Source organism: Echeneis naucrates, chromosome 7 (assembly GCF_900963305.1).
Source record: "Echeneis naucrates chromosome 7, fEcheNa1.1, whole genome shotgun sequence".
Taxonomy (NCBI): Eukaryota; Metazoa; Chordata; class Actinopteri; order Carangiformes; family Echeneidae; genus Echeneis; species Echeneis naucrates.
This window is the reverse complement of record NC_042517.1, coordinates 20,552,181-20,613,128: the sequence shown is the minus strand read 5'-3', so window position 1 is coordinate 20,613,128 and position 60,948 is coordinate 20,552,181. Positions and strand designations below refer to the sequence as shown.

Here is a 60,948-nt window from a genome sequence, read left to right as displayed (position 1 = left end):
CCAACCTCCTTACTTTGAGCCCAGGATACTCCAGTGAGGATCTCATGTTTATACGAAAAAGTCAGCCCAATGAATTCCCTGAATAACAAAAAAAAAAAAGAAAAAAAGAAAAAAAGCGGAACCCTTGTTAGTCTGAGTTACTCTTTTGTGGCAGTGAGATCCAATTCATCTGCCACAATGGACAAAAACTGCTCAGTCAAATATAAATGTGTGTTTACTTTTCATATTATGGAATATCAGTGAAGAATTAGACACATGCAAAGCCATGTGCAAAATTAAATCCAAAGAAGAAAAAGCTGTGTATGTGCTGGCAACACAGGTTATAAAAAGCACTTTTGGTAATCTAACTTTTAGTTTTCCATTTGGCTTTTTCTGCTGGTGCTGAACCTTGTTGTAGTGTAAATATATATGTATGTATGTATATATATATATATATATATATATATATATATATATATATATACATATAAATATAGTATATATAGTAGTATAAAGGCAACTGCTTTCTCTACTACATGACATCTACCCTGAGTAAAAATTGAGATAATCCTTATGAAGCACCAAGCAGAGATTTACTTTATCACATAGTAAGCTGGCCTTCACATCCCCTGGAAAAAGATGACAACTTCAGCCATGTCAAAATAAAACAACTCAGTTGTTTTTGATTGTGTTGTACGTCAAAACAAAATGTAAAGTTTGCTTAAATGTAACTTTATTAAAAAATAGTTTGGAATTCAGAACAACAATTTGTGCAATGTAAAAAGCACCAGAGGAAGAAACAGCTGAAATGTTGACGATTCGATTTTATTACAGTCATAGTGAAATAAATAAGGAATGCATTCAAAAGCTTTACACCAAATGTAAAACTCACAAATGAAAAATAAAATTATCAAACAAGCTATCAGCTCATAAACTCAAAAGTAACACCAAGATAAAGGGTGTAGCTTCTTTAAGTAGACACATTAGCTGATACATTGCAGCTCTTTACCACTGCAACATAGTTCAAAAAAAGCCACTGCCTACTGCAGTGATTGTCCAACTTTTTCAGTGATTCCCCAGGAATTTTTGAGCCCCATCAAACAACTAAATGCTAATGAATGAAATGCACTAATCTTAAAACTTTCAAATTCATTGAAGTAACATCATGTTCTTTGAGAACCGCAGGCCAACTCCCTGTCAAACCCCAAGCAGTGGCCGGACACAGTCAACCCTAACATTTACACTTAGGGTTAGGGTTCCTGCACATTCTTTGAGGCTGCACAAACTGGTAAAGCTGACCGTGGGACCATGTGAGGCGCTTTGATCAGTGAATGCATGTTTTAATAGTTATTTTGGGACTGAGGCTCCCTCTCTGAGGAAGATGTAGCAACAATGTTTCTTGTTAAAGTGCAATGCCCTTTGTCACTATGAAAAATATTACTGCAAGATGAAGGGGTGAAAATTAACGTTTACAAGGATGTTATATTTATATCAATTCCATCCATAGCCAATTGTTTGCTGCAGAGTCATTGGCCTGACTGTCAATTGTAGGTTTTCCCTTGCCAAGAAAAGCAAATGTTAGTTGGTCTCAGCTGATTTTTGTGACCAGTAGATATGGGGCTTTAGAGCCCCATGGAGCATTTGGCAGCAAAACATTTTTTTTTTTTTTTTTTATATACTGCATGTAATGCAGAGACCAAACCAGAGCTAAAAGAAGAGATAATTCCAGAGGTCAGTTTTGTGTGGTGTATTTTTAGTTTTTCTTTTTTTTTCCTTTTTTCTCTCTTTGTAACAAAGCACCAAATGGTCACCCTGAACATATAAACTATGAAACAGAACATGTCAAAGGAGTCAAAGGAGTGGCTAAGAAATGACAGGACTGCCCTGTGCTCCAGAGAAATGGATGGGAGAAGGTTTCTAGTGCAGTTATGATAAAAACAACAAAACTGTAAAATATGGGAAACTCTAAACGCTACAATAGTACCAAAGAGGGGTGTGTGTACATATCATGGAGAAGGAAGAGTCATATATTTTGTCGACCCAGCTTAATGACACCCTCAACAGTGCTTGTTAATTCGGTCCTTCAGAGTGAATTCTGCCACTGTTATACATTATATACACTGATTTCATTAGATACGTATTTGAACAACCAGCATCCGTCATTCTCATTTTCTGGGTCCGAGTATTTGTAAGTATGGAGCCATTCATGAAGGCAGAGATAATCAGTCAAATCTCCTCATTTGCTGACGCTCCCAGAGGCTTAGGGAGAACTGATGGATGCTTTTGCCTTGTTATTCCTCCTGTTTGATGATTTGCGTTTCCGTTGACTTGAAGCCTGGGTCTTCTTTCTTTGAGTTTCCGTCTTTGAAGTTTTAGAAGCCACCAAATGATCCTGAAGTCTCTTGTGAAATACTACTTGGAACTGCTGTTCCTGCAATACAATGATAGGGGACCAAATTGAATACATTTAGCTGTGAGGAGCTGGGCAACCTTGAACCTTGGCCCTGCTTAATTCAGGATCAGCTAGGATTTAGCATTGATATGAACTTTGTTTTATTGTTTGTTTTTTTTGGAACTGATGTAATTATTTTGACTTTTAAGTTGTTATGTTCTTAATTCATCTTTAGTTTCCATTAGATTTTTTATGTATATGTCTGTTCCAAATATTCTAACTTTGCAACAATATTAATCTATAATATCACAACACAACTTATGAGTTATGACCCAAGCTGCCTAGTTGTACACTAATAACCAGTGTTTATGAGGGGGCCTCAAAAAGCCATCCAGGAGCAAATGTAGCAGATCCATACTGCTAAACCATAGCAGTGTGGATTAAGCCATAGTCTAATCATAAAGCCAAATCCAGCCCCTGATGACTAATGCGCATTTGACAGGGGGAAAAGCTAGTGAGTGAACATTACCACTGTTTGCTTTGTGGTGGTGTGTGTTGCTGTTGTTGTGGATGGGTAAGCTGTACTGTACTCCTGGCCCTTTGGTTTGGCACAGTACATTTCCAGGTGCTGAAGTTCACAGCCAGATGACTTGCAACACTGATCTACTATCCCCTTCCCTCTGGGCCGAGCACCATAACCAGACCACGTACCTTTACCTGCAGAGGTAGACAAGAAACTCACATCAACTCTTCACACAATAAAATTTAGCTATTCACTTTCAAGATATTATAGTGTCACATTTCCAGTAAGTTTTTGATTCTGGTGCTGCAAAAAAGGAAGGATATCAGGATTCATCTTGCAGGGAGCTTGAAAAGCATGGAAATGTTGTGTTGATCGTGACAATTTTAACACAAAATTATTTGCATACTGCATATAATTCATACAGTAGTCTGGTATTTTTAAAAATCTTGCCAGATTCAGGGAAAGCAACAACCAGATGAAACTTCCAATTTATATTCAATAAGCTGATTTATAATTCACCATAAAAATGTCAACATTGACTGGATGGGTAAGAATTTATAAAGACCCTTCAGCTTAGTCTGGATTGAAATAAATATGAAACTTGCCATAAGTATATATTACAGGAGGACAGTTAATACTGTTGTTCTCCTATCCGAGAGGGTCTCTGCGCTTCCACAACTGACTCAGCCTTCTGCAACTTTCTGTTATAAATTTGAGAGCTGAACCCGTCTGAGATAACAAATTGTTTTAAAAACAAAGCTATCACAGATTGAGGCGCAATGCTCTGCTTGGTACATGACAGGGAGAAAGTGGCCTTGGCAAGAACTGGGGAAAGTTAATCAGGTGAAAGGCCTCTGGGAAATGGTCGGTGGAGCATAGTAGAAAACTAATTTGAATCATAATAATGAACTTTGATAATGAAAAGGTGTGTGGCTTCTGTTGCAGCAGTCACCTGCCTTACATGCCATGCAATTGTATCTTCTAATGATGAATTATAATTGTATAACACATTTGGTATTCGGTGTCAAACATTAACTTTGACATGGTTCTGGGATCTAAAGCCGCTATTCTGCAGTGTTGAGAAGTGGCTGTTTTTGTTTTTTTTTTAACAGTAGTGTGACTATGACTATGACAATACGTGTGCTACACCTGTTTTCGCACAGACTACCATACACAAAAATATACCAACTTTAGATTTTTATTCAGTTCAGTTCAGTTATTCCTGAGTCATTCTGCAGTAAGAAAATTAGTAAATGGGTATTGTGCATGCAATGCTTATTAGCAGCTGCATACAAATCTGCCAGCCAGGAAAGAAAAATACTTCATCTAATTTCAGCCTTTTTTCGATGCTTAGCATTTTGTTTACAGCTTGATGGTCACAATGCATTGTGAAAAAAACTGTACCCAGTCTGCAGTGTGGTATGCTGCTTGGTGCACTCATATTATTTCATAATCCTTCAGTTAAGTTATGACATCAATGTGCAAGGATCCTTTATAAACAAGTGGCTTACTTATGTTCAAGTATATTCCACACTGCGAATTATTAGGCTACACGTAAAGGCCTGTATGCATTAATTTATATTGTCTGAAGGTCAACAACAGATAGCCTTCATGATAAATGAAGCTCTGGAGAGACTGCTTGGTGAAACGTCTTTCCTGAGCTAAATAGCTGGACAAGTGTTGGAAATAATAAATCAAGATAGTGCCCATATTGGGCTTCTGCACATCTCTGCATGGCTGAGCCCCAAAAAGTAGAAATAAAGACAGCGATCAAAAGTGAGCACAGAATTGCTGACATTTCTCAGGTGAGCTCAACTCCAGACTGTTTTCCTATAATATTCAGTCTGGAGGTGAGTTGTCCACATTCCTTGTCTGCTGATCTTTCTGGACATTCAGTACCTTTGTCGCTGTAAATAAGAGATTCTATTATTTATCTCATCCAAGAATTTAGTTTTGGACATTTTGCAGGTTTTTTTCCCCCCTTTGTGCAATACATACGGACCTAAAAAAAATATATATATATTTTTTAACTCATGTTTTAAAGTGTATGAAACTAAATTTGAAAGATGTACTGGCAAGAATTGGAGAAGCTTTCGAAGCCATTTACCGTTTTCAATGTGTTTCTAATGAAAGATTGTTATCCTGACTAGTTTGATCTTAAATACAGGTTTATGTTCAGATTTGTGAAGCACATAATCTTGGCATACCTAAAAAATAAATTATATGCATCCTTTTTAACCGGAGGCTGGATCATGAAGTTGTCAATCACCTTTTAATCACAATGGAAGTTTTTTCAGTGGTATTAGAGAAGTTTGTACATAGACGGACTCACCTAAATAGATTCCACGATCCCCACATACAAATATGAGGTCGCTGAGGAGATCAGATCCACAGCGGAGTCTGGCTGCCTCTGAGAGAGGCCAGCCTACGAGACACATGGTGGAGTAAAACATGCACATCTGGACACACAACACCTAGGGGTGAGGGGAAAAATTGTGAACACAAAACTTTTGCTGTCACATGATGATACAGTCTGTAGAAAGTTGTATTTATGTGAGGATTAATTTAATTGTCACTTCATAAGTGCACATAGCTGTGTGTGGTTGTGTTTGCCTCACTGGGGACCTGTCCGTTGTATACACTGCAATCACAGTATGTCAGATGGGATTGACTGCTGTGGCCCTATAAAGATAACGGATGCATGTACGGAGCCATAGACCCAGAAATGAAAGAAATCAGTTTTAAGTGCATAAGTAAATGGTGATGTGCTTGAGAAGTTGGTTCAACTGATCTAAAAATTGTTTGACCAGAATTTGTCAAGAAAAATTTTGACTATATCATAATATTCATTCATTGAATAATAATATAATTTGGGCCAGCCAAGGAGAAAAACTTAATGGGTTCAAAACCCATTTAATTTTTACAAAAGCATAAGGCAAGTTTTCCAGAAGTAATTATAAGGTCATGCTAATTATGAACAAAATATAATCCATGGGAATTACCCCTCGCACAGGTAACAAGATATATATTGGAAAAGACAGTCAGTTTATAACATGTCTTTTCATTTCACTGCTTCTGCTTAATGTGATTATATCCATAAACATGAACATCCATTGTTTATTGTTAAATTCTACCTTGTCCATTTCAGTTTTTCAAAAATTTGTCATTAAGGGCACCTTTTCACTGATGATTTTGGCTCACATGAAAAGAAATAATGACTTTTCTACAGCTGAGCACTGGTTCAGAGATCAGTGTAATGAAATCAAGTCTTACCTGAGGTCTGACAGAGGAGCGGCAGGAGAAGTGCATCCTGTCAGTGTGGAATGACACACAGCTAGGAAATGATAGCCGAGCAGCTGTCTTACATTGAGGCAGCAGAGAGGGAGGACCAAATGTTCAAGGTTTCCTCCCACCATTCCTCACACTGTTTCACACTCATATCACATCATAGTAGTATGACACGACTGAGTGGCACTTATTCATATACAGTTAATACGGATTCTGTTGATTCAAAAGCAGAGCACATATTGGTTGTTATTTCTTTTTTTACTACACACCATATAAAATACACACACAAAATATGTATAGTATAAAGCGAATGAGGATAAAAACAAACAAACAAAAAACCCACATTGAGCCCATGTGCTTATTTCCATTGTTGCCTTCCCCCACAGAACTGCTGATGTATCCTAAAAACAATTCAAACCTATCAGACACATAAAAACACAAAAGTGACATACGTAACAGATGTAAACAAATCTCACAGTGAATTAAACAAAAATTTCTTTACATTGGTTTTGAAACACCTCTGTCAGTATCAACTTCAGTGAAGGAGGAAGATGGTTCCACTGATATGAGGCTGTGTAAGAAAAGCATGTTTTCTAACATAAATTTTGAATCTCAAGGGAAAAAGACTTCATTCATACCGCTTATCTGTTTCACAGGCTGCTGGAGCCAATCCCAGCTCTCACTAGGTGAGGGCAGGGAACACCCTGGACGGGTCAATAGTCCATCACAGGGCCAACACACAGAGACAGACAGAGACCAACCACCACTCACACCTACAGAGTCACCAGTTAACCCAAACATGATGTCTTTGGAGGGTGGGAGAAAACCCACACAGGCGCAGGGAGAACATGCAAACTCCACCCAGAAAGGCCCCAGGCCCAGGAATCGAACCCACAAACTTCTTTGGGGCAACAATGTTAACCACTATGCTGCCCTGGAACAAGATTTTTCTTTCTTCAAGATTTTTATTTAAACATAATCCTATAGGAAATACTAATTTAGTTTTGCATCATCCTGTTGACAACAGGAAGAATGTTCAAATTTTTAAAATGAGCTGCATCCAAATGTGTTTCAAAAAGTTTATTTTACACAGTCTGTGATTTATTTTTAAGAGAGTGTGAATTGCTGCTGAACCAAGTGGGGGTGTAGCAGAACCCAAGCCAAGCTAGCCCTAGCCAAACCCAAACAAGATAGCCGTCTTACCCATTTGAAGTGAAATTTTATTATCTGATAGCCACCTTGCTATTTTCCCAATCCTTCAATTTAGGATATCCTCCACCACAGATTCATCTTTGTGGGATACCATCATAGCAGCAGCACAAGCAAAATAAATCAAAATAGAAATAAATCAAAAGAATAAACAACCCCCTGCCAGAGACCACAGGCAATGTGTTTAGAACTAGATAGGGCCCCATTAAAATCTACCATTTGGTATCTTAATCATCCAAAGGCCATGTGATTTAACCCAATAGATTTTATTCAAAAGTAACAAAAGCTTTCTGCAGATCTAAAAAAAATAAAATAGTAATAACTATCCGCAGTTTGCCTTGGTCAACACCTTTCTTGATTTATTTCAGTCAAAAACAGCAGACATGCTTCCATAGAGGGATGCTTTCTAAAACCTGAATGGAACTAATGCGGAATATTGTCTTGAAAGTATTCCTCAATCCACTTATGAATTATTTTTAGCCATTATTTTTGATGCCACGCGTTGAATAAAAACTGCAGTTAACAATGTCTTGCTCAATAGATACATTCATAATGTGGATATTTAGCTCTGGAATGGCAAAAATTATGCATTGCTTCATCAAAATTCTTCTACATTACTGTTTTGTTTATGACAGGGGGCAGTGGGAGAGAGTAAATTATGTAAGGGTTAGAGTATGAAACCTAAGTAAATGACATAATAGCGGTATGTTTGAAACTACTCTCACTTACTGTGAGAGTACTACTGGTACCAACTGGTCGAGGTAGATGGCCGCCCCCCCTGAGCCTGGTTCTGCCCGAGGTTTCTGCCTCTTAAAGGAAGTTTTTCCTTGCCAGTGTCCCCAAGTGCTTGCTCATCAGGGGATCTGTGGGGTCTCTTTAAATAATTTTATAAAGAGATTGGTCTAGATCTGCTCTATATGTAAAGTGCCTTGATGTAACTTTGTTATGATTTGGCACTATACAAATAAATCTGATTTGATTTGATTTTTGATTTTTTACTGGAAATCGCAAGGATTCAAATTTATGATTTAGGTGGGAAATCAAGCTTGGGCCCCTATAAGATGTAGATACGACCAAACAAGGTCAGGAAGCTGGGGGGGGGCAAAACCTTCATGCAGTCTGTTCTTAGATTACACCATATATTGTTTGGTTTATGACAGCGAAGAAGAAAGAAAAGATTTAACTTGAAAGTATAAAAAAGTGCTGAAGTGATCTTCCCTCCCAATGCAAATGATGCCCATGGATGAGTGGCAGTATGACACAACACGCCGGTCACTGTAAGGGCGTAGATGGATACAGATGCAGAGAGATAATGAAAATGGTTTATCTGTGAAAATAATAATTTCTTCCTTGTGTTCTCGACTTTCTTTATTGGAAATATGAGTACATCCTCTGAAATTTGCCCATTATACAAATTATATTTCAGCTAGTGACACGATTGATTCACAGCAATGAAAGAAATACCTTTCAGAAGTCCAATGAGTGGTGCTTCTAAAGTGTCAGAGGACATGAGGGCTCTTGGTTGAGTTACTAAATCGACAGATGACAAATCACTGTCAGGCTTTATGATAAAATCTCTCTAAGATACATTGCAGGAACAACTGAAACAATAAAAACAGTCATCCTAGAAGGAAAACACTAAATGAAATGGCTAAAGATAAAAATCAAATACAATTCTATCATAACAATAATCAATTTAAAATTAAAGGAGAAAAATATATTACAGTCATTCACCACATATCGTGTGTCGGAATTCACTGCCTTATGCACACATTCCCAATCAGCCTCCTTGTGAATGTGCAACTATGACTATAACTGATTATGGATATAGTTGAAACAGTCCACTCTACTCTATTATGGCCATAATGAAAATAAAGAATGACATGTATGAGGGAGCCATTATGAAGTGTGTTTCCAGGTGTTGGGGAGGTTGTCGCTGGAGGGTGGCGTCAGAGAAGGGCCACACCTAAGCTCTCATATAAATGAAACAGACAGTCACAGATTGAGTTAGATTCTGGGTAACAAAGATACCAGGTTTTTATAAGGAGGGAGATCATATGAATATACATATTTTGATTCAACCTCTTTAAAAAACATGGGATAATAATTTGCCTGTAAACAAATTCAGTGAACATTGAATGCACTATAGAAAGGAACTCTATAGCCACTCTACGGACTAAAGTGCTCGATGCACAGAGCAGCTAATGACTGTCACCACGACTCTCCCAGCTTTGGTCTTTTAGAAAGAACTTAAATATTTACTAACTTGAGTGTAGCTGACATACTATTTCTGCTCGTTCTGACTAATGGATCATTATAAATTGGTAAAGGCATTGAGGGCAGCCTCATTCTTTCGGAGTCTGGCCTTCATATGAGCAATCATCTCCTCCTGTGCCAGCTGCTCAAAGTCAAACCCTTTAAGCAGTGTGGGTGAGACATGAGCTGCAGTCAGAAGCTCTCTCTCTTTGTTGTTGTCATCACTGTTTTGAGTGGTGGTCATGGGCTCCTCACCATCCAGGCCCATCATCTTACACCCGTCTGTGTTATTACTGGACACCGCAGCTTCGTTCTCCCCCTCAGGCTGAGCAGGTTCCAGGGTTGCAGCTTCCTCTGCCACCACCTCTCCTCTAACATCCTTGTGACAGAGGGTGTCTACTTCGTGTACACTACCAGTGGACTGAAGGGCTGAGTGAACACTCCTTGATGGGGACACTGCCCTTACCTTGTGAGCAGCATCTTTCCTGTAGTTGCTTTGTGTTACTTTAAACATGGTATGTTTCTTCTTGAGCCTGTTGGCATTTAGCAGCCCCTGTAATACATGGAAAGTAGTTAAGGCTGATATTCTGTCTACTGGCTTCAGCTGTCTTCAGCTTCATAGTAGTTCTACATAAAAAAAACAAAACAAAACAACAACAAAACATCTGGTTTCTATTTTCATTAAGAAATGTGAAGATAGGCAGAGGGAAAGTAGAAAGTTTTAAGTCCCACAAGCATCACCTTAATCCTGAAGTTTACATTTTAACAGGGTTGTTGCTGTGACTTGATTTGAAATGTCACATTACCTCCTTCTGGCTTTTCGATGTCAACGTAGAAGCCTTGGAGGTTGGCTGTCTCTGGTGTCTATTGGGCTTCTTGATGGACAGGTAAGTTTGACCTTGATAGATAACAATTGCACTTCGGCGCATCTCTGGTGCTGAGGCCTGAGGTGACAGAGAGTTATGAGGCCTGTATGCAGAGCCCTTTTTCCCTTGGGTATCCCTCAAGATCTCAAAAGCCATGCGGTTGGAGGAGACAAAAGACATTGGTTGGGGATTCGATGCAGCTTGAAACTCTCTTCCAAGTAGCGACATGCTTTCTTCTGGCTTCTGCCCTTTCCTCCGTAAGGTCACTGGACAAATACATATAACCTCTGGAGAGTCTGTGACGCTTGTGGACCCCTTGGAGTCAGACAAGGCGAGGCCCATTCTCCTGAGCATTGAGTTTGGTAAGCTCAGCAGAGGGATGCTCTTCACCTCAGCCTCTGCTGGGATGTATATTTCCAGTCTTCTCGAGGTATCCATTTTGTTTTTGTTTCCCTAAGTACACATAGACAGTTCATCATTCTGGTGCTACCTGAACAATTGGCACATCTGAACACCTATTATTAGAGAACAAAATAACACCAGTTCCCTCTATTGTCTTTCTTTTCCCTAAAAAAATTATTTTATCAAGGTATAACATATTCTAATCATACATTTTCATAATACACATTATTTTTGGATGCTAGTTTATTTAACCAACATACACATAATGATATCTACACACATTTCCATCCATCCATCTTCATCCGCTTATCTGAGGTTGGATCACAGGTGTAGCAACTTCAGCAGGGAGCCCCAGACTTCTCTTTCCCTGTCCACACTAATCAGCTATGACTGGGGAATCCCGAGGTGTTCTCAGGCCAGAGTGGACATATAATCTCTCCACCTGGTCCTCGGTCTGCCCCGGACCTCCTCTCCGCTGGACATGCCTGGAACACCTCCCAAGGGAGGCACCCAGGAGGCATCTTAACCAAATGCCCAAACTACCTCAACAGCTCCTCGGATGGCCGAGCTCCACACCCTATCTCTAAGGGAAAAGCCTGCCACTATTCTGAGGAAGCTCATTTCGGTTGTTTGTACCCGTGATCTCGTTCTTTCAGTCATGACCCAGTTCTCATGACCATAGGTGAGGGTAGAAATTAAAATTGACTTGAAGATCAAGAGCTTCGCTTTCCGGCTCAGCTCTCTTTCATTATGCATTTCTAAATTCAAAAATTGCTTTGCTTATTTTACATATGAAATTCTCGTTCATTTTAAACTGTAAATCTGGAAAGTTGTCTAATTGGAACCCACCAGGGATGCTGCTAGAAAGTTTTTTGGGTATGGGGAGTGTGCAACATAAGGCATGACACAAACTTTCCTTGCTAACCTAAAATAACATAACCAAATATACACAAACATTGTCATTTCTGCAGAATGAAAGGCTTACACTGTGTATGCAAACAACAAAAAATAAGCGAAAACTTTCTTGCGTTCATTTGAATTACACAATGATAACAATGCAAGCAATGATGGACAGCCCTTGTCCAACTCACTCTAATCCTTACTCTTACCCATCTTTCCTGCTTCTAAGATCAGCTTTGAGGATGAAATGTTCACTTGCTGCCTAATATATCGCACCCACTAACAGATGCTATGATGAAGTCATAACCAGTGTTATTAACTTCATATCTCAGTGGCCACAATATTAGGCCTGAACAACACTAATAATAACAAAAGCAACAACAACAACCTGTACGGATACAATCGGGCTGTAACATTGTCGAGTACTCTGGCCCGAATAAGATCTTGCTCCTTAGTCCTCAAACGCATCTCTCTCCTTTCTGCTTCCGGGTTCCTACTCCGGACAAAACATTCTATGATTTCCACAACAGCCAGCAACATTTTAGTCAAAATGATGGTCATGTGTATCATGTTGGAACATACTTAAGTTTTTTTTTTTTTTTAAGCCCCTACATTGATTCTGGCGAGTTCCTTTCAGCGTGTCTCTTCTCACCTCATCAGTAATCAGAAATGAATTCCTAAAGAATAACCGAGAATGATCGTAAATAGTAACATATATTGTTGCAACACTGCTGTATAAGGAGTTGTCAAACGATGTTCTCACCTTGACAAAGCCAAGCTTCTCCCAGTAGTTAGATCAGTTTAATTTCCTTAAAATCACCGCATTGTCGGTTCGTGTTTTTTCACAATAAGAGCCGCATCTCAACAGATCAAGACCTTTCTACATTTATTCACACCCAAACTCCATCAAAACTTTTTGACTTGCGCTATGTATTTTTTATTGTTTTTACTATCCTCATATGAAGAAACGTGCACATTTGTCAAATGCGAAATAGTTGATTGTGGTGTAAGGAAAATAGGTGTTTTTAAAGCATCTTGTCGCCACCATCAGGCCTGGAGCCGGTTACTGCGGTTCATCGTGTCTTTCTACAGACCACACATTATCTCATGTGGTATTTGTTTGGCTAAAGAAAATCCTAAGTATGCACCTTGGTGTCATTTTACAATCTATTTAGTTTTACTATTATTTATACACATAATTGACTGTTCATGAGTGAGAAGTGGGGTGTAATTAAATCAATAATTTAACAAAGACTGTTCATTCTTACTGGACAGAAATGCCTGTTGGTTACTGGAATAATCCAGACTCTCACACTCTTGATAAAACTCAAGGTATTAGTCTTATACAGAGAGCTCAGGGGTTGCTTGCATTGAGTGGGATGGCATTTGAGAGGAGATGCACATTCCTCAGGCTGCTTTGGGCTGAGAGGTGCTGTCTTCCATTATCCCTCTGTGTGGTGTCTGTTGGGTGGATGGGTGGGATCTTCACAGAGCCACCACCAATTTCTCAAAGGGATATTATAAATATTTCGGTGCAGTGTCCATTAATTTAATTCATTTTGTGTTAATTGAAGCTAAAGGCCAGTTTAGATAATAGTTTAAAAGAAAAAAGTGAGGGTAAAGCAGCTTCCCACATTTGCCCCGAAACTCATGTGAGCTGTGACATTCATAATCAAATCAAATCAGATTTATTTGTATAGCGCCAAATCTAAACAAAGTTACATCAAGGCACTTTACATATAGAGCATGTCTTGACCAAACTCTTTATAAAATTATTTATAGAGACCCAACAGATCCCCCGATGAGCAAGCACATGGCGACAGTGGCAATGAAAAACTTCCTTTAAGAGGCAGAAACCTTGGGCAGAACCAGGCTCAGGGGGGGCGGCCATCTACCTCGGCTGGTTGAGTTGTGAGTGGAAGAGAGAGAGAGAGAGATAGGCATGGGGGGGGGGTAATAGGTAAGATGATGTTGCTGCATGAAGTTCATGGAGTTGAGCTGTAGTACAGAATTCATGAAGATATGGGACCAGCAGGTGTTGCAGGAAAATGGGATGGAGATGAGTCACCACCTGCAGGATGAGGACAGGGAGAGAGAGGAGAGGAACTGGGAGAGACAGAGACTTTGGCAGAACATGGTTAGTAAATGCAGTATAAATGCTTAGAACTGGGTGAAACTGTTTTTTTTTTTTTTTGTTGTTTTTTTTTTAGAAGGATGGTTTTTATCAGCGCACGCAAGGAGGGAATTAGAGAGAAAGAGGGAGAGGGGGCGAGAGGGTGACAGGGAGAGACAGAGAGCGAGAGAGAGAGAGAGAGAGAGAGAGAGAGAGAGAGAGAGAAGCTCAGTCCTTCCCCCAGCAGCCTAGGCCTATAGCAGCATACCTAAAGAGTAGAGGACTTTTTAACTGTACGCTCTGTCATACAGGAAAGTTTTAAGCCTGGTCTTGAAAGTTACAAAAGAGTCCGCCCCCCGGACCGATGCTGGGAGTTGGTTCCATAGAAGAGGAGCCTGATAACTGAACGATCTGCCTCCAGATTTACTCTTGGAGACTCTAGGAACCACAAGTAAACCTCCATCTAGAGAGCGGAGTGGCCTACTAGGACAGTAAGGAACTATGAGCTCTCTGAGATATGATGGAGTTTGGCCATTAAGAGCTTTATATGTTAAAAGAAGGATTTTGATATATATTTTACTGGCAGCCAATGAAGAGCAGCTAACACTGGAGAGATATGATCTCTTTTCCTAGTTCCTGTTAATATTCATGCAGCAGCGTTCTGAATCAACTGAAGGCCTTTTAGAAATTTGTTTGGACATCCAGATAGTAATGAGTTACAGTAGTCCAGCCTAGAAGTTACAAATGCATGGACTAGTTTTTCTGCATCATCCTGAGAAAGGATGTTTCTGATTTTCCTAATGTGTCTCAGGTGGAGGAAATGTGCCCGACTAACTTGTTTTATGTGAGGGACAAAGGACACGTCCTGGTCAAAAATTACTTCTGTTTTGTCAGAGTTGAGAAGTAAAAAATTTCCAGTCATCCAGACTTTTATGTCTTCAAGACATGCCTGCAGTCTGACTATCTGAGTGACTTCATTTGGCTTCACTGATAGGTACATCTGAGTATCGTCTGCATAGCAGTGGAAGTTGATGCTGTGTTTCTTGATAATGTTGCCTAGAGGAAGCAGATAAAGCGTAAAGAAGATTGGTCCAAGTACCGAACCCTGCGGGACTCCATGAATGACTACAGTACATGAGGAGGAGCTGTTGTTAACATGAACAAACTGATGTCTATCTGATAAGTACGATTTGAACCACCTTAGTGCAGTTCCTTTAATTCCAATTTCATGTTCCAGTCTCTGTAGTAAAATATTATGATCTATGGTGTCGAATGTAGCACTGAGATCTAGAAGGAGAAGTATGGAGGCTGATCCATTGTCTGAAGCCATTAGAATGTCATTGGAGACTTTAACCAGTGCTGTTTCTGTGCTATGATGGGCTCTAAATCCTGATTGAAACTGTTCAAACAAACTGTTCCCATCCAGATGGTCGTGTAGTTGCTTACAGCTTTCTCAATGATTTTAGAAATAAATGGAAGCTATGGGTCTATAGTTTGCCATAACACCTGGATAAAGATTAGGCTTTTTCAGCTGGGGTTTGATGACTGCGGTCTTAAGAGCCTGAGGTACATAACCCAAAGATAAAGTCAAATTAATCAGATCTAGAATGAACAGCTCAATTAAATAAAAAATCTCTTTAAAGAGGCTAGTAGGTACTGGGTCTAATAGACAGGTAGACGGTCTGGATGATGAAACTATAGAAGTTAGCCCTGAGAGATTCAGAGGTGAGAATGACTCCAGATGTAAAAGAGACATTAGAGTTGATTCAGGAGATGCTGTATTCAGTAGAAGATTATTGTCTAATGTAGGCAAGAGCTGATGAATTCTTTCTCTGATTGTGAAAATTTTATCTGTAAAAATTTCCATAAAATCGTCACTGGTTAGAGCTCTCTGTCAGCCTCGCTACAGTGCTGAAGAGAAACCTGGGGTTGTTCTTGTTTTCTTCCATTAGTGCTGAGTAATATGAACTTCTAGCACTGCGGAGAGCTCCTTTTTATGTTTTTAAGCTATCTTTCCAGCCTTTGTGAGACTCTTCCGACTTAATGGAACGCCAATTTCTTTCTAATTTCCTTGATGTCTGCTTTAAGCCGCGGATGTGGGAATTATACCAGGGAGCCAGACTCCTCTGTTTGATTTCTTTCTTTTTGAGAGGGGCGGCATCGTCAAGATTTTAACACAGTGTGGCCATAGTGCTAATCACAAGATCATCAACCTGTGTATGGGAGAAATCCTCATTTGAATTTAGATATGGCATCGTTGGAGATTATGACCAAATGCTCTCTTTAAATTTAGCCACAGCATCTTCAGATAAACATCCTCTATAGCTGAATTTATTCCTCAATGCTATGCAGCCCATCAAAGTAAACTCAAATGTAATAAGGTAATGGTCAGTCAGTGGTTAGCTTGACAATCTCAATGCCATATGTTATAACAAGATCAAGGATATTATTGTAGCAGTGAGTGGGTTTGTTCACATGCTGGGAAAAGCCAATTGAGTCTCGTAGGGAAATAAACCCAGAACTAAGGCTATCACTTTCTATATCTACATGTATATTGAAATTTCCCAATATGATCTGTACTGAGTACAAACTCTGCTATAAACTCAGATTCTTCTGATAGTGGTGAACCAGGGGCTGCTACCTACGACTATGCCTCTTGTCTCGGAAAGTCACACAGCCGCCCTGACTAGATCCCAGCTGCTCGGGAGCCACTTGGGGGGAGGAAAATCTCTCGGTTCCCGTAGGAGCTCGTCTAGGTTGGCCCGCACAGACTACAGGGGGCGGCTAGCTGCACTAGCATAAGCTGGGCTAGCGACTCTAACTTGCTAATTTTCGCCTCCATTTCGACCATCAACCTGCATCTATGACAAGAGGTGCTATCATAAAAGGAGGCAGAAGAATAGCTACACATGAGGCACACAGAACAGGAGAGGAGAGGGAGAAGGAGGAAGAGAGAGTGGAGACAGAGTTAGACGAAATTGGTAATGGTGTGGTTTGATTAGTGGAGCAGCAGAATTGGCTATAAGCTTTGGAAAGGGGAGAGATATTGTGTTTTATACCAGTGTTAGTGTGACAACAATTTGCTGTCGGATTAATCGAGTGAATAGGAAAGAATAGCAGAAGAATAGTAGAGACAACACACGAGGTGACACAGAGCACAACCACCTATATAAGTGACCTAAAAAGAAATGTTAGATATTTTTTTATGGACAAGAGCTTTTCAGTCAGCAATAAATAACTTGTTTTGCTCACTTCTCTTTAATCTTATTGAAAATGTATAGATGATGCCAACTCTGTGTGAGCCATAATAATCTTAACTAAAGGTCTGCTATAGAGTTTTAAAATATCTAAAAAAGTTATCTTTTTTATTAAGGCTCATTAAGGTGACAACAATGTCAGAAGCCAAGAGTGACACCTGTGCTGGCCAGGAGGATAGTGAGAGGTAAAAAAGAATCCAAGGATCACCATGTTATGTTAACAACAGCTCCTCCTCATGCACTGTAGTCAGTTATGGTCTTCACTCTATATCTGCTTCCTTTAGGCAAAGTTATCAGGAAACACAGCTTCAAATTTCACCGTTAGGCAGACGACACTCTGCTGTATTTACCAGTGAAGGCAAATTAAGTTAATCAGATAGTCAAACTGCAGACATGTCTTGAGATAAAATCTGGATGACACATAACTTTTTATTTAAAAATTCTGACAAAACTGAAGTTATTCTCCTCGGCCCAAAGTACCTCAGAGAAACCCTTTCTAATCTTATCAGTCTTTGGCTTCCAGCTCCACTTTAAGATATTTTAGAGTAACTTTTGACCAGGATATGTCCTTTGTCGCTCACATAAAACAAGCCCTCTCAACCCAACCAGTCGAGGCAGATGACCGCCCCCCCTGAGCCTGGTTCTGCCCGAGGATTCTGCCTCTTAAAGGAAGTTTTTCCTTGCCACTGTCACCAAGTGCTTGCTTATGGGGGGATCTGTTGGGTCTCTTTAAACAATTTTATCAAGAGTTTGGTTATGTTGTTATGATTTGGCGCTATATAAATAAATCCGATTTGATTTGACTTTGTTGATGTTGTTCCAAAAATTTTTAATGTACTCATTAAGAATGCAACTGAGACCTGATCACTCATGGAACATTATATCTGGGCCACTTGGGGTCTATTGTCTGCCCTTTGTATCGCATTTGTCCAAAGCAATGCACGCATCTTAATCTGCATGAGAGTCAGAGGGATGAGATCTGATCACAAGCAGACATTTAAGATGTGCGTGGAGAGGCATTTTGACTCCAGGTATTAAATTATTTCAATTTGATAAATCTGATTTGAATTTGACTATTTGTGAATTTCCAAAGACGCATGTCAATACAGATCTGAGCAGGCCCTTTTTCATTACTGTAGTGTTTCAGATTTCGGGGCAGCTTGAAGCATTCTCTGATGTTAATGTGAGTGGTCTCATCTGTGTAGAAGAGATGAGCTGTAAGAGATAAGCTGTAATGTAATCACGCACTTGTGTTAAAAGTTAAAAACTCTGCAAGTGTGAAAAACAACCTGCACCCATTTCTCCCTCACACTGTCAAAAAAAAAAAAAGGTGGAACTGAAGCAATCATTACAACACAGCAGACTTTAATGCTATAGCAAAACAAAAAAAAAAAAAAAAGGCCTAACAGAAAAAAATAGAAAAACTGCCAGGACTGTTACCATGTCACAAACATTAGTTTAGCTATCAGAGTTCTCAGTCGACAAGGAAGTGGATCAAATGCAGCCACTAGGACTTGTGGGAGTTTGTGAAGTCAACAACTACTTTCAGCAGCACCCCAAAGCCAACCCACCCAGACCCACCGTTCATTTTTGCAGCATTTGTTTTCTTGTTTTCTCTGATCATTAAGAACATTTAAACAGACTTGATATGAGCTCAACAGAAAATCCTAAGAAAGAAAATGTTTAACTAGACAGATATTGTTGGGTTCTTAAAACCACAGGTATATTTGTTATGCATATAAACACAGTTTCAACACAGGAGAAGTGTAGAATATAGGACCTGTGACTGTTCCCATTAGTTCACAGCCTGATTCAACAATTTTGATGTCTGAAGATGTCTTTTGCAGCTCTGAGTCCATGCGTAGATGTTAAATTCCAGAGGATAGTCACTTTGGTGAGAGGGTTAATATTTACAAAATGATATACAGACAATAACAAACTTTACATAATATTACTTTAAAAAACATTCTTTGAGATTAGGCTTTTGCTCGTCACTTCTTGTTGTCTCTCTCAGTCTTCTAATCTGGCAGTTTTTTTTTTTTAGTTTGTCCAGTGATGTTAGGTATAAATTGGCTGCAACCTCCTCAGTCTTATATTTCTGCCTGTTCCCGGCTATTTGGCAGCTGATTCAAGGCGTTTTTTGCATTTTTCCCCAATAACAAAAGCTCATAGCCTTTGTTCATTCCCTTTTTCACTCATTTTATGTTTTACTCTGTCATCCAAGCCCTACTGTCAGACTCATCTCACTTTGTACAGAAGTTTACTTGGAGGATCCAGAGCACGAGGGATACAACATGAACATATGGTGCGTTTCCTTGCTCTTCCTATTCTCCTTGTGTTTGGGTTCAGATCCATACAAGCCTGACTTCGTAACTGGGTTGGTGTGACCTTTGACCTGGGGATGTTCTTGTTAGTTGTGCTGGGGAAATCTTCATCTATTGGTTCTACATACCAAGTCACTGATGCATTTTCACACAAAACTCCCTTAAATGAACTTTGATTCGAAAGGTACTTACTTTCCATAGCAGAAATAGGCTTTGCCTCAAGATTGAAAAAAGCACCCTTTACACTGTTGCAATCACTCCAGCTTTTTGTAGAACCAGAAAACTTCTGGAGCTCAAGTTCTGAGCTGATGGACTCACTCTTCAGAGTATCTGCATGGAGAGACCCTGCTAAGGCTTCATCAATCTTCTGCAGGCAGATTTTGACGTCAGCTGTGATGCCAAATATCTGCCTGAGCTGAGGGCTGGCCATCTGACAGGGTTTCGGTGTTAGTGGAGATATCCGTCCTGTTGTAGGATTTGAAATGCTCTGTGAAAAAAAAAACAAACAAAAAAAAAAAACATACAAAACAGACAATACATAACAATGTATGCTGTAACTGATGTCAGAGTGGTAAAAACTGACTGAAGGACAGATTTACAAGTACATCATCAGCCAAAAATACTATAATTACCCTCAATGTCGAAACCTGCTAATTAAGATGCATTATAAATGGGAAAACCTCAGATACTTCATGGGACAGGGTAGAGTTATGGGACTAGATGTTTTGGAGAAATATCTCTTCCACTTCTGTATCATTCTAATTCCAGAGGCATCTTTAAATGTTTGCAATGGTAAGGATGTACACCAAATAATTTAGGGTATATATATATATATGGGGTAATTTAGCTAATACTGTCATGAATAACAAATTGACTTGACCACCGATCATAGATTAATTAATGATGAATTTTATTTGGTACGCGCTTTTACAGGTCCTCAAAGACGCTACAAACTCAAAGATAGAATGCAGGCAAATGTCGATTTAAAACAAACTAGACACGAAAATACAAATTAAGAACAAAATACAAGAAAAATTGAACACATAAAGGAGAGCTAAAATTAACACAGTTAATTACACATTAAAAGCCAATTTAAAAAGGTTGTTTTTAGTAGGGATTTGAAGGTTTGAATGTCGGCGCAGTCTCTCAAGGGTTTGGGTAGTGAGTTCCACGTCGTGAACAAATAAATAAATAAGCTTGTCTCATATCCGAGCTCTGTCCAATTACCATTGTTTCAACATTAAACATGACCAGCTTTTACTTCCAACTTCTGCACTGATAACATGAAGGAAGAAACTAGCTAAAAAGACTTTTATTAAAGACTTTAATAAGTCAGATATTTTAGAGTAACCAGTCAGTAACCATGTTGATTTTGCTTTAAAGTTGGATATTTTAACATGGGAGTGAATGGGAGAATGATTTGCTTTGGGAGCCAATCTATAGTGGCCATCGAAAGAATTAGTTTTCTTTTGACTGTGTTGACGTAACTTTTCCACCCCAGAAGTTGAGGGTTAGTTATTGCCAAAAAGAATGCAGGTTGTATTATTTCCATACATTTTGGCTTCAGAGAAGATCACACTGAACATGTCTAACACAGGAAAAAAACGAAAAACTATTTCAGTGACCAAACAGAACACCACCAATTTGTTGAATCACTTGGGTACAAATACACTGCTCAATATGAAAAATGCATGTTCCAAAAAAAAAAGGAACTGGTGTTTGATTAATTGTTCTTACAATAAAGGTTTGAAATAATTGTGACATGGATTTGACGTCATATTGCCCAGCTCCATACTAACAGTTACTTTCTGCTTGCCATTTCCAACTGAGGACTGGCTACTAAATGAAGATAGTTCCCTTTTGGACTGTTAGATAAAACAAAGATGTCTCCCTGGGAAAGTTAGAGCCGTAATAGAGTAATATTGCAGTATTACATGTATCCTTGCTTGAAAACATTTCAATCCAAAACAATTGAGTACTCAAAAGGAGTGAGATGCCCTCACCTGCATTTTGTGGGATTCCTGTTTTCGAGAGCGTGCTCCACCATTGCTGTCTCGCAGGCTGCTAAGATATGATGGCCCTTGTGTTTCTACATCAGGTTCCATCCTTTCCACCTGCTGGGTGAAGGTGCTCTGACAGCTTATTGTGTTCAAGTCCTTATTGTCCTGCGCGGTCACCTCTGCTGAAGGACATAAATGCTGAACATTTTCAACCGTGCTGACTGAATCTCTTTGATCAGTTTGCCTTTCTCTAAAAGTGGAGCGTTCATCCCTGTCATTATTGCTACATCCACCATGCAGACTCCTTTTTTTGGTCACACCGCCCAAGCCGATTGTGCCTGTCTCCTCCATTTCCCTCTGTCCATGTGTCAGCCCAACATCAGATGTGGGTGGAATATATGAAACAAATATGACACTGTCATCATCCGGATGTGCAAATGCCGACATATTAACTGACATTGCAGGTTTTGAAGAGTCTTCATGATGATCCTCATCACAGAGATCTATAACATCATCTGGATTAACATTTCTGAGTTCCTGCAATGCTTGAGCTCCATTCAGTTCCAGAGATGGTAGGTTTGAAGGTACAGTCATTTTGTTAAATTTATCACTTTCTGTTGCTGATGTGGGGGAGTTGCTTTTTCCCATTTTTAATGAAAGGCTGGATTTTTTTGCCACATAAAAGACCTTCCCATTACACATGACCAAGGCATTATCCTGTCCTTGTCCACTTCTTCCTTGACCCGGCTCAGAGCTTTTTCTAATGCTGTCACAGCGCATCGTCATGCTTTCTCGCTCTGCCACAGTTCGAAGAATCTCTGAAGTGACAGATGTCAAATCAAGAGAATTCAGATTTGAGGCTGTTGACTTCTCTTCTTGTTCTTCCTCTTCAATCACCCACTTGATAGGGCTGTTTGGCCTTTGGGAAAACGTTGGAACCAGTTTCAGAAGTGATTTTGATCCTTTTGCTGTTTGTTCACATGAAGTCTTATCAGATGTCTTGGACAGCAGTTTAAGCCCTGAAACTCCAGAATTACATGGTGGGGTAATTCTTTGATTCACAGCTGTGACCGGTGTCATGTAAACCACACTTGGTAGTCTTGGACCAGGAGATGAGCTGGATGATGAAGTAAATACCTGTTTCTTAAGATCAATGATTTCATGATGTTGTCCAGTGGGGAATGTTGGAAAGTTCACTGTTACAGGGGGCTGATATGTTAGTCTTGCCAACTTGCCAAAATTTTCAGGTTTTTGAATCACAGGTACTTTGGCTAGTAAATTTGGAGTCTGCTGTTGAGGTACATTTTTGTTCAGTGATTTACCAAAATCCAATCCTACCTTATTAGGCAACACATTTAGAAAGGAACATTTGTTTAAGGTACATTTTTGAGTAGCAGCAGGGTTTGAAGCTGCCTTTTTTATCATGTGAACTGGTGCTGATGAAATTTTTATGGTTCCGGCTTTCTGCAGTGGAAAAGCCATTCCGGGTTTGCTTATTTGAGTTTGCACAAATTGTCCATTGAGCATTTGAACAGGAATCAGTTTCATGATGTTCTCTCCGTCAACTCCAATGGCAGGCATTGCCTGGTAGAAGACACCTGATCCACTGAGAGCAGAAACAAGACAATCATGTGAGACATCATCATCTCTAAAGGCATTAAAAACAGCAAGATTCCCCAAAAATACAGGTTTAGACAGTTATTGTCTTTGCCTAGCAGAAAGATGTAAAATGTTGACAGACAACTCTAACAATTACATTTTGACTTGTCTCAAGAGCAAAGTTACCATTGAAATTAACTAGTTGAACTGATTACTGAGCTATATTCTATTGCTTCAGTGTTCAAGATCCTGGTGTTGGTAACCCTCTCAAAACACTGCCATGATTTACTGGGGACTTTGAACTGAACTTTTTGTTGCCCAATTGTTGTTCAGAGTTGGGTAACGCAGTGGCTCACCTGGTAAAGCACTTAATACAAAGGCTGAGTTCTACAGCTGCCTCTTTCACTGCGACTTTCAAAATGAAGAAGAAGAAAAAAAACATCCAAATAAATGATGATGTTCATTTAATCAGAATCAGAAAATATTTTATTGAACAAAACAGCAGTGTTTTGCTTTTGTCACAAATGCTCCCATTCAACAGTCTTAAGAAGTAAAGAAAGTATAAAAATATAACAGCAAGGTAGAGCAGAAGTACTAATATAAATAAAATAAATCTATTAAGACTAAAATATAAATGTACCTTTACATTTGTTATTTACAATAATAAATAAGGGAGCAGCTTATTAACACTGAATGCAGAATATTACACTGGATTATTGGACATTAAAGTAGATATTGCAGATAAGTAGATATTCTTAAGAGTCCAGAGTAATCAATTAAGTCATAGTGTCGTAGTATAACAAGATCAAATCTGTGCTTTGAAAATGATCTTACCGATGTGGGCTTTTACTTTTGTGTGGCAGTGAAATCATGGCTATCATACGTGGGTATAAAGTAGAGGAGCAGAGGGAAACAGCTTGCCAGATAAAGCAGATTAAAAATGATTCATCAGATTTCACAAAATGCTGAAGCCCTTTAATCTTATTGACTGTGAATAATAGTATCAATAATAATATAATCATGGTAATCATTGGTAATATGATATCCTGTCCATGGACATAAGAGATAAGACTAGTAAAGTAATAACTGCATCTCAGGATAATGCATCCTCTTAATGCAGAATTTTTACCCTTTGCAGATATGTAAAATAAGCTTAAAAACAAATAATACCCCCTGTAACTTTTTTTTATATACATGTCTAAAATACATAAACAAATATAATTATTTGGATTGCATATATACATCAACCTATGATACATTTTCAATTTCTAATGTGTTATATGTAATTATTGCAAATGTTATAAATTTTAGAATTGCATGTTTTTCCATGTATGGCCAGCCAGCATTACATTTGCAGCTCATTTGCAATGAGGCAGCTGTAAATCTTATTTAAACAATAATTGGTGATCTTCTAATTCAGGGGTCACCAATTCTGGGCCTGGAGGGCTACTGCCCTGCATGTTTTAGATGTTACCCCGCTCCAACATTTCTGAATACTAAAACTCAGCCAAAAGAATGAAATGTTGAAAGAATATCACACTACACGAACAGATCGGTTGGTCGGCCACCGACATTTCAATAAACTCTACCTGTGACCTGGATCCATGTCCATGTCGTGTTTATTCAGTCTGTAGTGTTTCCAAACTGCTGCCGGACGGGCCGAACTGGAAACTGTTGGCGCTTACATTAATGGCGGCGACTGTAAAGGACTTGAAGAGTTAACAGGCTTTAACTTCCCAGCGTTCCGGTTACCGACGTCGACTCTTCCGCCTCTTCTGTATGATGGTGAGCCGTGGGTTTTCTCCTTCTATGGTTGTTTACTACTAATAATTCGCACCCACAAAATGCTCCAGTCTTCAGTTTCCTTCGGCCACTTTGCCTTTCGGCTTCCGTTTTTTTTCGGGGTTTGTTACATCGGACTTCCGGTCCGTTACAAGAGTTACATTCAACGTAGCAAACCGTAGTCACAATTGTTTTGATGGTAACTTCGCGTAGATACGTGTTTCCAACGACGGTCTGTTTGCTCAGAGTAAAAAAATGTCCTCGAGTTCTTCTGTTGAAGTGTATCGTCTTTAGGACGCCTGTAAAGCGCGTCCGGTAGTGTTACCAAATCACGGTTGCTGTTGAACCCTACCTAAGCCTGTCATAGGCTCAACCATTACACATCAGCTTCCGCTCTGTGAGACGTTAAAACGATTTATGTCCTTGCAGCAACATGAATGTGTTATAAGATCACATGTAAGCAATAGCAAGCGCTATATAGACAGCTATACATTCTACGGGCTGTAGACCCAAGGATTTACTTGTGATAATAAATGTAGAAATATATCATCCTATTAAAGGAATACTTAAATGTATTAAATGTAGTTAATTAATGTATGTTCCAAATTAATTCGCGATTACGGAGTTTAAGCTAGGAAGAACGTAGTAACGATAAATGATTATATTTTAAAAACGTTTCAAGACAACCTAGGACAAAAAGGTGGTATGTAGAAACGTAATCAAGGCAAAACATAACGTCTGAAACTTATATAAGTCGTTCAGCTACATTTAACTGTGAAATGATCGGCCCCACTCTTAGCAAACACCAATGATCAGGCGATGTGATTGTCATCACTATAGCTAATATACACGTTTCAGTAACGACATGGTTAACTGTTGACTTAAAATCGAGAGTTATTATTTATCCTCACAGTACAGGATTGTTTCCAATTCTCAACTAATGCAAGATAGGATCAAGCCATTGAATGATGTATGCATTTGATTTAGCGTTAAATTGTATTTAAAATGTCCATTAGCTCAGTCTACTGCAGTAAGACTGGAATGGCACACCTCCGAGTAAATAACCATTCATACGTAGCCTAGTATTCGTAATATACAATAAAAATCAATGTCTTCACCTTAAACTGAGTTGCCAGAGTTGAATGATGGTTCATGTTCATGTTCATGTTCTATTACTCTGCCCCTGTTTCGGTCTCTACAAAAGATCAGGCCACAGGGGAAGTGACTGTCAGGGCATAGTTTTTTTCGTCATGGTTTCCAGTCAGGAAGGTTGAGGATCCCCACAGTTTGGGTGTGTGGGGAAGCTAGGATAGATAAACCAGGCCACTTGTTAAAGGTGTGTTACTTTCATGACACAGTGTGTTCTGATGTTCCTGGGGATTCAGGTAAATGACAACTGCACTTAAGTTCCAATCCTTCAGGACTGCCCTAGTAGTTAGTGGTGGTAAGTTTGGTTCTTTTTATGGACACAGGTTAATCTGAGTAACTCACAAGAGTGATCCGGTTCACATCTGTCACTTGAGACCCCCACCCAACTTAGTATAATAATCATGATCACCATCATCATTGTAGAATGTCCATAAAATATATTAGCCACATAACAAACACCAGCGTGTGAATATTTACTTTAACTTACTTCTTAGATTCACTGAGTGGAGTGAAGTCAGTGAAGCAAATCATCTGAGTCTGCTGTGTTTCAAGTGAGTCCGCTGACTGAGACAGTGAACCGTTGCAACCAAATCATCTGTTTCATAACTGTTTCCGGTGATTCAGAATTGTTTCCAACGAGTCTGCTGACTCTCCTTGTTTACTGAGCAGAATCCAACCAGCTGTGCCATAGGATCCGGCTTAATGGAGACCTCGGACTCGTGATTCAGTATGAAGATCTGAATCTTGAGCGTGGGTGATTCAGGAACCTCTATTAGCAGTGCCCCATCACTCTTAGACTTAATTTGTCAAATTCAGCCATAAGCACCAGTCTGTCCAAATAATTGTGCATGATGCCGAGCTATGGTCATGTATAAAATGATGAAAAGAGTGGCTAGAGCAGGCAGGGAAGTTCTGCTGGCTGGTCCCCAGCAACTGTTAATGCATGTGTTCATGATGCATAGTTGTAAATGCATATGTTCTTGTATCACTCACCACTGTTACTAACCACTCACACTCGCATTCATACCTATGGTCACTTTAGAGTCACCAATCAACCCAAACATGATGCCTTTTGATGGTGGGAGGAAACCCACGCAGGCGAGGAACATGCAAACCCTGCACAGAAAGGCTCCAGGCCGGGAACCAAACCCGTGACCTTCTTATTGTGGGGTGACAGCGCTTAACACCTTGCTGCCATGCTGCCCACAATATTTGCCCAAATTTACATGATAAAAGTCACAGAAAAACTGCCAAAAACACTCACCAACTCAACAGCTGAGAAAATACTGACAGTGATGGACAAACTGCCACATAGTCTAGATCTGAATATTATAAGGGCAGCATGGACAGAGAAAGCAGCAAAACAGCCTACATCCATCCATAATAATGTATCAAATGACATAAAGTTTTGGACTTGACATTTAACTATAAAATGAAGCTTCACTGGCCTGTAATAATGTAATTATCAACAAATCAACATTTTTTTGTTATTGCCCTTTTATCTTACAAGCAGTTAGACACACACACAAACACCCCCCCCATACACACACAGATGAGCTACCCTGCTGCAGTCAAATCATTAAGTCACCAAACATAAAGTTTATTCAAGACATGTAAATGTTTGTGCCAACAGTTTTTAATATAAACCGCAAAAAATTATTGGAACTGTTTGGAGAGAGGAAATTTGTGAAGAGTTGAATAATTATTTTTGCATAAAAGCATGTGTGAATATGTGTAATCCCAATCAGTTCCATTATCACAAAACCCAAGGCTGAATGCTTAACCCCTGTTGGCCAGCAGATGGTCCAGCATACGCTCACACATGTACAGACAGCGGGGCACATGGAAAAACCCTGAAGAAGAGAAGAGAAACAGTTACTTTGCACCTAACCCTATGTAAAGGAGAGTTTTACTTAGTTCACTTTACCATACTAACTACATTCTATTGTTTATTTATTTCTCTATAGTTTGATTCCTGGGCCTGGGGCCTGTGTTCCTGTTCTGGTCACACTCAGACCTATGGGTCACCAATTAACCTAAACATACATGTCTTTGGACAATGGGAGGAAACTGGATTACCTGGAGGAAACCCACACAGGCACAGGGAGAACATGCACACACCGTGCAGAAAGGCCTCAGGCCAGGAACTGAACGCTCAACATTTTTGTGGGGCAACAGAGCTAACCACTATGCCGCAGTGCTGCTGCAGCTGAAACTCAATACATACATTACAGGGTGTAATCTTTGGGCTTCCTGTTTGACAGCAGACAGAGGGCACATTTCTTGGCCACCTATGAGGGAACTTCAAAATGGGACAGCTGCGCTGAGCCACTGGTATTAAATGTAGCTTCAGAAGGATGCAGTCTATCAATCGGGACAGAGCTCCTGACGATTTCGTAGTCCTATATTGATGCCAGATGAATGAGGGACAGAGGAACAACCAGAAATACCCATCTCTTTCCATCCCCAAATTCACCCTTTTTCCAAAGCCTGATGTTATAACACAAAGAAACCTGAAAACTTCCAAATTCTACCAGACACAAATTTTTATATATATATTTTTTCAATTCTTAACCAAACCAACCCAACCATTTTGAAATTGAACTGTTGTGTAATTCATCTTGATAAAAAAACTAAACAAAAACAACAACAACCAAATACCCTAGGTTTAATTTTATACAATGCCTGTGCACTTATTCACTTCCTCCCAAGCAGCAGTACACAAATGTAGAATGTTTTTATCATCATAATGTAACAATATTTTAACTTCAAAGTGCCTACAATAAAGCTTTTAGCCTTGCTGTTGGCTGGAGGATGCCAACCTTCATTCATTCATTGTCAAACGCAGGGGGGAGTAAAACCTTGACTGACTAAAAAAACTAGACAGTCATTTCAGCAAAGCTTTGTTTTCAATGTCCAAATTAAATGAAAAATGCCTCTTGCGAAAAAGTGAAATTGCAATTTTAAACAGTCCCTTTTCACTTCACATTTCCTCCTAACTCTCTTCCCAGCACAGTGAACATAACATTAGCATACATTTCAAGTTAAGAGAACAGGCACTTGTGGTGTACATTTTAAGTAAAATATAAAATGATTAGCACAGAGATTTGAAGCCTACATTACAAATATTAGAAAAAAGGACAGTGAATTTCTTCTCCTTACTTTTCTTACTTTTGAGCAACTTTGCTAATTCTTTCCCAATAAAATATCAATTTCATTGGCCCATTTTAATGATGCTATGATCACGGCAAGCAATTGCCATATTAACTTGAAGGCCATTACATGTTTTGTAGTATTTATCAGGCACCATCACGGGTCCAGAGAGACCCATGACCTGGTCCAGTCCACAATTTCATTGTATTTACTGACTGCCACTGAAGACAAGCTCCAAGGCCTTCTTCTTCTTCTAATAATAATAGCATCTGCGGCAGACTAGTGCCAGCTCAGGGGAAGCCAGTTGTGTGACTCAATTGAATGCTCTCTGTTTTTAAATCGTCTGTTCACTTTAGCTTTTGCAGCGATGTTCTTACCTTTAAAGGGGCCGCCTTTAAAATCCAGTGCAACTTTCCCGTCTTGTGTCAAATAGCCAAACCACTCACCACTCTTGGCATCAGGAAACTGCACAAATACCAATGCACAAACTCAACATATAGCAAATGTCAACATACATGGAATTGTTAATATTTCATAGATAATTTTGTTGTATTGTTCATCATTCATTACTATTGCAATATGGTCACATGCAAACTCAATCACTAGAGCTGCAATTTCTTGACCAATGTAAAATCTGTCACATCATATAACTGTAAATTAAGCATTATAGTGTTAACATAGATGCCCCAACTTTTGAATTATATTCTCTAGAGCAGCATACTTGTTTTGTTAAGATCACAGCAAGAATGAAAAAGTTGTATATATTTTTCCAATGATAATGAAATAAAAAATTTCCCCTTTTGTATGATACAGACACCCTTGCAAAACATTCTTTAGGATGAACCTACATCTTGATGGTTAATAAATAAAACTCTTATTTCATCTTGAAATCACCACTATTTTATATATTGTGATACAAGACTGTAAGGCTTTCTTAGTATTATTTTGAGATAAATCAAAACATCACACTCATAGAAAGACTGAATAAACATAATGCATGTCTCATGATGTGTAACTGCAGGGTGGACTCACATTACTGAAGGTGTATTCATAAATGTGAAAGAATCTGTCCAGCAGCTCTGGCTTCTTGGTTTGACTGTAGGCCATCAGGAAGGCAATGAGGGCCTCACAGTGAGGCCACCACAGCTTCATGCTCCACTCCAACTAATTAGAGTCACAAGCAGTGTCAGACAGCTAATGCAATTTAAAAATAAAAAAAAAGAACTTAATCAAAAGCAAACAAGTAAAATTTCATTGTGTATGCTGCAGATGACTGAGTCACCTGTGTGGGGCAGTGACCATCCACATCCAGGAAGTAGAAAAGGCCACCATGCTCTTTATCCCAGCCACACTGATAAGGCAGCTCAACAAACTTATTGATGGCAGTTGTCTTCAACTCATCATCTCCCTGCTCTGCACTGTACTGAAGCAGGAACCAGCCTGCTTCCAGGGCATGGCCTGAGTCAGCATTTGGGAAAACCAAAGAAAGAGAAAATACTGAGGTCGGCAACTAAGAATGCTAACAGCGCTCTTTACTAATATCTAATAACTAACTGATCAGCAGGCAGCAGAGAGGAGTATTTACCAGGATTCTGCAGTCGGCCTTGGCAACCTCGAAGCTCCGCTCCATTCAGTGACACATTCTCTAAAATGGCTGTGCCGTCTCTCTATTACAGTGGAAGAAAAACGATGAGTTCATGAAAAAATGTGCAACCTTTGATCCAGAGGTATCCAGAGGTAACAGCATTCAAAAACACTGTCCCCAAAAAAACACAAGCTGAGCCATCAGTGTGTTGTGTGTTTCATTACTGCAGGTTCTTGCTCACACACTGTTCAAGAATCTCAAGAGATGTGTGCAAAGTGTTATTGCAGTCAATAAAACTGATACAAATACAATGAATGCCCCTCTCCCATTGAAAATCTTTGTTAAACTCCGCTCTGAGCACTCCAACAGAGCTGTCTCAAGTGGAGATTGTAACATTCGTAAGCGTATCTCTGCCTTTACTCAATCTGCCTTTTCCTTTAAATCTGTCAAATCATGGAACAATCTACCAACTAATCTGAAACTTTGTACAGACTTCAACATTTTTTTCCCGGGAAGTCAAACAATGGATCCTAAGAAACCAATCATGCCAACATTAATCCTGAGCCCAAAATATTTTTTTAACCTTCACAAATATGAAATACTTTAATAAGTGTATATATCTTTTTGAAATAAAATATGTCCTGAGTGTTTGTGATGTGTGAGAGGGTGTATTATGTATATGTGTATGACTGTTTAGTGTATTGAGAATATTGATCATTCTCACCTTTCTAATGTTCTTACTCACCTGCCCAGGGACTATGGATGGAAAATAGCTAGTAAGCTAAATCCTGTACAAGACATCTCTTCTCTTTTTGAGACTAATGTTATCTTGTACATTGTCCCTGATACAAATAAACTTATTAAACTAAACTAAATATGCTTGGTGATGCCCACAAGGCAGCACCACATATTGCCTCTATTAGGACTCCCTTTAGGGGTGCCCATTATGTGGAGCCACTGGAAACAGCTAGACTTCACCTGGGGCCATCATAACAAACAAAAAAATGTTTGGTGCTCATCTGGGTTCCAACTGTAAATGAGTAATGGATAAATAATTGGATGGAGGTAGACCATCTTAAATGGACCACCACTTCAGCTCCACCTCACTGGCATAAAGGGGATTGAATATAGCTCCTGGGGAAAGAGACTACAAGACTTTGGCTCCCTACATTTATGCCTGTTCATGCTTACCACTATTAAACTGAAGCTATATACACACACACTGACAGAAAACAACCCCGCCCACCCACCCCCTGGTTTGCACAAAGTCAGCAATGGGTGCCCTGATCCAGCAGGCACATCACTTCATGTGCAACCTTACCTGGATGTGCTGTAGAATCTGCTGTACACACCATCTGCCCAGCTCTCTGTACTTCTGAACCACCTCCTGACCTCTGTCCTGAGTGAGCTGGTGCACCAGACACAACAGCATCATGGGAACAGCCATGCTGTTGGTGGGAATATCTCCGGGAAGCTTAGGCCTACCCAGTCCTGATGAGTCCACCTGAACCCAGTGGGTCAACTGCTCCATCATCTGTTCAGCCTCAACCTGGAAAAACAGCAGAGCAGAGGGTGATAATAGTATAACAATGAGGGCCACTGTCAAGCATGTTTATCTGTGTTACCAAGAGATGTCCACATAATACAGCGCAATGCAACAAAGCCCGATTTTCCCATCATACTCTAAAAGGCATGTTATTGGTATGTTACACTTACTAACTTTGATTTAATGTGTTTGCACAACATGCTCAGTGCTGAAGGTTTTGTCCTATTTTCCCCTCATTTCCTGTTCAAAGAGAGTGAAGCTTATTCTGTATGACACAATTAATATTGAGTATTAGATATTTACTGTTCTGGCATCTTTTCTACTTTATGCAGAATTGGGAATGAAGCAGCAAAAAGCATGGCTTACAACATAGCATACCCACTTTCAATTTTCCTCTTTCATCAATGTCAAATACAACAAAGAAGACACAGTAAAATCCAACGCAATGCATGATGCACCTCCACAATACTGTAAATGTGCATGTCAGAAAATGAAGTCATTTATTAGGGATGTACCGATATCAATACCAAGCTTCGTTTATCCAGTCTGATACCATTAAGCCCAATAACCAATATAATCAACTTTTCCACAGAGCAGGTAGGCAGGTACCCGATCTGAGTTACACATGCGCAGTCAGGTCTATCATCTTGGGCAGCTACGTGCCACAATTTCAACTTGTAAAAAACTTAGTTTGCATTGAAACAGGGGTGAAATCTCTGTGTGAAGATCATATCTTGCCAAAGTCTCATTACTTACTATATTTTCAAATTTTGAATTTTTGCTTCTAAATACTTCCTAGGGTATCCACCTCTACCCTCTAAAGGCTTGCTAGCCATTTATTGAAAGGAGCAATATCCAAAATGTATGCACTAATTCTGAATAGCTTACAAACGCTTTGATAAGATCAATAAAAATAGCACCTGTCCGCATGTTACTGTCATATGCTGAAAAAATATAATTTCTGAATTTTAGAAGAGCAGTGTTAGTGAAGAAATTTGGTCGAAAGCCAGAATGAAATGGAGATAAGTTACAATCATTCAGGTATTTATATAATTGATTAAAGATATGTTTTTCAAATATTTTTGTTATGCTGTTGATAAGTGAAATGGGTCTATAATTATTAGCATCTGTGATATCACCTCCTTTGTGAAGAGGAGTTACTCTGGAACATTTCCACGATCGAGGCATTTCACAAGTTCCCAATGATAGCTTAAAGAAATCAGCCAGTGGAAATGAGAGGAAATGAGAGGCAAGTTTAAAAAACTTCATGTAGAGACCATCTGGACCAGCACTGCATCCAGAGCCTATACTGTCAATAACCTGCTGAATGCTGAATGTCAGTTGGAGTTACAGTTTTGAAGCAAAAAGACCTTTCACTCCTGTTCTATGTCAGGGTAAAATCAAAATGAGAAGAAAAAGAGCTCCCGATTGTGAAGAAGTGCTGACTGAAGGCCTGTGCAATTAATGAAGGTTTGCTGACAGTTTCATTATTTATTCTGATATGAGTGGGTATGGCTTTTAGTGAGTTTGTTGGTTATGCTATTGATTTTCTTCCAGAATTGCTTTTGATTCTTAAAAATCAGATGACAAACTGTTCTAATTTACTTTAACATTTCCAGTTTTGGTTTCACATTTGTACCTTAACTCTTTGTAAATATCCCAGTCGGCAGAATACTTTGCTGTACGGTGTCTTTTCCATGCTTTGTCTCTATGTCTAAATAAATAAATAAGCTCTCATTTGATCCAAGGTAGATGTCAACCCTTGACTTTAATAGACATCCAAGGAGCATGTTTATCAATTATCTATACAAACTCAGTATAAAAATAATTCCAAGCATCCTCCACTGATGGAATTAACTGAAATATCTCCCAGTTTATGTTTAAAACATCCAGAATAAAGTGTTCAGGGTTAATGTTATTTGATTGCCTTATTTTGATTAATTTAGGAGGAAGATGAGCCATTTTAATTTTCCGGTTGCAAAAGATTATAGAGTGATCAATGAGTGTATCAGGTAGTACCCCAGATTGTTAGATTCTGCGAGGATGGGAAACTCAAATCCAATCAAGAAGAGAGGAGGAGCTGGGACCGACTGTGGGCTCATTTATGAGTTGGATTAAATTTATGCTGTTGATGCGTTCTTTTTGAGAGGAATGACCTAGCCAATTGGAATTAAAGTCGCCAATCTTTTTCCACCAGTACAGTCTGAAGAATTAATGCTGGCCAGGATACATTCAGTGGTTTCAGAAGGAGCAGATGGAGGTTTATAAATATTTCCTATGATTAGTTGTTTATTTTAATGAAAAACAATTTTAACAAAGAGGTTTTCTTTCTGTTTTTTGTGTGGCATTCCGTCCATGAGTGTCTGGTTGGGAGGGTGGGTTTGGGGGATACCTCCTAACCATTTGTGCCAATGTTTTTGATATGGAAAAATTACAAATAAAGTTTAATAATAATAATAATAAATAAAAAGTTCTTCAACCAAAAACCTTGAACTGGTAAAATGCTGCAGATGGGGTAGAAAAAATGTTTTTAATACCTGCATGTCCTTGTCACCAGTGACTCTGCTCAGTTCATCCATGGCCATGATGTAGAAACACTCGCTGAATATAGTTCTTTGAATCTTAACGGCCTTACCATCTCTTGTTAAGCAGAAGGCACATTTCCACTGAGAAGTACTGCTGGACACACGAGAAAACCGTCTGAGGAATGCCCCTCCTGCAAACAAGTCAGCAGAGCTTCAGCTCATCATTAGATACATCAGTATCAGCAACTGATGTTCAGACATGAATTCATAACTCCCATTACTTAATCTTCCTGTTGAAAATGTATGTGCATTTAATAGTTTTACTCAAAAATGACTGCATACGATGTTACACCGGTCATCCATAACAATATGACCACCTGCCTTCTTCTTTCCTCCACAACAGCCCTGACCCCTGGAAGCATGGACTCTACTAGACCTCTTAAGGGTTTTTTGTGGTTCCTGGCACAAAGACATTGGCAGCAGACCTTGTAAGTTGTGTTACCTGCCTGCTGTCAGTTCAGTAGTGCCACTACCCCAACCACGAGTTCATTCATTCATTCCTCAACTACTGCTTATCCGTTTCTGGGTCCCAGGGGATGCTGGAGCCAATCCCAGCTCACACTGGGTGAGGCGGGGTACACCCTGAACAGACAGAAACAACCACTCACATTCAGACCTACGGACAATTTAGAGTCACCAATTAACCTAAACATGTTGTCTTTGGATGGAGGGAGGAAACTTGGAGGAAACCCAGAGAAAGGCCCCAGGCCGGGAAACTTTTCTTGTTGTGGGGCAGCAGCACTTACCACTGTGCTGCCACTGAGAGTTTATTTAAGTACAGTTTTTACTCATCAGACACTTTTTTTGTTGTTTTGGGTGCCTGACCTGTTGCAGAACTCAGGTTTGGTTCAGTATCTTTCCCAAGAGCTCACCAGCTTTTGCAGCTTCAAGGATTTCAGGCCTCTGGAAGCGATCCATAGTGCGGTACAGGCGGCAGTACATCCACACCTACAAAAAGAACTGGTTTATTCCCATAACATCTGATGGCCACCATGCTGCCACCATCAGTACTGTACCTGTCGACCCTGCAGCCAGACATACTTCAGCTCATCATAAACTGTACCATCTCTCCCAATACAAGTGAAGAAACCTCTGAAACAGGAAGAAGAGTTGCTGACTGTTCGTCAATTTTTCTTTAAAAAGTTACGAGTTAACATTATTCCATTTCAAAAGCATTGCTAGAGTAAAATAAAGTACCCATGTACGGTGTCATGTGAGTGTTTGAGCCAGAAGTCCACCACAGTATCCAGCTCTGTTCGGATTCGGTCTCTACACTCTTCCAGACTCAAAGACATTGTTCCTGTGAGAAAACAAACATCATTTTGTGGTGAAGGGTACAATTGGGTTACACTAACCAAACTTATAGTCATGCACTACACCTTATAACAGGAAATGTGACTGTTAATAAGGTGATCTGGTACATTTCCACGATATTAAAGCACAAATTATGATAAACTTGGCACCCATTCAGTGGTCTAAACTATGTGTTCTGCTGACAGCGTGCAGAAAAATGTATGCAGAGTATATGCACTGAGAATTTGTTTTCCAGCATATCACTACTGATTCACTCCACAGCAAGAGCAGCAGTTATTCTCGAATAATACATGCCAACTGTCACATGAAATAAACTTCTATATTGGCTTGTACAGTAAATGCAGTGACATCAGGAGCTGTAGACAGTAACTAAGAACAATTTAATTATGACCATAAGGGTTCTTGGACTTATTATTTCCATATATACAGATGTATATACATGTTTATATCTACACACATATACACACAGTACTCAGTGTAAGTAAGTACACCCCACAACAAAAACTATACAGCTAGTACTTAGTATGGCCTCCATGATTTTTAATGACAGCACCAAGTCGTCTAGGCTTGGAATGAACAAGTTGGTGACATTTTTGCAACATCAATCTTTTTCCATTCTTCAAGATCAACCTCTTTTAGAGACTGGATGCTGCATGGAAAGTAATTCTCAACTTCTCTCTTCAGAATTCCCCATAGGTGTTCAATTGGGTTCAGATCAGGACACATAATTGGCCACTGAATCACTTCCACCCTGTTTTTCTTCACAAATCCAACAGTGGCCTTAGATGTGTCTTTAGTGCACCACAACCAAGGGAACGGAGTGATGGTAGCATCCCTTTCAGTGTAGAGTAATAAATCTGTGAATTCATGATGCCATCAATGAAATGCAGCTCCCCAACACCAGTAGCACTCATACAACCCCACATAAAGACACTGCAACAACCATGTTTAATTGTAGGCACCAAGTATTTACTTCTGTATTATTCACTTTTGCCACGCCATATGCCTCGCCTGGTGGGAGTTTGACACCCAAGTGTCTAACTCCCACCAGGCAGCACTCATCTGAGTTTCAAAACACTAAAACGTACAAAAAAAAATACAAAAGGTATATTAGTGTATATCACAAGAATTAAAAAACCCTAATAAGGCTCAAAGAAATATATTAAATATATCCCATTTTGACTTCCTTAGCTGGACAGGATCACTACCACAATCCATAACACTATTTTAGGGGGAGGAAAAAGCAGCAGCTGCAGGAACCTACCAAAAATCCTGCAATATTTTTAAGCAGGAAATCAGACACGCTACAGAAAAATGCATAAGGGAAATCTACCTCAAGGGCTGTAGAACACCTCACACACCAAACTATTTGAGCCTAAAGATACCTCAGCTGAACTCAATTCAGCCAGCATGTACCAAGGCGGCTTCAGGAAAACGGAGTGAGTGACCCTGGGGGACCCGGAGGGGAGAGCTCAAACTGACAGCACAGCCAGAGAGATGTGAGCTCATCAGCCTGGAGAGAGAGAAGGCATACTGGCCACTAAACCAGCTCCCTTATACACTCAGTGTATCAGCCTTCACTCCACCTGTCTCCTGGGGTTAGTGGGGAGCAAATCCCAACATGTACTTGGTTTTTCTGTTGTTTTTGTTGTTATGTGTTTTTAATCATTGTCTTGTGTTTCAAAGATGAATTTCAATAGTTTTTATCAATTATACAACATAGTTTTTCTGATTCCGATTGGCCACGCAGCTTGTAATAGGGAACAAACACTCTTCCTGTCACACGTACATAGAGTACCAGCCAAAGTTTGGAAAAAAACTTTTGACTGTGTACACGTGTGTGTGTAGAGAGAGAGAGAGAAAGAGTTAGAGAACGGATATTGAGACTGTATATCCAGGACTGTCTATGAGGAAAACCCAAGCAGCACGTTTTATTGAATAAGCATAACTTTAAAGTAACGTCAGTCTCGTCGACCTACATTACCTGTAAATGCACAGCCAGTCAAACAGCCTTTAGATTTTAATGTAGTGCTGTTAAACAGCAAAGATCTTTCGGATGAAGCCAGCTGCTGTTTTGGGTGACCTGTTAGAACACTGTTAAAAGCTGACAAAAAACCTGATAACCGCTTCCTTGTTTCTGCTTGATGAAACTGTCATCATCCAAAAAAAACTATGCTCAGCTATGGAGAACGGATATACTGTGGCTGTGAGCACACTATCCCCGCTCCCACTTTCGAAGAAGAATAAACATAAACTTACCTCCAGATCCAGGTGGAGCTCAGAGACCGTCCGGGATCACCTCCTGACCGCCAGGGATCATGTGATCAGGGTTGCTCCACACTCGGTGCTCGCGCTCTCCCCTTCCCGTTCTCCAGATGTGGTCAGTCGCAGATTCGTCATTTTTAAACACACACAGTGTTCGACCAACGTTAGACATAAAATATATATGGGTCATTCTTCAACTGAGGGAATTTTTCTCCCATAACAATTATTGCATTTGTTAAGGTTAGGTTGTAGTAGCTATTTAAAAAAAAAAAAAAAGTGTCTCAAAAATAACATTTTAATACAATTTCAGTGTGAATTCAAATGTGCAAGAATGTTACTGTTTTGGGCTTGTCCCCAACCCAGACTTTTTTGACAACACCTCTATAATGGAGCAATAAAAAGTGCTAAACTCATTAAAACTTTACTTTGCATTTTCTAATAACTTAAAGACATGTTTCACATTAATATAGTTTATATTTGTTCAATTTGCGAGTTATGTATAGTTTTCATAGTTAAATATTACTGTCCCTCATACATGTCATTACCATCACACCCAACATTTTAAAGAGCAATAAACTTTTTACAAACAGTTACTTACATTGTTGCATGCAAATTAGATCCTCCAGAGGAACATTCCCAATTATGAGCCAATAAATTTCACTTTATTCGCAAATATTCAGCTACATTGTATGTTAGCTAATCAATTAGCTTAGCAAGACTAAAACTTAGCCAACATTTTCTGTGTAATTGTCATTACATTATCTTTTTTTTTTCTAGTCCCTGTTAATATTTGGGCAACAGCAGCGGCCCTTACGCTCATTTTATGGCAGCTTTGCACATGTCCAATTGTTTGAGTGTCACACAGTGGTCAATGCTCTGTTAAGTTAAAAAAAAAAACTATTCCATACATGGAATAAATAGATATAAAATAAATGGAATTCAGCTATCATTTTTTATCTTCCAATAACAATTAACATTTAAATAACAGAAAAATATCATGCTAAAACATCATGTTTGATACAGGTCCCTCCCATGTTTATAAAGAATGAGGCACCACAGAGAAACCACATTCATCTATCTAGTTAGGTCCTAAATCAAAGACGGAGATAAGACCAAAGCTCAGGTGAATTGCTCATTGAGACAAAAGCCTGCCTGAGGACCATGGAAATATCCACGTTTTCATCAGCTACGTCAGTGTTGTTACAGGCCTCTATGTGCAAGGCTTAATTTTTTTCCCAGTCTTGCAGTTGATACAATGTTGCATTTAAAAGTGCAAAAATAAAACTGTCCCGTAAAAGGTCCACGTCAAAATCTTGTTGATCACCTGACACACATTAAATGTGCGTTTTGGAAATACACAGGCACTGGCTGAGAGTGCTGAGAGGTCTAGGCTGCCTGAAATACCATTTTTCTGATATTCAAATTGTAACATTCAAATACAAATTGTATCCGATGATGAGGTCTATCTTCACTTTGGCCTGGGAACGCCTCAAGTTCTCCCAGTCAGAGGTGGTTGATGTGGCCAGGGAAAGGAAAGTCTGTCCCTGCTGAAGTTGCTATCCCTGCGACCCAACCTTGGGCAAGCGGACGAAGATAGATGGATGAGGTGTAATTAGAGACTTGATATCATACTATAAATAATTCAACTTCATTGTTTTAAAAAGTAATCATCTACCAGTACTGTGCAACTTTTTAGATATACAAAGGAAATCCAGCAACACCTGTTCTGGGTGGACATTATGCGATATGTTGTGATCACCTACCCATCCCCTGTACATGTTAAAATAATTTTAGGACAACCACACCTGAGAAATGTTCATGCTTATTTAAGCTTTAACTTTAAACTTTAAAACACAAACCTCTCAACTATTAAGAACACATTTTTTATTAAGATCTAGATTTGGTTTACAATAAAATGAACCGTTTTTGACTGATGCAATCTGTAATTGAGTTTGCTATCAATATTTATTTAATCAATTCATAGAATGAAAAGGACATGAAGCGCTATACCATGTTAGTGCAAAGTAAACATAGTCCATATCCTCACAGGCTCCTGAGGGCAGCAGTTCTTGTCTATGTGGCTCAGCAGCTTTAGCTGTAGTTTCTGAGGTACACCAGTCTGTGGGGTTGGAACTTCTCCCGACACAAAGGGCACTCAGCCTGACAAAAGCATTACACAAACACAATGTGGCAATGTTATACACACATCTCAAACATGAATACCATATTTTCCATTGGTCGGTTACCAGCAGCCATATTCTGGTTTGAGGAGGTGTCCTCTATGGAACAACCCAAACATGGCTTTCATTTAAAAGTAGTGGCGTAGCGCGACACCATTGGCGGAAATGTGCATCATGTCAACCCCTCCTGCATGAAACAACCGAACCAAGGATCTGACATTGACACAACACAACTCTACAGACCAGTTTGAGGTCAAAACTTCCACAGAGCAACTAACCCAAGAACAGATGAGATGTAGATATGTTTAATATGATTTATGAAATTTACACTTTAAACATTAGGTTTTTTTTTCCTTATTATTTTCACAAAAACGCTGACTGACCTCCTATTTTAAATTGCAAGTTCAGTTTGGCTTCCTGTTCAGCACAGAAGCAGAGCATCAAGGATGTCATTACTTGCAATTATCAGGACAGTGGAGAGTGAGCTGATAGCCACTGCTAACTGATCCGAGTACCAGAGAGTCTTTATTATAATTCAACATTAAATCTAATATAAAAAAGTTCAAAGAAAATGTGGTTCTCCGCTCTATTGACAAAAACAGCACATAAAAACATTGAGTTTCATTGATTGTAAAAGGAATTAATTACCAAGACCAAAAGGCAGTTAATTGTTCGATTTTAGAGACATGTCTTTTTTGGTCTCTTTTGGTCTCATTTTTACCATTGTTATTTAATAAGGAAAAAATAATTAATCTTATTAATCAATACAATACTTGATGACAAAAATAATACATAGATGCTGCCCACCCACGAAGATTAAATGTTTTATCTCTCAAATGATTTATTTCATGATTCTATCTGCTTAGGCTAAGAGGGTGGATAATTTTGCTGCATGTTTCAGAAGATTTTCTAGTTTAAGAGATTGTTTTCTAACAGCTCCATTTCAGGGTCAGAGTAGTTTAAAACAGGACAGCTCTTATACAAAAGGAGGAGTGATCTGTTAAAACTTGATAGAGGGCTCCAATGTTATCATCTTCCTTCCACCTAAATTGGCAGGTATGCCCATGGTTTTTCCACTGTCAGTCAATTTAGCCTTTTTTGTTCAGACAGTTAAAGATAAAGCGGAAAAACCCTCATCTTTTAGCCCCTGTGCAAAGTGATCAAACAGATTTTTCACATCTTGTGAATATCTTGGAGCCTCCATGAGCCAAATTTTGCTTGGCAACTGTGTGATTTTAAAATGTAGAGGCTACACCTCACTCTCTCATCCTGGAGTGCAGTGTAGCAGTTGTCTGGCTGGTTTAATCACCATACTGCAAGATGAAAGGTGTGCGTCTGTCTCTGAGATTTACAGTATAAAATGAAGAGAAGAATTTGCCTGTTCACCCAGTTGTTACGTTTGCATCAATGCTTGTTGGAGCTGGAGCCTGTGCCTACTGCAGAGCCATTAGACTGGGGTCTGAATGCCAATTGTACGCTATGATGCAGGGGTGAAACCTTGGCATGTCTTTGGGATAACTGTTTTTGTGAAAAAAGAAGTGCCTCAGTCAGTTTCTGACCATCAATTGTATGCAGATGTGTACAACCAGCTTTCACTTTTGAATAGCACTGCTAACTTCAGCAACTCATGGCTGAAGACTAACCTTGTTATTGCACCACTCTGTGATGCACTCCCAGCAGAAGAGGTGGCCACAGGGGGTGGTGGTGGAATGTCTCCTCTCCTCTAAACAGAGAATGCAATGGGCATTTCTCGTGCTGGACCTCTGTGTGTGCTGAGGACTGCAGAGAGATAATTTAAAGAGTTTAGCATGACATTCAAGTTATTTTTTACATGGTATTCTGCTACAACACTTAAAGAATCTGCCTATTGAGTGGTGGCACATCCCAAAAACATCCCTAAAGGATCAATTCTCATCACGGCGGTTAGAATGCTGATAAAATATACTGACAAAAGAATTTTCCTTTTGTTTTACTCTAAAATTCAGCCCTGACAAGATTAAAATTGGAGTATAAGGGGGCCTGATCCTGGTCGTGTACCTGAGGTTCCTGTACAGCTTCCACTCCTGCCTCGCTTTCCGTCTCTGTCTGAAGTTGTTGAGCTGGAGACACACAGTGATGAGCAGCTGAAGCAGTGACAGGGCCCCCAGCAATCTGTAGCTGTTCCTGATTTTCCCATCATTGCTGTTAAGCGACATCACACGGAGCTATGCATACGTAAGAACACACACACACACACACACACACACACACACACCGTCAGTGTGTTAACGTCCTGTGGATAAGATAGCTACTTTAGCTGGACTTGTTGAGCTGGACTCTCTCCCGATATATAATTATTAGTGTAATAATTTCCATTAACATCTGGCGCAGTGCACAAGCAAAAACAACTTAATCTACCTCTCTTCAGCGTAACAATAGCAGCGTTTGTATTTAAATTTCACGCACTAGGTGTCGCCTGTTCTATTCAGTGATTATGCAGCATAGACTCACTCTGTGCCTGCGTGTGCAACGCAACCTTTCTACTATTTGAAGTGATTTTGCTGCAGCCCTATTAGGCTGGGCACTGTAACAGGAGCTGTCCACGACTCCTAGACGCATCAGTCATAGCCACAGAGCTACTAGCTCCCTCCTGCCACTGGGGCGGAGGAGGGGGGGCTACTGCTGGGGCAAGTATCCAAAGGTGCAAATAAGCACACAACCACAGCAAACTATACACGCAACTACAGCAAACCAGATTTTAACCTAGTCCAATTCTTTCCCTCATGTATACAGTGGGGGGGACCTCACCCAAGTGTCTAACCCCCTCCAGGCAGCACTCAGCTGACCTTCGAAACACTAAAACACCCAAAAAAATGCAAAAGGGTATATCAGTGTATATCACAAGAATTAAAAAACCCTAATAAGACTCAAAGAAATATTAAATATGTCCCATTTCGACTTCCTTAGCTGGACAGGATCACTACCGCAATCCATAATGCTATTTTAGGGGAGGCAAAAACAGCAGCTGCAGGAACCTACCAAAAATCCTGCAACATTATTACGATGGCAGCCAGCCTAAGACACACACACACACACACACAATATCTCAGTTAATATTTAGGCGTAAATAAAATCGGAAGTGTGGGTGATTATTTCTATATACGTAAACCCTGAAACAGAATTTGTCCAAGATAGACATGGTCTACAACAGATGTGTCACATTTGATATGCTGTTGTCAAATGACTTCCAGATTGGCAAATTGATAAATGGCATTTAGCTGATCAAAGATCAAATTCTTAATGATCGTTTTTAGAACCATTGCTTGGGGCTTAGGCACAACAGCTCTGGTTAAAGTGACATTTAAATTATATGTTGTTTCTTTTACTCAACTGGCAAATTTTTTGAAAGACGCACAATGAAATACTGCAAGCATGGCTATTTGGGTCACTATAATAAATGAGTTAAAATGGATTCAATGTTGAATGTTGTATAAATTATATAAAATGTGAGAAAAGTCACCTACATAAGAAATACCAGCTGTCCTCTTGGAAAGATGATAGAACGAGCCACTGATGTAGAACAGAGCGGCGTGGAGTCTGTGCAAGAGGGTCAGACACTGCTGCATCACAAACGCAGCAGGCAGACACACTCTTCGCTGGGGCTCCGACAATAGCCCCACTGCCCTCCGCATCCATCTCTTCAGCCAGAATTCCAGGCTCCATGGCACTGGCTGCCATCGACTGATACTGCCGAGGCTCTCCTGTCCAGACTCCAGCTCGTTCTCCAGGCACACCAAGACCTTGTCCAGGAAGTAAGGCAGGAAGGCATGGCAGAAAACAAAGATACCGCGTCTGGATGTGGAGGGGATCTGTTTTTTTGTTGGGCCCACCTGGACAATACTCACATATTCTTCACCCAGAGTTTGGTAACCTAAAAGTGGATCATTCAAATCAATACACTTGCAAAGAGCACATAATTAATCATGCATTAAGTCATGTGTGATAACTACCTGAGAACGTTGTTAAACCAAAGTATACAAGGTCTGAGAGCAGTACTAATTCCTTCTTCCAGTCCAGCCATCTTTTGGATCCTACAGGAAAAAAAAAGTTTTTCCTCAATCACTCGTGTGCTCTTCAAACATCAGAAACATAATTAACATACAAACATAACAGCTTTTGCAACTTTCATATTCACCAAGACCTTATCTAGGGCTGGTTTATTTTATTGGGAATTTTATTAACAGCCTCACTGACTTTACACATAGACAGCTGAAGAAAATGTATCATAGAATAACGTAATTATCTGATACATTGATCACATCCACAAAATATACTTAATGTAACTGAGGAAAGCTGGGCTAAACATTGGTCTTTGTTCTGTTTAAATTACAATTACTGTTAAATACAAAGCATGACTCCCCTGTGAATATATAGTGTAATGCACAGGCAACATAGAACAGCTTCAAGGTGAATTATAGAAATCTCTCTGATTTTGGCTCATAATGCAGCACAACCATAATAGTGAAACTACATCTTATGTACCTCGTATGTTAACAACTAAAAAACTGAAAACATTACTCATGGGAAATACTGGGACATCATGTTTTTCTGTGTTAGTTATGTTCTTCAGTTCTTCATGTATTTAATAGACAGTGATATTTTATATTCGGACTGCAGGATCAGCCACTTCATGTTTCTACTGCAGTAATCTAATGTGGGCCAGCTAAATTCGGCGTAACTTCCCAGTTCGTTATTTGTTCAAACTTACCAGCAAGTGTCTGGAAGGCTTCGTTCGCGTGGTTTCTCAGGGATGTTTGATAAAATTCGTCCTTTTGGTTGGACCGGATGAGCTGGGCTTGGTTAGCAGGGGCGACCGGCATCGTTCGCTAACATCGGACAGCAGCCCTCCATGTGAGGCGCTAGCACATGCACTTCAGTTGTTGTTTCCGTGTGTCACCCGATTTGGTTCCCCCCAGGTTCCTGTTCCCCTTTACGCTGATTCACGACCGAGTCGTGCGTGGTTGCTATGTTATCGTGCGTACTTACGGAAGAAACGCAAGTGAAAACACAGCTGGATGTACGGAAAGCGAAATGGGAAAAACGTCACACCAGGCTAACTGCAGTAGCCCATGCTACGTTAATTTCACCGTCATAATAAAACTATCAGTGTGTTGGCTGATCTCTGTTTCTGTGCTTGATGTTCCCTTTACTGATGTATCTGGCTCACCAGTTGGCAAAGTATGCTTCAACCCATATGGCTGTAAAAATAACCGTAAGATCTGTTCTCTTTTCCAATGTAATATTGTTTCTGTTCCTCCTGGAATATCTTCCTGGATTAATAGTGTGAATACTTTATGTTTGGAAAAAAATCTGGTCCCTGCTTCAAAAACTCTCCGTGGTTATAGATAAAAGAGGTGTCATTTATAATTATAATTATTAGATCCATTAAAATATTAGACATAGATTGATTATTTAGATTTTTAGATTATTAGACATTAAAATATGATGATATAGATGGACATTATGCTTACTATATATATATATATTTTACTGTATAACTTTGACTGTTATACTGAGACTGTCGTCTCTCTCTTCTGGAAATGTAAAAAATACCCGTACATTGTGGCAAGGTATTTGTAGGTTTATTATTTTCGGTTTTATAAAGAGTGATATTTTAGTTGAAGAATATTCTTTAATCAATGTCATAATTCATGCAAAGTTTTGCAACCACCAATGCAGACTTGCCTAAATTAAACTTTTGTGTTTATGAAAAAGCTGGGCCGGTATATTAAATTTACATATTTTGCTAAAGACAGCCATCAAAATTATGAGACTGTGCTCCCACGTAAATATTTAGAAATCAATATAATTTAGTGCCACGGGCTTTCGCTCAGAGGCACTACTTCTACACAGTAGAAGACTGTGCACTCTGTGCAAAGCACGAGGCACTACTTAATCTTCTCCATACGTATTATTATTCCGTCAGATTTTCGGCAATTAATGCGGGTGGTACCGCTGAAACCCCAACAATATATATATCAAAACGTGCGGCTCGAACGGGAATAGTGTGCTAAGTTCTGGCGAGAAGATTTTCCGATTTTTCCCAAAGTTATTCCCAAAAAACCAGCCGAAATTTTCCATAGAGAATGCATGGGAGCCGACGAAAAATCGCCTCAAAATGTCACATATTTTCTCAGTCGAGTAGCTCTGTCATACTTCCACGTAGAAATGCTATTCAAACTTTAAAACGGAGGAAATCGTGTGCTCTTCCCAGAACATCAAACCGTTTTCTCCTAAATCGTAAACTTTTCACGCTATGAGCCCTCAAAGGAGCAGTACAAATCACTTTTTCCTCAAAGTTAGAGTGGAGCCACTCGTTAACTAGAGTGAGAGCACTTTGAAAAACACCCACATTTTCATTTTTAACTCGAGCTCACGGCCAAACCGTGAAAAGGAGACACATCTTTTTTTTTTTTTTTGCAAAACGTAGACACGCGTCTCTTTTAAGGAGTTTTTCATTCAAATAAAGACTTTCGGAATCTCCAGACTTCTCTGTCTCTCACGGTGTTTTCGTTTTTTGGACCGGAGCTACGGTTTGTAGTCTTTTGATGGCAGGACGGTACGTGGGTTGCTCGTCCGGGCGACGGGCGAGGGACGACGGGCCCCGGGTCCCGTGGCACTTCAAAATTTCCCTGGAATTTCCTAGTTTGCCTTTATTGCCCTGTCAGAGAGTTAGAGCTGGCAATCAGGGAATCTTTTTTTACATATCATATTATTGCTTGCCTTTCATTTGGAAACGGGCGGAGCGCTTGCGAATAACATATTTCTGTTCCTTTGATATCCCGACAGGATAGGAACCATTTCTCTTATAGTTGACCAGCTCGTCAAACATACGCTTGTCCATTTTGAACGCACATGAAACGCCCATGCTGGCCACCTCAATTTATTGCCTCTGAACACCTGAGATATGGCCTCGGTAATGAAGTTATGCCCATGCCCAGGTGGCGATTGTGTTGTCTTTACCAGACAACACAGACAGGAGCAGAATAATTAGTCATAATAGTTAATCATAATAACTTCTGATTTATAAGATTTCAAAGGATCTAAGCAGCACAGAAGGCGACATGAGTCACTTGTTCCTGGTATCACTCCAGCAGTAACATGACTTGTATCTATATTCCTATTGTCATTTTTTTCCTGCTTGTATGTCCGATGTTGATATTAGAGAGCGCCTACACCCCCTTCCGTTATCTTGGACCTCAATATTAAGCTTATTCATTTATGGTCACCCAAATCAATGATCCATTCACTGAAAATTTTTTTCTGAAAGCCTAACCATTATCTGTGATAGGACGTGCCCATAAAAAGGATATAGGCCTACGTAAATGTCATTGAGATGATCAAAATTAAACTGTCGCATTGACAAAATAACAATTCAACACAAAAGCATGGTATTTATGTATTCATTCAAAAGTTTAAACCAATCAACAGGCGATTTTGCAATTACCTCTTTTTCATTACAATCAATGACTGGTAGTACCAAATTAAATAACATATATTCAAACCAACATGGAAATCTTGTTTTCGCTGCGATCTCACTCAAGTCTTCTAAATTTTTGTACCACTTCGCTTTCCGTATATGCAGTTGTTCTGGTTTGGTCCTGTGGGCGGCGTCAGTTAACATGGCTTTTCGAGGGGGAACACGAATTCCAATGGGGAACCAAATCGGTTGACACACCCGGCTAAATATTTGGCCCAAATTTTCGAGAAAGCCACGAGAAAGCAGCTTTTTATTCTAATGAAACACAACCGATCAGAAGTTCAAGATGCCCACCGGGCTGCGAAACACGTAGAGCAAAAGAGGCAGTCCACTTACAAGCTAGGCTAGGCTAATCGCTTCCCTGTAGCCTGTGTGTTCTGCAGTCAAAAACCAGCTGCAGCTAAATCAACCAGTTTCTCTTCTGAATCAGGCAGTGTCCCGCAGACACACAGGAAGTTCTCTGAAAACAACCACACCAAAGCAAAACTCAACTTCATTGCCCACAGCAAGAGGAGGATTGTGCACACTCACTTTCTATTACAAGAGAACCCTTCGGCCCTGCTCCGCTTTGGACGAGGGAAATGTTACAGCTCCACCTGTCCTAATGCTTATGCTAATGAAATACGCCAAGCGTAGAATTACCGTTTCAGTGTGGTAACATCGATCAATAAAAATGTTTTATTTATCTCAAAATTTTGCGGTTCGTGTTAGAGGTTAATCAATTTTATGAATGACTTTTTAGCCCACACTAACCTGCCGCCCCTCTGTGTGGAAGTTTATTTATTTTTCCGCAGCAATTAACGTGCCGACGTCAATCGTTATTTTCACCCTTTGATTCCAGCTTACACTTTACTCCTGTCTAATGTTTTTTTTTTTTCATTTCGGCTACATGTAGGCGATTAATGATTTCCCTTTTTTTGAGTTTTTTTTTATTCATTTATTTATTTCAAGAAAGGCATTGATAAAGATAGGTATGAAAAGGATCATATCCTCCAGTTTATTTGTCCATCTTTCATGTTTCTATTCATCACCAGCGGGGGCCGCCACACACTTTGATATCCGCGGTATTGGAATATGTTATAATAAATTAATATTTAGTCTACTCGTGTTTGCACTTCTGTTTTGCTTATTAATATGCATTTGATTTGTATTTTATGTACCAATGATAAAGGTCTAGAAGAAGAAATGACAATTCAAAGTTTTTGCAGATTTTACAGTCCCTCCATGTAGCAGTAATATTCTTCCGATCGATTCTTATTGGCCCAAAACATGCTTGTTGCTTGGAAAATGTATCAACTAGTCATTGTATCTAGTCAGCCTGGTATAAACAGTTTTGTCTCTAAATGGATCAAAAGCAAGGCAATGATGCAATCTGATTTCCATAGCCTGACATTTAAATGCATCTCTACATCTTGCATTTACTGCAATAATACAATTGCTACTACATAATTTAAACCTGAGCAAGTATATGCCCATTCATGTATTCATTCAAACCTCTGACATCTCCTGTGATCTGCCTGAAAAGTTGCCAAACCAGTTTCTTTGTCTCCTCAGTGCTGCTCCCTGAGCCAGTGAGGTGTCCTATGGCTGTTACGCAGAACATCCCTTTAAGCCCACTCCTATCCCTTTCTTTTACAATCTGTCCCACCGTCCTGCATACCAGGAAGTTGGACTTTGCACCTAGTGTGAAGGGAGGAGCTGGGTTTTTCTTTTCTGCCCTCCTTTTAACTTGAGAGTTACTTTTGATTTGTTCCAGTTTAAACGTGGATGGTAAGGGAAGCTCTTCACTCTTGGACTAAACCACTAAGGAGCACACAGGAAGAGTTTGAAATTTCAAAAGGTAAGACGCAAACTTGGCTGGCTGTACACACCTTGTGTTCATCTACCTGCAGGTTTTAGGCATTGAATGTGAACTACATTATTTGTTGGCTAAGCTGGTTTCAAAACATCAGTCTGTACAGGATTCGAAAGTCACACAACAGCGCTTTACAGCTGCCATGATTAACCTGTTCAAATCGGATATTTTGTTGAGTGAAAAGTTGCTGATTTTGATTCAGAGTTGACAGAGAGGTAGAACTTGAATCTCTTATGTACTTATGTGCCAGTCAGTCCAGCTGAAATGTCTTCTGTGGTTATGTTAAATTCTAGATTAAATAAATCGGATGTATTATTTTTACTGTACTTAAGATAGGCGACTGAGAACAGCAGGATGTTGCTCACACATCAACATAACCATGCTTGTGCCATATCGCAACAGGATGATATCACAGTTATGGCTTTCAATACACTCTGGTGCTGCAATATTCTTGTTTTATCAAGAGCTCCCTTTCACAATGTCCCTAATTCATGTAGACATAAATAATATAATAAAAATATAAAATATTGCCAAACTGGCTAGAATAGAGCTATATACTGTAAGTGCAATCTATTTATACAGAAGACCGTAACACACATGCGAAAAAACATGATGTTTTGGCATGTTTTTTGAAAAAAACCTACCAATAAAAATGTAAATTTTCCAAATAGTATGAGCCTATGTTACTCATAATGTCAGCTTGTATGTATGTGATTTGTGATTTCATGACAAATGCCAGAAGCATTATATTGATCAGCTTTTGTTAGCTTAAAATCTCAGGAATATGTTAAGGGACGATTAAGGAAATTTCTTAAATTAGAAATTCTTCAACCATACATTTAACCTCAATATATGGCCATAACTTTATATTGCTTAATACATTTTATATATATTTTAAAATTCATCACTACACACAGTATTATGGGAGTTAACTCATCTAGCTGGTGGAGGCAACATCTATGAGATGGTAACTCTTAATTCCAAATGAAATTGTTTGAAATTACAATGCTAACCCTCACCCCAGAATAAAATAAAATAATAATAAAATAAAATAAAATAAAAAAAACAGGACACAGCCGCTGTTCTGGATGTGTGGGTTGCTGATTGTTTGTGAAAGGACATCCTCAATGGAAGACATGCACACACACACACACACACACACATACATTCACATGCACTCGCACTCACACAATTCATTCAACAGTACTGGATAGAAGCATGAGAGCTGAGGTGACACCTGCTGAATAAACAGGAAGATGTTATTTCATTTACAACAGATAGCATCTGTTTCAGCTGCATTGTTAAACACATGGCTGGGATTTACCCTGAACAAGACACACAGGGCCTTTAAGGGGTTCCAGTGATCTTTGAAGGGGTTCTATTGGTCATTGACATCTTTTTGTGTTTTTTGTAGATACTTTAGGGACCTGGGTGTTAATATCACACAGCTACAAAAAAACTTCCTAATTTCTTTTAAGCACGGCCGCAGGAATTTTCATCTCGACCAAGTAGCTTTTAAAACACAACAATGGACTTTCTCTAGCACTGGCCAGGCCATTTTTATGCTTAAGGCCATGTTCCAACCGATAGTAGGCCTGTGTGACAAAACACATTTCTGTTTCCTAATTGATTTGTCCAGAGGGCACAGTGGGTAGGATGTAATATTTTGCTAGCCAGAAACCATCAGATGTGGACCTGTTACTGAATGTCCTGAATTAAATTTCAGCACCTTACTGATATCTGCGTTTGACTCACCCTCTGCCACTTTGTGTGCAGCAGACAGTTATGCCATAAATGACTGAGGAGAGGCTGTCTAAATGTACGCACATTTATGATTCATTGGAAACACAGTGATGGGTGAAGCTCTTTCAAACATCAGTCACTGTAACCAACTCACAGCAACAAATCAGTTTCAGCAAGAGAAAAAACTTACAAGTACCATTTTTTATATGTTTAGATGTAGGCACGTAAATTATGTTTTAACACAGTTATTTTGACACCTGCAGTATCTTTGGGTTGGAAAGTATTGTGATATGTCTTTTTATGAGGTCACAATGTAGAACTGAGCAGCTTCTGTATAACTGTATGAGCTTAATTGCATATAGACGATTTGACACTTAATAATAAATATCTTTGATTTGTATCACGGGATATTTAACTAATCTTACACAACAGATGAATTTGCCACTTAGTTAACAGTTGAATACTAAAGGAGCTTAATCAGGTCTATGCCTTACAAATGTGGGAAGAAGCATCAAGCATTTCTCTCCCCTTTTCGTTGTTCTCAGCTAAGCTCATTGGTTCTTACTGAAAATGTAAACCTTTAGCCCTCCGGTCGTGTTCACCTCCCGCCCCTTACTTTAGTGTTCCCGGTCAAAATTGACCAGTATGTTTTAACTGCTCTTAAATTAGCACAAAAAACATTTTTCACCACCAAATTTTTATTCAACATTCTTTAGCTGTAAACAATGTCTCAAAGTAGTGTTTAACATGAATTTATAGAATTAGACATAAAATAACTGCAGTGAAAATGTATTACAAAATTAACATGTAATGTAAAAACTAAATGGAAAACCAAAGACCAAACTCAACATGAAGTCGTGTGTGTGTGTGTGCATGTGCATGTGAATTCATGTGGCATGTGGCAATGTGGCATGTGACAATCAGGTCAGACTGAGCCTTGCAAACATAAGCATCACATTTGCAGCATCTCAGGCTTGTTTTGTTGTCTCTAGGGGCACAGAGCTCACAGCGCTTCCTTTTCTGCCCATGTCCTTGTTGGGGGAGAGCAGCCAGGGCAGTGGCTGGGGCTGGAGCTTGCACACTCCTACCCAGACTGGCAGAGGCAGGGAATGTGCTGGCGCCTTTGAATAAGAGGAGTCACCAAAGCTTTCCCCAGCTCTGCTAGGAAAAGTCTCCTCTTGAAATTTTTCCCCTGATTCCAGGTTGGGTCGATGGCTGTTCAGATATGCGTTGAAAGCAGACGCATCAAGGATTTTGTTGAACAGTGCCACAGGCCAGCGGGCTGTCATTCGCTTGCAGGTGTATGTACCAGTAAGCTGCAATAAAAGGAACAATAAATAAGAGATTGGGAATAATACTGAATCTGTTGTACACAAAATGCTATGATTCACATAAATAAAAATAAAAGAAAATGCATGATGGATGAAACTTTACATTACCTTATCAAGGTAGTCAACGCCTCCTTTGTTCTTGTTGTAGTCCTGAATCATAAGGGGCTTCCTGTCCTCTGTGGTGATGAAATTTGTGTAGTGAGCTCATCAGGATGACATTTCTATTCTTCTTGGGAACATATGTAACGAGAGTGTGTGTGACAGTGAAGGCAAATTTTGATGAGAGTGCCTCTCTTCCTCTGGTCAATACCAGTGCAGGGGGAAGTTCAGGCTTGTTCTTCCTCACACTCCCTACCATGGTGAGCTTTCTTTTCAGCAGCTCCTGACCAAGAGCATATGATGTGAAGAAGTTGTCACATGTGATATTATGCCCTTGGAAATGGGTTTCCCCATATATACCCATGTATACCTGCATATTCCAGGCATAGCTGCTCCACATGCTGCATCACATGCTGCCCAGATCTTTATTCCATATTTCCCTGGTTTGCTTGTAACGTACACCTTGAAGGAACAGTGACCTCTGGAACCAGGCGCTCATCAACTGTCACGTCAGGGTCTGGATTGTACATAAGTGGTCGCCGCTCCACCCACCTGTCCCAAATGTTCCTGATGGCAGTCAGTTTGTCATTTCGCCAGCGGACGGGTCTTGTATCTCTGTTATCAAATCGAATAATTCTTGAAAGGACATGAAACTGTTGTTAGGACATAGTTGCCCGGAATATAGGCCTATAAGGCCACAGACCTTTTGTAGTCTCATTGTTTGAGTGATATACTCCAGCTAAAATCAACAGACCTATGTAGGCTTGGAGGTCTACCAGGTCGATTTCTCTCCAGGTTTGTCATCTCGAGTATAATTCCCTCAATGGACTCTGGGAAAAAGAGCTGGAAGCTGGACTTGATGCCATCCACTTGAGATGTCGCATACCGTGTTGGCCCTGTTTTCCACTCTTGCTCTACTTCCTCTGTCCTTGGGGAATGAAGACCAGAGCAAGTGTCCACTCTTGGACTGGAATGTCTCCTCAGGTGCCTGTTCTTCAGGTGCCTCTCCCTCTCCATCTGTTGAATGGTCAGTCTCCTCAAAGTCTGGATCAAAATCTAGGTTGTCTTCCACTTCTGAGACATCCTCCTCTATCTCTGGTTCAATTTCAGTGCCCTCTTCATCATGTCCAAAAAGCTGGACCAGAACCTCTTCGACAGAGAACCGCTTGGTCAGTGGCCTACTCATTGTGCTCAGAGTAAAAGGAGTGCAAGGCAAACACTATGCTATATATATGGGGTCTGTGTGAAGATGATACATTGATTAGTCTGGAAGGTGTGGTTCACGTGGGGGATAGGCACAAAAGCGTGGGAAAGAGATGGGTTCACATAACAGACACCTGTCTAGTCTGTGTGAAGATATGATGTATTGTTTCATCTGGAAGTTGGTTCACATGGGAAGATCATAAACGTGGGAAAGAGATGTGTACCCACAAAAGACATTGTTCAGTTTGAAATGTGTGTTTGAGTGAGTGAGTGAGTTGGGGTGGTGTGTATGGGGATGTGTTCTGTCTGATGGATGAATATAATCTGGATACCCATTCATTTCCTATGATAGCCACTTTTGAGCGGGAACACCACAGGTGTAACAAGGTTGATTAAAACACTCAAAATTCAATGAAAGAGGTGATCATCACTTTTATATGCTCAGCTGTGGCCAAAAATGTTGTTCAGTCTTGCTTTTTCCAGCTGAAGATTATCTCTATATTTTTTTTTCTTCACTTCCTGACTAGCAAAATATACATGCCTTGATCTGCTTACAGCTTCACTCTTATGTTATACTATCCCTAGGTGTCAACCAGGGCTCCAGGTGGTTCAAATAGTCGTGCCTCTTTACATCCTCTCCCTGATAAAATTTGATTTGATTTCACCATGATACTGCTAAATACACTTATCATTGACTTGGCATTTTGTCCAGCTCTGCAATCTGCTGATACTGCTTGTTACTTCCATATCACAGCACATGAATGGAGAAGAGGAACTGGGGTTTTGCTATTAGAGGTTCCATCTTGGGATCACCATATGCTTAGCACATTTTAAACCTTTCCCTAAAGCATATAAAGAGGTTATTATTTTCCCAAGCTGCCCAAATTCACAGTTCATTAAGTCCATAATTGGACTTTCTGCAGACTTCCAGAGAGTACTTTGGATGTGGACTTGTCTGGAAAACAGTTCAATATCTGTAATATGTGAAAGAGAACAATTGCGCAGGCACATTAGAATTAAATCAAAGTAAAACAGAGTGTGATTGTGTGTGTGTGTGTGTGTGTGTGTGTGTGTGTGTGTGTGTGTCCGTGAAAATGAAGAAAGCGTGGCTCACTACAAATAAGGATGCCTTAATTTTTCTCACTTCACAGGATTCATTGACAATAAGAAAAATGCTTCCCTGGCATCACAGTCAGAAATGTTTTTATACTGTTACCTTGAAATGCATTTCAAAGATTATTTATCGGCAGGAATGTCTCAACCCTAATATTGCCTTCTCTGATTATGAGACCTTCTTAGTTTGAATTAGTAATTTATTATCAATATGAATATTCAGAAAGCATGTTACATTTGAATTCAGTCTTTCTGCCATGGAGCAGTAGTGGTTTGGAGTGCGCATTGTGAAATCTCATTGTCTCTGGTTCAAATCTGGACAGGGATTTATGTTGCAAGTCATTGGCCTTTCTCCTATTGTCCTCTGTCTACAGTTACTGAACCAAAGTATATCTTTAACAAAATGAAAAAATGCCATGGCTGCCATACACAGTTTTTTAACGTAAATGCAAAGTGGGAAAGTTTTAAAACCCAGTGTTCATCTTTTTATGACAACATGTAGAGGGTAAGTTTATAGCCCTTGGTACCCTCACAGGTTGTCAGTTATTTTCCTCACTGAAATCTTTGAACCGGTGAGATAACAGAGGTAATAATAATACAGTTATTTGTCCCACTTGAATAGATCAGAAAGGAAACAATGGAGAGAGAGGATGATGTAAATCAAATAATCCTCTCTGAGACCTGAGGAGAGCTCTGACCAGCTGTAAAAAATTCCCTGTGTGGTTGTATATATATTACAGCTTGTTCTTGGTGTGCGTAAGGCCAAATAACAACAAATAAATTATTTTACTTTGTAATTTTTAAAAATAATTTTATAATAATTTTAACAATATTTCTTTTTCATTTGCAAATATGATATCTAAATTAAAGGAATGGTCAAACATTTTGTGACATTTTTGGAAACTTGTTATCACCTCTTACACTGCTGCTAGTACTGTTTAGATTCAGATAGAAATCACCAAACTCTGGTAATGCATATCACTAAAAGTGGTTAACAACAATGGAACTAAAATACTGTTCATGGCAAACTCCAGAAAAACATAGTTGCTTGCTGGCCAAGACACAGTGGTGGTTGACAACTCTCCCTTAGCTTTAATTAATAATTGGTGTTGACTATGTCTATGACTAAGTCCATCTTTTTATCTCATGAACATAATAAGATAAATTCTTATTCTGTCAGCTCTGCAAACGCATGTATGTCATGTTTGTTGTGTAGTTTGCTGTTGCTGTGCAGTGACACCTTGCAGTGGTCATTCCATTAGGAAATAATTGCATCTTAAATAGTTGGTGGTAGAAGTAGCAAATTACAGCTACAGTACAGAAAAAGTGGCGTTAGGCTCAAATATGATAACATTTACAGTCAGAGAAAATGAGACTACTCTTCATGCTCTCTTTTTTATGTGTCAGAGATCCATGCCTTAAGAACAATACAATTTGCAGTGTTTCTATATATTTCCCACCTTGTGTTTCTGGTTGCTAATTATGATAATCTTTTCGAGTGTGTTGCCCACACAGGTGTAAAGACTAAGTATAACAAAAACAAACAAGCAAACAAATAAACTAAAAAACAACAAACCTGAACGTAAACTGCATGTAAATTGTAAAATTACCAAGCAGTCAGATGTGTATTAACTGCCTTTTTTGAGCTGCACTGCTTCTGTAGCGCAAACACTACAGTCAGTGAGCATGTTAACTTCAGTGGAAGAGACAGAAGTAAGAGGCAAAACAACATTTTTAACTCTAGAAAATAAGAAATTAAGTTTAAGGCTGAAATCATGTTTCTCTATTAAACAGCTAAGTAAACAAATCCTTGGATATTTAACAATGGCAAAATCTACTTATAGCTTCTCTAAAGTGACAAATTTACTTCAGCTTGTCATTAAATGTTAGCACCACCTAGGGTTGTTCTGGTTTTGATGCTTCTCTGATTTTCAGTTGAAATAAATTAATTTCAAATCAGTTTTTGACAAAAAAATATTGAAAAGCAAGATACTATTCCCAAAGTTCAAGCATCAAAATTGAACAACCCAAATCAGCTTTTGGTAAAGATGTTTGTGACCATGGGCACCAACATGGCCACTGCAGCTCTGACAGAGTAGAAAGGAAAGGAAACGCCATACGAGTGATTTAAAGAGCTGCTTGTGGTCATGTGGTGCCCCTTGCCCATCTGCTGATTGAGAGCTCATTGCACTGATAAATTGCACTGATAAATTGCACTTTCATTATGGAGGTGTGCAGGTGGACCAACCCAAAGGATACAGCAAAGGGCAAAAATACTCATGGTCAAAAAGGATTAGTTGGCTAAAATGGATAGTTGTGTTAAAAGATTACAAATTGTAAGAAAATCCTTAAATGTGTGAAAAGACAATGACCTTGATTACAGTAAAAAAAAACAAACAAACAAACAAACAAAAACACCAGTAACGTGACATCAGAATGGATTGTGTCTAGTTCACTAAGTCCTGCTCAAGGACTACTGTGAGGAACTATTGACGGCTTGCTTTGAATGTGAACTTCATGCTTGCTATTTATAAAACTATGGTAAAATGTATTTTCTTTTGTCTCTTTGCTGGTTTATTTGGATCTATTATCATACTGTTAATTTCATCTTTAGTGGTATTTCATGGTTTTACCTTGATTTCTTATTGATCACAGACAATACGGCCTTTGGCCACTGTTTTGCTGCTTTTGATTTTGGGAAAATAAATTACCCAACTCTTTTCCTGATTGTGTGCTTGTCATCCTGTGTTGACTTATGTAATCAGTGTGGGTCCAGTGATTGTTAAATTACCCTCACTTAAGGCATAGGTTAAGCATCTAATAGACTGTGAATTTCTGTGTTATTGCCAGATCAGTCTTGAAACAGGAGACAGGAAAAAATATTTGTGATTAATAAACAAGTAGAAATATACATTTATGACATTCAATGTTGATGCACATTGAAGTGATTTGAATGTCAGGGTGTGCTACACTGTTGTCTGACAAATAAGTGGTGGTGTTCTGAATGAGACATGGCTGTTGGAGTACTTCAACATAGACTATTGCAAATTGTTCATGTTTAGACATGAACGATTTGCCGCACAATGGACTGATTTCTGTAATGGTGTTCATTTCAGATTTAACTCTGTAAGTTACTGTGTAACTAGCCATACTGTAAACTGGAAGAAACTGGATTTCAGCATTTCTGATTATCTTTGTTTGGACTTACATAGGCACATGGATACTTCGAGCAAAAGTCAGCAGATTGCAACAGTTATTACAATTCATCCTAAGTGGAACATGAATATCTGAATATATAGCAGAATATAGCAGCGTAATAGAATGATAGCATATTTAAAGAGGCTGTTTACAAAACTTTGACTTTAAAGACTATTCAGTAACTCTGGTAACAATGCAGTAATAATTAATGAGTATTCATTTGATAATGTATAATACCAAATTAATACTAAGTGAATACAAATTAATTACTAAGTAATAGTAATGTATTAATGACCAGCAATCACTAGAGTAGTGTTAACATATCCACTGGGTGATCCAATCACCAGCTTCTCCATCTTAAGCGAGGTTATTTCTGTTATACTAGACAGTTCTCAGAAAGGTAGATGGTTTATTGCCAGAGAGTTTTACCAACTGCAAAATAGTGTTATGGCTATTTTGGAGAACACTGGTCTCTCTCTACCGGTCCACTGACAGTCTGAACTTTTGAGGTTTGAGGTTTCACTCTTGTGAGACAACTCAGATTGAAGTTTTAAAACTAATGATTTCACAGTTTCTAGGTAAAGAATCTGTGAAGTAATTTGTTTGTATTTTTCCACACCGTTTTCACTTAGCTAGATCTTTATTAGAATTGTTTGTATTGTGTTTCTCTTTTCCTTTCTTTAGATTTGCAGCTGGCCAGTTAAATCACCCAAATGTGACAACTATGAGCGTAAGTAGGCTTTGATGGAAAAATCCGGTTCTCAAATCCTTTGTGGAGACTTGTTTTTCAACAGGGTGTTGGTTTTCAGCCTCTTTCAGTTCAGTCATATGGGGATTTAATAGCACTGAAACCTAACACCTAGACTGAAAACGATTCAACAGCTGAGGTAAACACTATTGAGTTCTAAATATTCTAATATATATGACAGAAAGAAAAGGGAAAGTGCAGTTATGTTGTTTATAGAGTGGCAAAATCGATGTAAGGAGGAGTTTGGTCAACAAAACACAGAAATATAGGATAGAGTGTTTATGTTTGTCCTATTATCCATGACTGTTCCACAAAGCTAATTCTGTTATTTTTATTATTTTAACCATATCAACAAAGATTTATTTCAACCAAAATCAGAATCTTCTACTTAATCTAATCAAGCCACAACATGACAATAAGTAACCATGGTGATGTAGGGAGGTTCCATGTGCTTTATTGAGTCTGGTCTAGGGTTATTTCAGGAGACATTCCGATGGGTTGAACTTTGGTTGGTCAAGTTTGATCAACAGTCGGCATTCCAATATTAAATAACTTAATCACTTACACTACAAAGAACTGCATGTTGTTGCCTCTTGACTACACCATTTCATTAGAAGACAGTGAAGCTATAGGAATAAAGCATACCTTCCTTTCATTGGACTTTACTCATTTTCTTGGATGCCAAACTTTCATAGAGCGTCTTGAAGCTATTTATACTGAATAGAACCCATTGTGTAATGCGCACGTTGTGTGGAGGGAGCAGTCAGGTGGGGAAGATGGAATAAAGCACCATTGTGTTAGTTTGACTTTGACTGTTGGCTTCTAACATCTGGCTGCCGGCAGAGGCTTTTTAACTGTACATGTATAAATACCATACTAGCCTACTGAGCTGCTTCAAACATGTATCCACTCCAACAGTAACAACACAAATCAGCTCTTAAATGTTTTTTATAATAACAGTGAATATCCACTGTGTGTGTTTGTGTGTGTGTGTGTGTGTGTGTGTGCAGCTTCCTCTCATTTTCTTACTCACAGGCGGCTGAGGAAAGCAGCCGGTTGCACAGAACTAGGTGTGTGTGTTTGTGAGACGAGGTAGTCACAACATTCCAAATCACATGCTGCAACACACTCTGCAGAGTTTAGGCATGCTCACTCAGCCTTGGACAACACTGTCAACCATGTAGATGTTAGCGGTAATAATTGTTTTGTTCCAAATGCATTCACAGTGATTGGACTAATGCTTTAACTGTGATGTGTTTATCTGCTGAGGATACAGTATATATGTGTGTAGATGCAATTTTTTTTTATAGATTTTTATATAGATACGTCTTCTCTGCAGTCTGGGTTGATGTTGTGGAACAAGATGTTCAGTGTATTGCCATGCTTGAGCCTGTATGTAACTCTCTGTACTTAGCAATAAAAAGGGTGTTAACCCAATGATTCTGTTTTGAGGAAATTTTGTGTTTACACTT

General features: G+C 39.3%; 6 protein-coding genes across 16 annotated transcripts in view; 1 reads left to right on the top strand and 5 right to left on the bottom strand.

Moving 5' to 3' along the window:
- Nucleotides 1-788: 788 nt before the first annotated feature.
- On the bottom strand, nucleotides 789-8,277 carry igf3 (insulin-like growth factor 3). Of its 3 annotated transcripts, none has more exons than XM_029507072.1 (7): nucleotides 8,121-8,277; nucleotides 6,685-6,753; nucleotides 6,526-6,600; nucleotides 6,168-6,395; nucleotides 5,227-5,368; nucleotides 2,901-3,088; nucleotides 789-2,410 (listed from the first exon to the last, which is right to left on the bottom strand). In XM_029507072.1, exons 4-7 carry the CDS (start codon nucleotides 6,201-6,203, stop codon nucleotides 2,240-2,242), a joined length of 537 nt encoding a protein of 178 aa, XP_029362932.1. In that variant the 5' UTR covers nucleotides 6,204-6,395; nucleotides 6,526-6,600; nucleotides 6,685-6,753; nucleotides 8,121-8,277; the 3' UTR covers nucleotides 789-2,239. The 3 variants fall into 3 exon arrangements, with proteins under 3 accessions (XP_029362932.1, XP_029362931.1, XP_029362933.1); XM_029507071.1 differs by having other exon boundaries at nucleotides 6,526-6,583; XM_029507073.1 differs by lacking the exon at nucleotides 8,121-8,277 and adding an exon at nucleotides 5,513-5,576 and having other exon boundaries at nucleotides 6,526-6,583; nucleotides 6,685-6,750.
- Nucleotides 8,278-8,674: 397 nt separating this feature from the next.
- LOC115046593 (uncharacterized) lies at nucleotides 8,675-12,699 on the bottom strand. Of its 4 annotated transcripts, XM_029507070.1 has the most exons (4): nucleotides 12,579-12,592; nucleotides 12,468-12,492; nucleotides 10,454-10,966; nucleotides 8,675-10,200 (listed from the first exon to the last, which is right to left on the bottom strand). In XM_029507070.1, exons 3-4 carry the CDS (start codon nucleotides 10,949-10,951, stop codon nucleotides 9,706-9,708), a joined length of 993 nt encoding a protein of 330 aa, XP_029362930.1. In that variant the 5' UTR covers nucleotides 10,952-10,966; nucleotides 12,468-12,492; nucleotides 12,579-12,592; the 3' UTR covers nucleotides 8,675-9,705. The 4 variants fall into 4 exon arrangements, with proteins under 4 accessions (XP_029362930.1, XP_029362928.1, XP_029362929.1 ...); XM_029507068.1 differs by lacking the exon at nucleotides 12,468-12,492 and having other exon boundaries at nucleotides 12,579-12,699; XM_029507069.1 differs by lacking the exon at nucleotides 12,579-12,592 and having other exon boundaries at nucleotides 12,428-12,492.
- A 5,923-nt stretch (nucleotides 12,700-18,622) lies between these two features.
- On the bottom strand, nucleotides 18,623-25,141 carry lrif1 (ligand dependent nuclear receptor interacting factor 1). 2 transcript variants are annotated; one of them, XM_029506590.1, is made up of 4 exons: nucleotides 24,698-25,141; nucleotides 23,465-23,519; nucleotides 21,513-23,115; nucleotides 18,623-19,996 (listed from the first exon to the last, which is right to left on the bottom strand). In XM_029506590.1, exons 3-4 carry the CDS (start codon nucleotides 23,088-23,090, stop codon nucleotides 19,424-19,426), a joined length of 2,151 nt encoding a protein of 716 aa, XP_029362450.1. In that variant the 5' UTR covers nucleotides 23,091-23,115; nucleotides 23,465-23,519; nucleotides 24,698-25,141; the 3' UTR covers nucleotides 18,623-19,423. The 2 variants fall into 2 exon arrangements, with proteins under 2 accessions (XP_029362450.1, XP_029362449.1); XM_029506589.1 differs by lacking the exon at nucleotides 23,465-23,519.
- Nucleotides 25,142-27,315: 2,174 nt separating this feature from the next.
- Nucleotides 27,316-38,583, bottom strand: renbp (renin binding protein). Its single transcript, XM_029507358.1, has 11 exons — nucleotides 38,482-38,583; nucleotides 36,106-36,208; nucleotides 35,925-36,000; nucleotides 35,781-35,856; nucleotides 34,861-35,039; nucleotides 32,099-32,326; nucleotides 30,778-30,859; nucleotides 30,475-30,650; nucleotides 30,225-30,356; nucleotides 29,570-29,657; nucleotides 27,316-27,892 (listed from the first exon to the last, which is right to left on the bottom strand). The coding sequence occupies exons 2-11, from the start codon at nucleotides 36,201-36,203 to the stop codon at nucleotides 27,819-27,821; spliced, it is 1,209 nt and encodes a 402-aa protein (XP_029363218.1). The 5' UTR covers nucleotides 36,204-36,208; nucleotides 38,482-38,583; the 3' UTR covers nucleotides 27,316-27,818.
- An 885-nt stretch (nucleotides 38,584-39,468) lies between these two features.
- Nucleotides 39,469-45,669, bottom strand: pex10 (peroxisomal biogenesis factor 10). Its single transcript, XM_029506795.1, has 6 exons — nucleotides 45,415-45,669; nucleotides 44,657-44,737; nucleotides 44,171-44,577; nucleotides 42,705-42,871; nucleotides 42,311-42,446; nucleotides 39,469-40,647 (listed from the first exon to the last, which is right to left on the bottom strand). The coding sequence occupies exons 1-6, from the start codon at nucleotides 45,524-45,526 to the stop codon at nucleotides 40,579-40,581; spliced, it is 972 nt and encodes a 323-aa protein (XP_029362655.1). The 5' UTR covers nucleotides 45,527-45,669; the 3' UTR covers nucleotides 39,469-40,578.
- Nucleotides 45,670-49,866: 4,197 nt separating this feature from the next.
- plch2a (phospholipase C, eta 2a) overlaps nucleotides 49,867-60,948 on the top strand; it is a 150,642-nt gene continuing 139,560 nt past the window's right edge. For 2 of the 5 annotated variants that reach the window (XM_029506650.1, XM_029506648.1), the window contains exon 1: nucleotides 49,867-50,026. In XM_029506650.1, the coding sequence (XP_029362510.1) occupies nucleotides 49,954-50,026 (73 nt within the window). In that variant the 5' untranslated portion in view covers nucleotides 49,867-49,953. The remainder of the gene's footprint in view (nucleotides 50,027-60,948) is intronic. The other 3 variants (XM_029506654.1, XM_029506649.1, XM_029506651.1) reach the window with 2 other exon arrangements.

Bases quoted from the DNA above. Each gene is read 5' to 3' on its own strand.
- igf3 (XM_029507072.1), bottom strand. From the start codon at position 6,203: ATGCACTTCTCCTGCCGCTCCTCTGTCAGACCTCAG. The intron at 5,369-6,167 runs GTAAGACTTGAT...CCTCACCCCTAG, and splicing joins GCTCCTCTGTCAGACCTCAG to GTGTTGTGTGTCCAGATGTG. The intron at 3,089-5,226 runs GTGAGTCCGTCT...CTACCTCTGCAG, and splicing joins GGATCGTGGAATCTATTTAG to GTAAAGGTACGTGGTCTGGT.
- LOC115046593 (XM_029507067.1), bottom strand. The intron at 10,201-10,453 runs GTAATGTGACAT...CATGTATTACAG, and splicing joins CATCGAAAAGCCAGAAGGAG to GGGCTGCTAAATGCCAACAG.
- lrif1 (XM_029506589.1), bottom strand. From the start codon at position 24,720: ATGGACATGGATCCAGGTCACAG. The intron at 23,116-24,697 runs GTAGAGTTTATT...TTCTGCTCTCAG, and splicing joins GACATGGATCCAGGTCACAG to TGGATCAGGTGTCTTCTACC. The intron at 19,997-21,512 runs GTGAGGGCATCT...TTTTTTTCACAG, and splicing joins AGGAATCCCACAAAATGCAG to AGCATTTCAAATCCTACAAC.
- renbp (XM_029507358.1), bottom strand. From the start codon at position 36,203: ATGTCTTTGAGTCTGGAAGAGTGTAGAGACCGAATCCGAACAGAGCTG. The intron at 29,658-30,224 runs GTGAGTCCACCC...GTATTTGTGCAG, and splicing joins ATGAATACACCTTCAGTAAT to TTTCCTGATGCCAAGAGTGG. The intron at 27,893-29,569 runs GTAAGAACATCG...TCTCTTCTTCAG, and splicing joins TAAAGGCGGCCCCTTTAAAG to GGTTTTTCCATGTGCCCCGC.
- pex10 (XM_029506795.1), bottom strand. From the start codon at position 45,526: ATGCCGGTCGCCCCTGCTAACCAAGCCCAGCTCATCCGGTCCAACCAA. The intron at 44,738-45,414 runs GTAAGTTTGAAC...TTTTTCCTGTAG, and splicing joins AGCCTTCCAGACACTTGCTG to GATCCAAAAGATGGCTGGAC. The intron at 40,648-42,310 runs GTTAGTCTTCAG...TGCTTTTGTCAG, and splicing joins CAGAGTGGTGCAATAACAAG to GCTGAGTGCCCTTTGTGTCG.